Here is a 71,626-nt window from a genome sequence, read left to right on the forward strand (position 1 = left end):
ATGTTAATGAAGTAGTGACATCCTCTTGTCCAAGCTAATATTTTAGCAATCACCGAGGTGAAATGCTTTGTACAATGCAAAGACTAATGGCTTCGGTTTATACCGAGGTGAGGCAAAGAAATATTCATTGCATTAGTATGGTCAGGTCGTGCCGCCTCCTTTGATATTTGCTGATGCTGCTTTCTTGCCGTCTTTCCGGCTTCCCTCATTCATTCTCACACGGTAGCTTTGGTGAAGGAACATTCCCCTTGAGGACATCTATGTTTGGTAATGTTTTATACGCTTTCATTTTTGTTCGGTTGAAGTGATGGCACTTGATCCACAAGCCAAGCGACTGATGGATCTGGTGATCATAAATGAAGCAATTGAGTTAAGTGACCGTGACTTTAACCATCATGCCATCAGTCTTCAGGACCATCCGATGGACTCTCACCTGATCCTGCTAGATCTGCGCCGTCCATGAGACAGCAATTACAATCTCCATCATCTTATCCATGGAGTCCCAATATGTGCTGTTTCATCGCCATTGCCTCGCAACTTTTGACTGGCCTTCAGCCACCGGATCGTGTATAGACCGGTATAAAGAATCTAACAAATAGATGGAGCGGACCCGACGCCTTTCCTTTTCACTCAATTAATTTCTTTTTGGTGTCCGATCACCTAGGGGAGAGAGGAGAGACGGGGCTAAAAATAGAGGCTCCGCTAAACGTGATACAGATTAACCTTTTGTTTGATATTACCGAAAATGTTCCTTGATGTTGTGGTTGTGAAAGCCCATTGGATAGCTCAAAATCCGAGACGGGACCACCACGTTGTAAAGAATTTTTTTTCCTACCACTACACGCCAGAGAAGTTTGAAACTTCCACACGAGTCAACACAAGTCAAGAAACAATATTTTTTTCTTATCTATTTTGTTCTCTTCTTTCGCAGAATAATATTAGCTAACGGATACCAACGACTGGAAAATCTAGAAGCCAATCTAAATTTGCCACGTGTCGTTTCAAAGATTGAAACAGTGTGAACGGGGGGAGCATCATACGTTGTCGGCGATTCTTTCTTCAGAAGTAAGAAAACGGGGAACTAATCGACGACACTCCTCCGTCTATATAATGAATCCTTCTAATCTTTGCTCTCATCGCCTCGGACGCGAGAAAGAGAGGGAGAATTAAATAGGATCGGGAAGAATGGCCGCAGTTGGAGGTGAGGACAACAGCGCCGTTAATGGCGGCGAGTGCCACGATCTCAAGTCGCTGCTCGCCGGCGATGAGAGGGATTTCCTCGTCCGTAACAATGGCGATCAGGTACTTAGACAATACTGATTTAGGATTAGATTTATTTAAATTCTCAAGAAAGTTTCTTTCGGCAGATTGATTTAGAATCTAATTCTATTTCCTGCTTCTTCTTCTTTTTTTGTGGGGGAGGGGATGGGGTTGAAGATCCTGCAATTATTTTCTTTCAACATTTTCTTCTCACGATGATGTGATAATATATAATCTTACATCCCTGTAAAACACGTAATTCCAGCAAGCATGTTACTCCTTGGTTATATTTGAAGTTCTGTAATTAACTTAGGTAATGCTAAAACCTTAAGATACAACGGGAAGTGTACATTTAAACAACAACTTTGTATCTTAATGAATTCGCAATGGCCTAATTCGTTTCTCTCGAAAGAAAATTATGCTTGAGTAATATTAAATATTTTATTAGAAGAATGGTAGATTTGTAATGTGTAAATAATCTCGTATATAGCAAATCAGATTCTTGCGCTTCAAGAAAAGAAAGAACTCACCCATGTTGATCTGTTCTGCACTTGGACACTCCTTACACTGAATCTATATGTGAACAAAATTTAAATGGCCGGTGACTACTTGCTATCAGTTAGCAGATAATTGATCAAATCAAATGTCGAATATCACATTAACTACGTATCCACATGCTCTTGCTAAAAAACCATTCTTCTGATACGGTAAGAAATTTGGAGTTGAATTCTTCAGGTGAGGATCGCAAATCTTGAAGGGAAAACTATCGGTCTCTACTTCTCAGCCTCTTGGTGCCCACCTTGTAGGCGCTTCACCCCACAGCTGATTGAAACCTATGGTGAGCTCTCCTCAGAGGGGAAGGGCCTTGAGGTTGTCTTTGTGTCAGGTGACAGGGATGAGGATTCATTTAATGGTTACTTCTCAAAGATGCCATGGCTAGCCATTCCATTCTCTGACTCTAAGGCCCGTGATCAACTTAACAAGCTTTTTAAGGTGAGGGGCATACCCCACCTTGTCATCCTTGATGCAAGAGGGGAGGTAGTTAATGAAGAGGGTGTCGAGGCCGTGGGGGACTACGGTTCTGGGGCGTATCCCTTCACTCTTGAGAAGATCAACAAGCTGAAGGAGGACGAAGAGGCTGCTAAAAGGGAGCAAACTCTTCAGACCGTGCTGGTTTCGCCATCCCGCGACTACTTGATTTCGAACAATGGAAATAAGGTTATCTCCATCTTTTTACTGTGGTTTTGTTATATAACTTTATTGCAGCTGGTAACCGTTAGTGCACGGTATTTTTTTTTTTTTTATTTTGGTTCTCTTAATTATATCAATTTACCAACAGGTATCTGTGTCAGAGCTTGAAGGAAAGATAGTATGCCTGTACTTCACAGTTAATGGTTTCGACCCATGCGACGAGTTCACAGTGGTGCTTGCAAAAATATATAGAACTCTGAAGGAAAGGGGAGAGAGCTTTGAAGTTGTGTTGGTGTCCTTGGATGATGAAGAGTCATCATTCAAAGAAGGCTTTGCGAGCATGCCATGGCTTGCTATCCCTTTCGAGGACAAGAGCCGCGAGAGGCTTGTTCGCTACTTCGAACTCGAGACAGCACCAACTTTGGTTGTTCTTGGCCCTGACGGGAAGACTTTGCATACAAATATTGCTGAGCTTGTGGAAGAGCACGGGGAGGAAGCGTGGGAGGGATTCCCATTTTCTCAGGACAAACTGGATCTGCTTGCAGAGAAGGCAAAAGCAAAATTGGAAGCACAGACACTGGAGTCCCTTCTGGTTTCTGGGGAGATAGATTATGTCATTGGCAAAGATGGTGTCCAGGTAAAGATTTTATTCAATGAGCATGCAATTAATATCTTGGGTTAGTTCTCATCTTCTTATTGAAATTCATATTGATATAGGTTTGATTCTTTCTTACCTGCCCAAAGGTGGTAAACAAAAGTTAACTTGAGATTGTGTGAGCCAGAGGTTGCATGAATCAGTGTAAATAAATGAATGGCAAAATATGCCACAGCCTTAACCAAAATGCATCATTCTAATTTTCTAGGATGGGCTATTATGTCCTTTTTGACTATGATTCTTCTCATTAGAGCTATATCTTTGTAGTTTCAAACAGCATCCTATCATTCCCATCTTGAAAATTGTCGAGAAATACTCTACATTCAGCAATAGGGGTGAAACAAGCCAAGCTAAGCCATGGCTCTAGTTTGGTTTGTTTTATATTCGCGTTGAGCTTGATCTAGCTCATTTAATCTCGAGCCAAGCTTGAGTTGCTCATAAACAATTTGTTTAAGAAATTTGGTGAGAGTTTAATATTGTTTGAGGCTTTCATTTATATAATGTGGTGGAATAATCCCTATATCTTTATTTTATAAATTTTGTACATTCTATTCTACAAAATCTATATTAATTTATAAAACATAATTGTATTTTTTGGTATTTATATAAAAAATAATAATTAAAACTATTTATGTTCTGTTTATGAGTATTTTGTGTTGATTCATCCAAGCTTGAACAAGCTAAACCTAGCTCTAGCTTTGTTCGTTTCTTGACAAAGTGAGAGCCAAGGTCTAGCAAAATACGTGCTAGTAATTTGTTCTTTTGCCAACCTTATGCTAAAGGATTGCAGGATACTATTAACTATATTTTTAAATTTGAGCAAATGGTATTCGTTAATTGATCTTGGTATGGCTTGAGTATCCTTGTTCATGCAGCCATTAGGCAATAGAATTTGAAATTTGTTCAGTAGCCAACTTTGCACTGATCATGAGGATTTCATGTACAATGAACACTGCCGATTCATATTTGACCCATTTCTTTTCACAGGTTCCAGTATCGGAGCTCAATGGGAAGACAATTCTCCTCTACTTCTCAGCACGGTGGTGCGGCCCCTGCCGCGCCTTCCTACCTAAACTCATAGAGGAATACAAGAAGATCAAGGACAAGGACAGCGCCTTTGAGGTGGTCTTCATCTCCGATGATGAAGACCAAAATTCTTTTGAGGACTTCTTCTCAGGCATGCCTTGGCTGGCACTCCCCTTCGGGGATGTGCGAAAGAAGTCATTGAGCCGCCTTTTCAAAATACGCGGAATCCCTTCTCTTGTTGCCATTGGACCTACTGGAAAGACAGTCACTACGGATGCGAAACTCCTCTTGTTGATCCATGGAGCTGATGCCTATCCGTTCACAGAGGAGAGGATCAAGGAGTTGGTGGAGAACAAGGAGAAAACTGGTGAAGAGCAGGAAGAGACCAAGGAAGGATACGTATGTGATGGGGATGTTTGCCGCAAAGCCTAGAGCTGCTGATGTTTGTGATGAAGTAAGATGGCCATGCTTTGGCTTCCTTCTACTTGCATTGTGTGTTTGCAGTGTTTTCAGTGGAATAAGAAGACAATGATTATATGAAAATTGCAGTTTGGTTGGACCTTGGCTCTATTACTTGGTAATTCTTTCTTTTGTAGATCTTTTTCGTGGCTGGGGAATCTGAGGATTGTCCTTGATTGTGAAATATGAAGCAAGTTCAATTCCTACTAGCGACGTGCAATCCACCAATAAAGTATTATCGAACCTAATTAGTATTTAAGGTGAGGAGGCTGTAAGCTCTCTTTTTAACTCAGATGATGCAGTAGCCTCTTGTTTAAACTTCAACTGGCTCATTAGTTTACTGCCTATACTTCAGGGAGTAATAAACACCTTCTGCATCATATATTACGCATGCAAAGTAATATTTATGTCGAGGAACGGACACAACCATAAAATCTTTGAATTTTCTATTTGATCAAAAACTTTTCAAAAACAGCACCAGCTAGATGAACTTGACAAAACAAGCTGTGATGCCATATCCATCCATGAGCACAATGTCAAGTACCATAGAAAGCGGAACACATTAAGTCTATCTGTTGCTGTGGTATAAATTCATTCCTCGAAATGAGCCGCATGACTTCATATGGATCACTTATGAGATTGTTGTACGATCAAAGGGAAAAGGATAAAATAGAAAAGAGATTGGAAAAGAAGACACAACCGATGCTTACATCATCATGCGGTAATTCCTTCAATAACTAAAATCAGCAGACTCTGTTTTCCCTCTGAAAGATCAAACACAACATGTCATCAATTTTGGCACTTGCTGATGGATGGCTAGGACCTGTTTAGGCTGCAGATAATGCAAGTCAGAACGAACAAGTCTTTGCTACTCCCTTTTGTCTTCTTCAGTATCTCCGTTTTGTGATGTGGCAGTATTGACTCCCACAGGCATTTTGGCATCAGGTGACACAGAAAAGCTCCAGCTTGCTTTGGAAGTAAATGGTCCTGGCTTAATTAGTGAAAGGACATCCTCTCGGTCGAACTCCTCACTTCCATCGTCGGAATTGTCACAGCCCAGCCCATAGGGCTCTTGGGCTTAGCAAAATCTGGAGAGCCCAAAATAGAGCCCGACGGAAGAAGGAGGAAGACTCCTAACCGGAGTCTTCTTCCTCTCCGATTCCAATGAAATCGAACCCATGGAGTCCGATTTAGGGTAGGATAGCTTCCCTATAAAACCCCCCTCTCTTTTCCTCTAAGGTTGGCCACGACGAGCACCGGATTTCTCCTTTTATTTTCTCGAATTTTTCCATTGAAGCCGCGGATATCATCATCGTGTTCATCTCAAATACTCGTCGGAGACCTCACCGGAGTCGGAGGTAAACCCATCTTCTCCTTCCTCTCTTCCTTCCCCTCCTTTCTATGGCCTCGTGCACCCTCGCCGGCCGTCAGGATCGTCGGAAAATCCATGAAAATAGTGAATCCTGTTTTGCTCTGTTTCGGCCGGACCCTTTTCCTCTCTTTTCCGGCCACCGACGCCGCCGGTTGCGGCGTCTCATTCTCAAGATCGGACCCTCATATCTCTCTCTCTCTTCCCTTGAGCGTTTGGCCACCGGCGACCGGCCAATGGTCAGAATTCATGAAGAAAGGGGACGGATCCCCTGTTTTTTTTCGAAAGAAAGAAAAAAAAAAAGCCACCGGCCGAACCCCATCGCCGACCGGCTTCGCACAGTCGGCCGTCGTTGCCGGATCTTCGGCCAAGCCACTACCCTATCGGAGCTCGAGCCACCGAGGGGGGGACCTCACAGTCTTCCCCTGTTTCAGCCAAGGGAGGCCGTGGGAAGGAAAGAAAAGAAGAAGAAGAAAAGAAAAGAAAAAAAAAAAAAGAAAAAAAATGAAAAAAGAGAAAGAGAAAAATAAAAATAAAATGAAATAAAAAGAACAAGAGAGAAAATTTTCTCTCTCCTCTCTCCACCTTCTCTCTCCAATTTCTCTCTCTAGATTCTCTCCCTATTTTCTCTCTCTAGACTTTTTCTCTTTTTGTGGATTTTGTCTCTCTAGAGTCTTTCTCATTCTTTGATTTCATCACAGACCGTAGAATAAACTTGAGATGAAAATAAGATGATCTGAGATTGCTCCAAAATTCATACGGTAGTTCTGATCCCAGTCCGATCCTATTCGAAATTTATAACATTTGATTCATATTAAGTCATCCTGATAGGAACTCTGAAGATCTCGATCATGATTACATCATCTGAAGGATACGAAAATTCTCTCTCCACTTTCTCTCTCTAAAATTTTTTCTCTCTTTATGGATTTTCTCTCTCTAGAAGTCTTATGGATCAGTGGAGGATCCTGATACATAGACAAGTCCTAATTTTGGTTAATCCTAAGAGAGATCCTCGATCTGTGTTATTAGGATCGATTATCGATAATTTTCTTCATATATGATTTTTATATTGATCAGGATCATGAAGAGATGATTGTCTGCATATGATATCGAGTGAAATATTTTGTTAAAAAAATTCATAAATCAAAGAAGAACATTGATTTTTGTGCTTGGATCAGTCACCAGTAAAGGTAAGAATTCCTGTACATGATCACCATTATAAATATACTATTTTACTGTTGGTCTTGCATTATTGATTTTTGCATTGTCGGATTTGAGATCGATGAATTTATTATATCTGAGATATTGTTATTTGATTTTGAGCATGAGTATGTTATGTTAATATATATGTATCAGAGATTGATGGCATGATTATATGGGTATGACATATCTGAATTGATCATAATGCAAGTCGGAATTGATTTGATGAAATCAATACATAATGATTAAATAAAAAGAAAGAGATATATGATATGGACTAGCTTTGTCATGTGGAACAGCCCGTCAGGAGCTTATGCCTGGTACAGCCCCCACTGGCTTACAGGTGGATCAGCCGGCCAGGAGCTCATGCCTGGGACAGTCCGTCAGGAGCTTATGCCTGGGATAGCCTCTCACGGGCTTTCGTACGTGGGACAGCCGGCCAGGAGCTCATCCTGGGACAGTCTTGAAAGGTTTTTTAAGTGGATTCGATCCGGATGATGACTGAGGTATAGAATTGGATAGTCCAGAACCAGAAAGAAAAGGTTAAAAATCATGTGATTATGAAAGGAGAAATGAAAGATAAGACATGAAATAATTGTTGAACAAAAGTATTTTACCTGTTATCATATGATTATGCTTCTATTTTAACAAGACAGAAAATTTATGACTGTTTGCATTATTCTGGACATTGAACATGAGATTTTATATTTTATTGCTTATCCTTATTTTCAGACTATATTACTATATCAGTGTGATATGAAAATTCTTACTGGGCTGTAAAGCTCACACCCTTTCATCTTTCTTTTCTTTTCAGAGATACAGGATGTTTATGATTGACTATGGCTTGGATTTACGGATGAGCAGATGGATAGATAGAGTGTCATAGTACCTGATCAGAGGATTGAAGAAATTTAATTTGTACCTATACAAGATTTTATGAATTATTATTAAAATTAATTGTTATGGATGTTAAGATTGTAATGATTTATTTTGGCCTTGCATATTCTTTAGGACTTGCTCTAAGGAGTGTGTGGCCATCACGTATCCGACCCGGGTGTTGGGTTCGGAGCGTGACAGAATGGTATCAGAGCTAAGGTTTAAGATCACTAGAGATTATAAAGAGATATTAAAACCTTATGTAAGATCAGTAGGATGTGACAGAGTGGCATCTGAGCTTAGAGGTTAGGTTACGTTTATTTGGAGACAATGATACAAGTGATTAGGATATGACAGAACAGTACTAGAGCCTAGGTTTAAGGTCACTAGGGATTGTCATATAAGTGATATCAAAATTTTGGGATTATAATCAATAGAGTATGATAGATAATATCAGAGTTTAAGGTTATAATCATTAAGGATGTAATAGAATGATATTATAGTTTAGGTTATGATCATCAGAAAATATGATTTATGTGGTATTTGAGTTTAAGGTTACAATTATTCAGAATTATAATTTTAGTGATATCTGAACTTAGGTTATGATCATGAGGAACATGATAGATATAAGAGAAAAGATTCAATATTTAGATTTCGAATCAATAGATATTAAGATGAAATTTATGCATAAGTGGCATATGATATCAATAATAGAATTGACGAGTTATATCTTGAATTTCAATTAGTAGGGTGGCCTGAATATAAGAAGAAGTTGACTCTGGAAGGAAGTGGGAGGTATTGATATGTTATGTTGAGTATACTAGATGATTTTGAAATGTTAAACTTATATAATTGAAGATCATAATAACTTTTTTGATTTTGATGTTAATTATCTGAGCATTACAAATTTTAAATTTATCAGAAGAAAGTTAGGATATGGTCTAAGAAAAAATTTCATCATATGAGAGAAAAATATTTTTGAGTATTGAACCCATAAGAGATCATATATAAAACTCAATCTTAGATAAAAAAATATACTTAAATTTTATTATGAGAATATGAGATACACATCTTGGTGAAATTTTTGGTTACTCAAAATATCATATTCTGAATATGATCCCTTGATCTTTCAAGTTGCATTGAATTTTCAAGTCAAAAGTTTATTTTTCTAAGTGGATCAAAAGTATTTTGATATTATTGTTAAATTTAAAAAAAAATTGATTTTATCAGAGTATGATATATAGGTTATGATGAAATCTTTAATAATTCGTATTACAATCTTTGGATTACATTTTAATTTTTCTTGTGATTGTTGAAGATGGTGAAGTGTATTAATTATTCAAGTCAAAGTTTGGATTATTTTTTTTTTAAATTGAACTAAGGCATCTTGTTAGTGTTAAATTTTGAATAACTTATACAAGGGATAAGATTTTGTATGGATTTATTGATTAATATTAAGGGTTGTGATGAAGGGAGTTCTATAAGAAATAATCAAGTTGATTCTACTTAAGGATGCTGGCTTGAGTTCTTCTAGTTTGTCAAGTTAGAATTAATTCTTTTAAAAAAGAAGATTGATTTAGAAATTATCTAAATGATTGTAAGGTAAATCTAAGGTTAACTCCAATTAATTCTAGACATGTTGGATTCTTGAAAAGTGATGAAACTTATACAATGATTTCAAATATAGGAAGTAGATCAAGATTTAATTTTTATATGCTATGCCCAAAGGTAGTAAAGATGAAGAAACTTAAAATTTTGTCCTAAGTCTTATATAAAATTTGAAGGTTGGATCTATCCTGGATTGATCTAACATATAAGGATATTTTTATCTTTGATAGACTTATATAATTTGATAAATTAATATCAAAGTGCGCAGCAAAAGCATGGTGGATTAAATTGATTAGAAATATTAATCTTTTAAATCAAAAGATATTATGATAAAATATATTAATTGCAAATAAGGAAGGATTTTATTGATAATAAAAGGATGCTATAAATTTTGATCTAATCTGATCATAACCAGATAATTTTTGTCAGTAGATCAATTCATTGTAGATAATGCCAAGAAATTTTAGATATCTCAAGTTTATTAACAGCTTGATAGTTCTGATATTAGTTCAAACTTAGAATGTTCTGACATAGATCTCATATTTTTTTTTAAAAAAAATTAATATTGTTACTTAGACTGATATAGAAGATTGAGGTTTTCTTAAGATGAGAGATTATATATAAAATTTGTTGGAAGGTCAAGAGAAGAAAGAAATCGATGACTGTGAAGAGTGCCCGATGTTTGACCTTTATTTATTTTTTTCTATCAAGGGTAGTCTGAGATAATTATGAATTTTGAGTGAAATGTATTAGATAAATAATGGTGGTATATTAATACAAGTCCAAAATGTTACAGTTCTTCAAAAAGTTGAGAAATCAATAAGAGGAGATGAATTTGAAATTTCAAATAATTTTTGTTATAACAAGATCATGAGAAATAAATAATATATATATGATATTATCGTAAGCTTGTGAATGACATGAAGAATGTAAACTTTGAAAATAGGTATCTCGAACGATATAACTTAATTTCGAGGATGAAATTATTTTAAGGAGGAGAGATTGTCACGGCCCAGCCCATAGGGCTCTTGGGCTTAGCAAAATCTGGAGAGCCCAAAATAGAGCCCGACGGGAGGAGGAGGAAGACTCCTAACCGGAGTCTTCTTCCTCTTCGATTCCGATAAAATCGAACCCATGAAGTCCGATTTAGGGTGCGATAGCTTCCCTATAAAAACTCCTCTCCTTTCCTCTAAGATTGGCCACGACGAGCACCGAATTTCTTCTTTTATTTTTTTGAATTTTTCCATTGAAGCCGCGGATATCATCATCGTGTTCATCTCAAATACTCGTCGGAGACCTCACCGGAGTCGGAGGTAAACCTGTCTTCTCCTTCCTCTCTTCCTTCCCCTCCTTTCCATGGCCTCGTGCACCCTCGCCGGCCGTCGGGATCGCCGAAAAATCTATGAAAATAGTGAATCCTGTTTTGCTCTGTTTCGATCGGACCCATTTCCTCTCTTTTTCGGCCACCGGCACCGTCGGTTGCGGCATCTCATTCCCAAGATCGGACCCTCATATCTCTCTCTCTCTCTTCTCTTGAGCGTTTGGCCACCGGCGATCAGCCAATGGTCGGAATTCATGAAGAAAGGGGACGGATCCCCTGTTTTTTTTCGAAAGAAAAAAAAAGCCGCCGGTCGAACCCCATCGCCGACCGGCTTCGCACGGTCGGCCATCGTTGTCGGATCTCCGGCCAAGCCGCCACCCCCATCGGAGCCCGAGCCACCGAGGGGGGGACCTCACGGTCTTCCCTTGTTTCAGCCAAGGGAGGCCGCGGGAAGAAAAGAAAAGAAGAAGAAGAAAAGAAAAGAAAAGAAAAAGGAAAAAGAAAAAGAAAAAAAAAAGAAAAAAGAGAAAGAGAAAGAGAAAAATAAAAATAAAATAAAATAAAAAGAAGAAGAAGAGAGAAAAATTTTCTCTCTCCTCTCTCCACCTTCTCTCTCCAGTTTCTCTCTCTAGATTCTCTCCCTATTTTCTCTCTCTAGACTTTTTTTTCTTTTTATGGATTTTGTCTCTCTAGAGTCTTTCTCATTCTTTGATTTCATCACAGACTGTAGAATAAACTTGAGATGAAAATAAGATGATCTAAGATTGCTCCAAAATTCGTGCGGTAGATCTGATCCCAGTCCGATCCTATTCGAAATTTATAATATTTGATTCATATTAAGTCATCTTGATAGGACCTCTGATGATCTCAATCATGATTGCCTCATCTGAAGGATACGAAGATTCTCTCTCCACTTTCTCTTTCTACTTTCTCTCTTTTAAATTTTCTCTCTCTTCATGAATTTTCTCTCTCTAAAAGTCTTATGGATCAGTGGAGGATTCTGATACATAGACAAATCCTAATTTTGGTTAATCCTAAGAGAGGTCCTCGATCTGTGTTATTAGGATCGATTATCGGTAATTTTCTCCATATATGATTTTTATATTGATCAGGATCATGAAGAGATGATTGTCTGCATATGATATCGAGTGGAATATTTTGTTAAAAAAATTCATAAATTAAAGAAGAACATTGATTTTTGTGCTTGGATCAATCACCGGTAAAGGTAAGAATCCCTGTTCATGATCACCATTATAAATATGCTATTTTACTGTTGGTCTTGCATTATTGATTTTTGCATTGTCGGATTTGAGATCGATGAATTTATTATATCTGAGATATTGTTATTTGATTTTGAGCATGAGTATGTTATGTTAATATATATGTATCAGAGATTGACGGCATGATTATATGGGTATGATATATCTGAATTGATCATAATGCAAGTCGGAATTGATTTGATGAAATCAATACATAATGATTAAATGAAAAGAAAGAGATATATGGTATGGACTAGCCTTGTCATGTGGAACAGCCTGCCAGGAGCTTATGCCTGAGACAGCCCCCACTGGCTTACAGGTGGATCAGCCGGCCAAGAGCTCATGCCTGGGACAGCCCGCCAGGAGCTTATGCCTGGGACAGCCCGCCAAGAGCTTATGCCTGGGACAGTCTCTCACGAGCTTTCGTACGTGGGACAGCCAGCCAGGAGCTCATCCTGGGACAGTCTTGAAAGGCTTTTTAAGTGGATTCGATCCGGATGATGACTGAGGTATAGAATTGGATAGTCCAAAACCAGAAAGAAAAGGTTAAAAATCATGTGATTACGAAAGGAGAAATGAAGGATAAGACATGAAATAATTGTTGAACAAAAGTATTTTACCTGTTATCATATGATTATGCTTCTATTTTAACAAGACAGAAAATTTATGAATGTTTGCATTATTCTGGACATTGAACATGAGATTTTATATTTTATTGCTTATCCTTATTTTTAGACTATATTACTATATCAGTGTGATATGGAAATTCTTACTGGGCTGTAAAGCTCACACCCTTTCATCTTTCTTTTCTTTTCAGAGATACAGGACGTTTATGATTGACTATAGCTTGAATTTACGAATGAGCAGATGGATAGATAGAGTGTCATAGTACCTGATCAGAGGATTGAAAAAATTTAATTTGTACCTATACAAGATTTTATGAATTGTTATTGAAATTAATTGTTATGGATGTTAAGGTTGTAATGATTTATTTTGGCCTTGCATATTCTTTAGGGCTTGCTCTAAAGAGTGTACGGCCATCACGTATCCGACCCGAGTATTGGGCTCGGGGCGTGACAGGAATAGGCATATCTGATTGCAAATATTGTCATAACATACAATGCATTGTTCAACTCAAGAATCTTCTTTTATTTTCATCAGACATGCTGCCTCATTTAAATAGCCTATAGCTTTCAAGCACATACAGCAAAACTAACCGATAACAACAGTGCTTATCATATATGTATGATGCCAAAACAACTAATGAAATAATGGAAAGGGTCAGTCGTTTCTAACAGAAAAGCCTATGAGATTTAGGTATTTGGACATATTGTGTGGACCGACATGGAATGCAGAAAGAAAACTGAACATGCAAAGAAATGAAATCTAAAGGATTGAAGTTCTACCTCATTGAGTTCTGAGAGGGTGCCCAAAGAGCACAGATGACACAGAGAAGAGAGAAGGAGAGGAACTGCCACAAGGCAGGAATGATCCACGCATTCTGCCACCGCTCATTGTACACATCAGTTGACTTGAAATATATCTGCATGAAGATATGAACTTTCTCCTTAGTTACTTAAGATATAAAATATGTCAGAAATTAATTATCAGGAGAAATTTTAAAGATGGGAACTTCTACAATAACAGGTGTGAAGATATTATAGTTCTCAAGAATGTGGGAAAATGATGCAATTCAGAACAAGCATGCAGGTTCAGATATGACAAAAACATTGGCTTTTTCAGAGTCACAACCTTGGAAGTGAAAATAAATAAATAAATAAATAAATAAATAAATCTTAGTTTTGATGAAAGTAATGTAATAACCCAGATTTAAAAAAAAAAAACAATAAGAAAGAAAAGAACGGAAGAGGACTCCTGATAGAGTCCGTCTTCCCTCTTTGAATCAGAATGGGATTGGGACTCTAGGAGCCCTAGATCCCATCTATAAATTTTCTCTTCTTTATCTTAAGCAAGCCATGAAAACATCAGACTTTCTCTCTCTTCTTTCTCCCTCTTTTCTTTCGATGGAGTCGTTGATTGCCTTCACCGTGCCCACCGAAAATCAAGACCGGAGATGCGACCGAAACTAAAATAAGGTACCAATCCTTCCTTTTCTCTCTCTTGCTCATCTTCTCACAACCCTAGACCTCACCGCCGGCCATCGATTTTGCTGGAAATAAATTCCAAAGAAGATCCCCTATTTTCTCCATGTTACCTTGTTTTTTTTCTTTCCGTCACTGGTTGCCGTCGTCGGTCACCAGACCCGATCTCTCGACGTCGTCGGGGACTGTTCCACCGGTCGGAGTGGTGGTCAGTTGGGGGGGAGGCCCTTAGTTCGAGAACAAGAGGGAGGAAGGACCTCCCCTGTTCCGTGAAGAAGAGAACCACACAGTTCCTCTGCTCCCGTGAAAAGAAAAGAAAAAAGAAAAAGAAAAAGAAAAGAAAAAGAAAAAGAAAAAAAAATAATAAAAATATATGTGAGAGAAAGTTTCTCTCATCTCTCTCTCTTAAGTTTTTCTCTCTCTAGAATTGGACTTCCTCTCTCTACATTCTCTCTCCATTTTTTCTCTCTAAATTCTCTCTCTATTTTCTCTCTCTAGACTTTTTATCTCTTTTTATGGATTTTATTTCTCTAGGGTCATTCTCTCTCTCTGATTGCTTTATTGACCCTAGGATAAACTTGAGATGAAAATTTGATGATCTGAGACTGTTCAAAAATTTATGCAGTAGATTGGATCCCGATCCGATCCTTATTCGAAATTGATAACATCAATCATGGTTAATCCATATTGAGTCATCCTGATATGATCTTTGATGATCTCGATCATGATTGCTACTTTTGAAGGATACGAAGATTCTCTCCCCACTTTCTCTCTCTAAAATTTTTTCTCTCTTCATGAATTTTCTCTCTCTAGAAGTCTTATGGATCAGTGGAAGATCTAGATACTTAGACAAATCCTAATTTTGATTAATCCTGAAAGAGGTCATAGATTTGTGTTATTAGGATTGATTATCGGATAATTTTCTCTATATATGATTTTTATATTTGATCAGGGTTACGAAGAGATATGATTGTCTGCATAAGATGTCAAGTGGAATATTTTGTTAAAGAAATTCATAAATTAAAGAAGAACATTAATTTCTGTGCTTGGATCAGTCATCGATAAAGGTAAGAATCCCTGTACATGATCATCATTATATTTGTTATTTTACCATTAGTTTTATCTCATTGATTTTGCATCGTTGAATTTGAGATCGATGAATTTGTTATATCTGAGACACTGTTATTTATTTATGTGATTTTGAGCATGAGTATGTTATATCAATACATATGTATCAGCGATTGATGACATGATTATATGGGTATGACATATTTATTACACTGCAAAATTTGAATTGATTAATGAAGTCAAATATTATAATTTCATGAAAATAAAAAGAAAGAGAAATATTGTTTGGACTGACCTTGTCATGTGGAATAGCCTGCCAGGAGCTTATGCCTGGGATAGCCCCCACAGACTTATGTATGGAAGAATTTGATCCGAAAAAGATCATGAAGAATCTGATCCGAGAAAGATCATGAATGATTTGATCCGAGAAAGATCATGAATGCTTTGATCCGAGAAAAATCATGACCATTTTGATCCGAGAAAGATCATGAATATTTCGATCCGAGGAAGATCACAGAAATCGATCCGAATAAAAGATCGTCGCATGATCCTGGTAGTCCAAGCCAAAGCCAAAAAGAAAAGGATTAAAGACGATATGATAATAGAAGAAAATAGAAAGATAAGACATGAAACAATCGTTGAATAAAATTGTTTCACTTATTAACATATGATAATGCATCTCTTTTGATAAAACAGATAATCTATAAATGTTTGCAGTATTCTGGACAGTGAACATCGACTTTTATGTGTTATTGCTTATCTTTATTTTCAGATTATGTTATTATATTGGTGTGATATGAAAATTCTTACTGGACTGTAAAGCTCATACCCCTTCATCTTTCTTTTCTTCTCAGAGTTACAGGATGCTTATGATTGGCTATAGTTTGGATTTACGGGTGAGCAGAAGGATAAATAAGAGTGTCATAGTATCTGATCAGAGAATTGAAGAAATTTAAATTGTAATTATGCAAGGTTTTATGAATTATTGTTGAAATAAATTATTATGGTTGATAAGGTTGTAATGATTTAGTTTGGCCTTACATATTCTTTAGGACTTGCTCTAAGGAGTGTGCGGCCATCACGTATCCGATCTGGATGTTAGATTCGGGGTGTGACAAGTAATGACTATATTTACACTACGTTTAAAGTGACAAGGAAACAGAAAAAGAAAGGGAGCAAGGTTTGGTTATTTTTGAAGTGTCTTCAACACCAAATTTTTGTAATCGCTGTTACTAGGTATTAGATAATGTTGTTGGACAGACAGGAAGAGCAGAAAATTAATTTTAATCAAGAAAATTCAGCATCGCCGTAGCTTGCACTAAAATTTAAAGAATCAGTATAGATCTACAATCATGATAGGTTTCTTTAGTACATAAGTTCATCGACTATTAAGATGCAAATTAAAAGAGAATCACCTCGGAACCAATCCAACCAACAGATACAACAACAGCAACAATTAATGCATTTGTAAATTTCCTGTAGACATCTAGCTTGGCTGTCATCCGTTTTGTCTGTCACCAATCACACAAAGACCAACAGTTATATAATATTTGGAATTAAGTTCCAGCTATGCAAATGTAGGGACCATTTATACAGCAGAAGCTAAAAAGTAAATTTCTGTTGAAAACTCCTCTAGGATTAAGCAACTAGTATAGTAGCAAGAGGAAATCCATACCCGCAGTTTGCTAAGAATTTGGATAGAGAAATGAATATCCAAATACTATCAAGATTTGTCGATATTAATTCTTGGCCTAAGGAGGAACCACAGCCATCCAGCTATAATTAAAAGTAAACAAATACTATCTTGATGGTTGCCATGTGACCGGTGGACATTGGAGACGAGCTTTCAAGGCCTTCCACTCAAGACGCCATGCATTCCCTTATCCAGTTTGTTCTCTTCCTTCGCAAGATAGTATTAACTAACGAATAGCAACCACTTGGAATAGTCTAGAAACCATTTTAAAATCGCCACGCATCCTCTTTAGATTAAACAGAGTGAACCGAAGGAGTATTTTACCTTCGGATGGGTGTTTCTTGATGGTTGCCTTGGACCGGTGGACATGGAGACGAGCTTTCAAGGCCTTCCACGTCATAAAAGTTTTATCCATGCCATGACGGTTGTGTCCGTCACACAAGTCAACAGAAGTCAAGACGTCATGCCTTCCCTTATCTAGTTTGTTCTCTTCCTTCGCAGGATAGTATTAACTAACGAATAGCAACCACTTGGAATAGTCTAGAAACCATTTTAAAATCGCCACGCGTCCTCTTTAGATTAAACAGAGTGAACCGAAGGAGTATTTTACCTTCGGGTGGGTGTTTCTTTCTTCGGAAGCAAGATAATGGGGAGCTAAACGACGAATCCCGTCCGTTTATATAATGAATCCCTCTAAGCTTAACTTTTATCGTCTAAGACGCGATTGAGAGAAAGAGAGACAGCGGAAGTACATTGGGTGGAAGAGAATGGCAGCAGTTGGAGGTGAGGACAACGGCGCCAGTGATGGCGGCGAGTGCCACGATCTGAAGTCGATTCTTGCCGGCGATGAGAGGGATTTCCTTATCCATAACAATGGTGATCAGGTACTCCGACAATATCGATTTAGGATTAGATATTTTAAATCCTCCAAAAAAATTTCTTTCAAAAGGTTGATTTAGGATCTAATTCTTTGTTACGCTCCAAATCCGAGGCATAACACGGTCATACTACCGAGGGATGGATCCACGATAACACGAAGTCAAAATTCATTTCTTAAATATAATAACAAGTATATCATAAATCAATATAATAATAAAGTTTAATTCAAATATTTAATTAAACTAAAATTGGTTCAGAGCATCTAAATCTAAAGATGAAATAATCCAAGTCTTAAAATTCATAATGACTACAATCCATAAACATAAACTGAATTTCTAGTGCAAAATTTTCAAGCTTGCTTTGCTGATCCCCAAGCCTGGATTCTCTTTCCATCAGTCCTAGCCTTATTTCTCTATACATGAAAAAAAAAATAAAAAGAATATGAGCTACACCAGCTCAGTAAGTAGACTTCCGCTTCCTTACCGGATCAAGCATAAGTTTTCTATGATAATGCATCATTTAACAAATAATAATTATTGTAAAAATAAACATTTCATAGAGCATATAATAAACAAGTTATAAGCTCATCATGCATGCATAAATCATATATATTTCACAATTATGAATCGTAAATCATTTTCATCATGTATTCATGTCATGTTTCAAAACATTGCTCACAGACATTTATGCTAAGGTCATTATTATACCCGTGACAGGGTTATGTTTCTTGATCGATAGAGTTCTTAATTCATGTGCCAATTTTATACCCGCTGGCAGGGCCATATTTCATATGGATGTTAGCTTCGGATGTCGACCTTCCCGAAGAGATTCATTCATAGCTATCTGAGAGCCTTTGAAATCATTATATTTTTAAAGCATACATATACATAGATGGAAAAATAATGAAATTCATGCTTCATAATCATACTATTTTCATAAGACATATTCATGAAATCAATGCTTATAATAAAACATATTTTTTCATATCACATATGCCGATCCTTATTTTATAAAAAATTATGATTTCATCAATAGCAATTTTTTGCATAAAAACATGATCATTTAAAAAAATAAATAAGGAGCATACGATCTACTTACCTCGATCGTCTTGGACCTTTTAATCTTTCTTAAAAGAATCGGACAGTCCTATTTAAAATATTAAATCATCAATAAATTTTATTTCATATATTTAATAAAATTTCATAATATAAAGAAATGACCGATATTTGTATGCGCGCTCTAGCAATTTGACATACGTCCAGGGGAGGGTCTTGTCCAAGGAATAGGTGAACCGAGATCCCGTTAGTCTCCTTTTCATGGTCGAGATAGCCATGTCTTCATTGAGGTCCCGAACCTCAAGTATAGCCGTATTGAACCGAGCCACAAAGTATCGTAGAGTCTCATTTTCTCCCTGCTTGAGGGAGAAAAGACTGTCTGAGATTCGCGGCGGCTTTCGGCTGGTGCTGAAATGGGCCACGAAAGAATGTTCGAGCTGTCCGAAGGAGTGGATACTTCCCGAGCGGAGGTCGGAGTACCAGACCCTGGCAGCTCTGCGGAGTGTGGCGGGGAAGCCGATGCAAAGGAGGGCATCGGTTGCCCCTTGGATCGTCATGAGAGCCTTGTAGCTCTCTAGATGATCGACAGGGTCGGTGGAGCCATCGTAAGGCTCCACGTGTGGCATCTTGAACCGACTGGGGATCGGTTCGTCGAGTATGAATCGGGAGAGGGGTTGGGCGGTCTGGAAGTCGACGTCGTTCGAAGACTTCTGACCGTCCACCTGGAGCTGGGCGAGCCGACGGTCGATTTCTTCGAACCTACGCTCGTAGTCGTTTAACCGTCGGTGTTGAGAAACTCTAGGAGTCGATCCTCCCGATGAGTTTGAGAGTGAGGCGGACGGCGTCCGCAGCCGCTTCTCCCTCCTCGCTCGCTCCAGCTAGGAAGGGGAGGGACGTCGAGACCGGCGGGCGTCACACCGTGGCTGCCTCCCCCCTTCTCGGTGGGAGTAGCGAGACGGCTGCTCTTGAGGAGGAGATAGAAGTGGACGTGGGCATCGACGGCTGCTTCTGGATGGCATGGGATGCGCCACCGGTTGTTCTGCCGGCGGTCGCGGCAATTGAGTCGGTTGCTGCTGGAGATTTTTGATCGCATCCGTCAGAACGGTCATTTGCCGCACGATCGCCGCGATCTGTGCCTCCATGGTCACCGTCGGGTGCGGAGAGCTGGGCTCCGTCATGGAGGGTGAAGGAGAGGGCTCTTCCCGACGGGAAGAGTGCCTCGCCGATCCGGTAGCTCTCGATCGCTGAGCTCTGATTTTCGTCATCTCGAGAGGTCTCTGAAGCTCTAGGGAGCTTGCTATCTTACCTCTGTCGAGCGTACCCCTTCCTGGCGTGCCAAATCTGTTGCGGCCAATCCTCCGTCGCTCGATCGCCGAGGTCGCACACCTGCAAGAGGAGTCCTCACAGATCGGAGATGCCTCCGACGGGGACCCTCCAACGGTCAAGTCAGAGAGAGACTAGGCAACAGCAGAAAATCAGAGGCCCAGTCCAAGAGGGCTCGGGTAAGCTTGGGAGCTGGAGGGAGCGTCAGAGAGAGCTTACCAAGACTGTTGCCTTACTCCTTTTTATAGTAGAACGCGGTGTGGTCTCGCTATTAATGGTGCAGATAATTGGGGAGTTGTCAAATCGCCGTGGACTGTCAAATCACCGCGGGTTGTCAGAACGAACCCATGTCCTCGACAGGACAATGCCCCAGGATGACTGCACAGCATGTCCTTGACAAGACAACAGCCCATAGCGATCGTACGGCTCTTGGGCGGGTTGGCCGACCATACGTCGGTATTCGGCTGTCGGGACGTCGGGTGATGATCCGGAGACACCATCGGCCGGTATAATGCCTTGCTGAGGTCGGACGTCGACTGCCGCCTCCGACAGTGAGTCGGTGATTTGGGCTCCACCGCTCGACTGGTTGGGAACAGAATGGGTCTGCCCGATCGACACTCCTTCAGTCGGATAATGTCGGCAGCTACTATTGGCAGTCATCGGTCGATGCAGTCGGTAGAGTCGGGCGTCGGTCGGAGTCGTCTGTCGGGATCGTCCGTCGGAGTCGTCCGTCGGGGTCGTCCGTCGGTCGTTCGTCGGAGTCGTCCGTCGGTCGTCGGTCGGAGTCGTCCGTCGGAATCGTCCGTCGGGATCGTCCGTCGGAATCTTCCGTCGGGATCGTCCGTCGGAGTCGTCCGTCGGGGTCGTCCGTCGGTCGTCAGTCAAACCGATCCGAAAATAAGTCGGCGTATGGGGGTGAGTCGGTATATACCAACAGTTCTCATCTTCTTATTGATATTCATATTGATATAGGTTTGATTCTTTCTTACCTGCCCAAAGGTGGTAAAGAAAAGTTAACTTGAGATTGTGTGAGCCAGAGGTTGCATGAATCCATGCAAATAAATGAATGGCAAAATATGCCACAGCCTTAACCAAAATGCATTATTCTAATTTTCTAGGATGAGCTATTATGTCCTTTTTGACCATGATTCTTCTCATAAGAGCTATATCCTTGTAGTTTCAAACAGCATCCTATCATTCCCATCTTGAAAATTTTCGAGAAATACTCTACATTCAGAAATAGGGGTGAAAAGAAAAAAAAAGAAATGGGGTGAAACAAGCCAGGCGAAGCCTGGCTCTAGTTTGGCTTGTTTTATTTTCGCGTTGAGCTTGATCCAGCTCATTTAATCTCGAGCCAAACTTGAGTTGCTCATAAACAATTTGTTTAAGAAATTTGGTGAGAGTTTAATATTGTTTGAGGCTTTCATTTATATAATGTGGTAGCTAGAATAATCCCTATATCTTTATTTTATAAATTTTGTACATTCTATTCTACAAAATCTATATTAATTTATAAAACATAATTGTATGTTCTGTTTATGAGTATTTTGTGTTGATTCGTCCAAGCTTGAACAAGCTAAACCTAGCTCTAGCTTTGTTCGTTTCTTGACAAAGTGAGAGCCAAACTCTAGCAAAATACGTGCTAGTAATTTGTTCTTTTGCCAACTTTTACGCTGAAGGATTGTGGGATAGTATTAACTATATTTTTAAAATTTGAGCAAATGTTATTCATTAATTGATCCTGGTATAGCTCGAGTATCCTTGTTCATGCAGCCATTGGGCAATAGAATTTGAAATTTGTTCGGTAGCCAACTTTGCATTGATGAGGATTTCTTTTACCAGGAGCACTACCAATTCATATTTGACACCTTTTTTTGTCACAGGTTCCAGTGTCGGAGCTCATTGGGAAGAATATTCTCCTCTACTTCTCAGCACAGTGGTGCGGCCCCTGCCGCGCCTTCCTACCTAAACTCATAGAGGAATACAAGAAGATCAAGGACAAGGACAGCGCCTTTGAGGTGGTCTTCATCTCCAGTGATGAAGACCAGAATTCTTTTGAGGACTTCTTCTCAGGCATGCCTTGGCTGGCACTCCCCTTCGGGGATGTGCGAAAGAAGTCATTGAGCCGCCTTTTCAAAATACGCGGAATCCCTTCTCTTGTTGCCATTGGACCTACTGGAAAGACAGTCACTACGGATGCGAAACTCCTCTTGTTGATCCATGGAGCTGATGCCTATCCGTTCACAGAGGAGAGGATCAAGGAGTTGGTGGAGAACAAGGAGAAAACTGGTGAAGAGCAGGAAGAAACCAAGGAAGGATACGTATGTGATGGGGATGTTTGCCGCAAAGCCTAGAGCTGCTGATGTTTGTGATGAAGTAAGATGGCCATGCTTTGGCTTCCTTCTACTTGCATTGTGTGTGCTAGGTGTCTTTTATTTGGAATTTAATGTGAGGAATTTGTAACCAAGTCACGCAGGGACCAACTTCGTATGTTTGCAGTGTTTTCAGTGGAATAAGAAGACAATGATTATATGAAAATTGCAGTTTGGTTGGACCTTGGCTCTATTACTGGGTAATTCTATCTTTTGTAGATCTTTTTCATGGCTGGGGAATCTGAGGATTGTCCTTGATTGTGAAATATGAAGCAAGTTCAATTCCTACTAGCGACGTGCAATCCACCAATAAAGTATTATCGAACCTAATTAGTATTTAAGGTGAGGAGGCTGTAAGCTCTCTTTTTAACTCAGATGATGCAGTAGCCTCTTGTTTAAACTTCAACTGGCTCATTAGTTTACTGCCTATACTTCAGGGAGTAAAAAACACCTTCTGCATCATATATTACGCATGCAAAGTAATATTTATGTCGAGGAACGGACACAACCATAAAATCTTTGAATTTTCTATTTGATCAAAAACTTTTCAAAAACAGCACCAGCTAGATGAACTTGACAAAACAAGCTATGATGCCATATTCATCCATAAGCACAATGTCAAATACCATAGCAAGCGAAACACATTAAGTCTATCTGTTGCTGTGGTATAAATTCATTCCTCGAAATGAGCCGCACGACTTCATATGGCTCACTTATGAGATTGTTGTACGATCAAAGGGAGAAGGATAAAATAGAAAAGAGATTGGAAAAGAAGACACAACCGATGCTTATATCGTCATGCGGTAATTCCTTCAATAACTAAAATCAGCAGACTCTGTTTTCCCTCTGAAAGATCAAACACAACATGTCATCAATTTTGGCACTTGCTGATGGATGGCTAGGACCTGTTTAGGCTGCAGAAAATGCAAGTCAGAACGAACAAGTCTTTGCTACTCCCTTTTGTCTTCTTCAGTTTCTCCGTTTTGTGATGTGGCAGTATTGACTCCCAGAGGCATTTTGGCATCAGGTGACACAGAAAAGCTCCAGCTTTCTTTGGAAGTAAATGGTCCTGGCTTAATTAGTGAAAGGACATCCTCTCGGTCGAACTCCTCACTTCCATCATCAGAATAGGCATATCTGATTGCAAATATTGTCATAACATACATACAATGCATTGTTCAACTCAAGAATCTTCTTTTATTTTCATTCAGACATGCTGCCTAGTAGCTCATTTAAATAGCCTATAGCTTTCAAGCACATACAGCAAAACCAACCGATAACAACAGTGCTTGTCATATATGTATGATGCCAAAACAACTAATGAAATAATGGAAAGGGTCAGTCGTTTCTAACAGAAAAGCCTATGAGATTTAGGTATTTGGACATATTGTGTGGACCGACATGGAATGCAGAAAGAAAACTGAACATGCAAAGAAATGAAATCTAAAGGATTGAAGTTCTACCTCATTGAGTTCTGAGAGGGTGCCCAAAGAGCACAGATGACACACAGAAGAGAGAAGGAGAGGAACTGCCACAAGGCAGGAATGATCCACGCATTCTGCCACCGCTCATTGTACACATCAGTTGACTTGAAATATATCTGCATGGAGATATGAACTTTCTCCTTAGTTGCTTAAGATATAAAATATGTCAGAAATTAATTATCAGGAGAAATTTTAAAGATGGGAACTTCTACAATAACAGGTGTGAAGATATTATAGTTCTCAAGAATGTGGGAAAATGATGCAATTCAGAACAAGCATGCAGGTTCAGATATGACAAAAAAATTGGCTTTTTTAGAGTCACAACCTTGAAAGTGAAAATAAATAAATAAATAAATAAATAATTCCTAGTTTTGATGAAAGTAATGACTATATTTACACTACATTTAAAATGACAAGGAAACAGGAAAAGGAAGGGAGCAAGGTTTGGTTATTTTTGAAGTGTCTTCAACACCAAATTTTTGTAATCACTGTTACTAGGTATTAGATAATGTTGTTGGACAGACAGGAAGAGCAGAAAATTAATTTTAATCAAGAAAATTCAGCATCGCCGTAGCTTGCACTAAAATTTAAAAAATCAGTATAGATCTACAATCATGATAGGTTTCTTTAGGACATAAGTTCACCGACTATTAAGATGCAAATTAAAAGAGAATCACTTCATAACCAATCCAACCAACTGATACAACAACAGCAACAATTAATGCATTTGTAAATTTCCTGTAGACATCTAGCTTGGCTGTCATCCGTTTTGTCTGTCACCAATCACACAAAGACCAACAGTCATATAATATTTGGAATTAAGTTCCAGCTATGCAAATGTAGGGACCGTTTATACGGCAGAAGCCAAAAAGTAAATTTCTGTTGAAAACTTAAGCAACTAGTATAGTAGTACGAGGAAATCCATACCCGCAGTTTGCTAAGAGTTTTGGATAGAGAAATGAATATCCAAATACTATCAAGATTTGTCCATATTAATTCTTGGCCTAAGGAGGAACCACAGCCATCCATCTATAATTAAAAGTAAACAAATACTATCTTGATTTTTGCCCATGTGACCGGTGGACATTTGGAGACGAGCATTCAAGGCCTACCCCGTCATAAAAGTTTTATCCACGCCATGACGGTGGTCCTTCACACAAGCCAACAGAAGTCAAGACGCCATGCATTCCCTTATCCAGTTTGTTCTCTTCCTTCGCAGGATAGTATTAACTAACGAATAGCAACCACTTGGAATAGTCTAGAAACCATTTTAAAATCGCCACGCATCCTCTTTAGATTAAACAGAGTGAACCGAAGGAGTATTTTACCTTCGGGTGGGTGTTTCTTGATGGTTGCCTTGGACCGGTGGACATGGAGACGGGCTTTCAAGGCCTTTCACGTCATAAAAGTTTTATCCACGCCATGACGGTTGTGTCCTTCACACAAGTCAACAGAAGTCAAGACGCCATGCATTCCCTTATCTAGTTTGTTCTCTTCCTTCGCAGGATAGTATTAACTAACGAATAGCAACCACTTGGAATAGTCTAGAAACCATTTTAAAATCGCCACGCGTCCTCGTTAGATTAAACAGAGTGAACCGAAGGAGTATTTTACCTTCGGGTGGGTGTTTCTTTCCTCGGAAGCAAGATAATGGGGAGCTAAACGACGAATCCCGTCCGTTTATATAATGAATCCCTCTAAGCTTAACTTTCATCGTCTAAGACGCGATTGAGAGAAAGAGAGAGAGCGGAAGTACATTGGGTGGAAGAGAATGGCAGCAGTTGGAGGTGAGGACAACGGCGCCAGTGATGGCGGCGAGTGCCACGATCTCAAGTCGATTCTTGCCGGCGATGAGAGGGATTTCCTTATCCATAACAATGGTGATCAGGTACTCAGACAATATCGATTTAGGATTAGATATTTTAAATTCTTCAAAAAATTTCTTTCAAAAGGTTGATTTAGGATTCAATTCTTTGTTACGCTCCAAATCCGAGACATAACACAATCATGCTATCGACGGATGGACCCACGATAACACGAAGCCAAAATTCATCTTCTTAAATATAATAACAAGTGTATCACAAATAAATGTAATAATAAAGTTTAATTCAAATATTTAATTAAACCAAAATTGATTCAGAGCATCTAAATCCAAAGATGAAATAATTCAAGTCTTAAAATTCATAATGACTACAATCCATAAACATAAACTGAATTCGTAATGTAAAATTTTTAAGCTTGCTTTGCTGATCCTCAAGCCTAGATTCTCTTTCCATCAGTCCTAGTCTTATTTCTCTGTACATGAAAAAGAAAACAAAAAGAATATGAGCTACACCAGCTCAGTAAGTAGACTTCCGCTTCCTAACCAGATCAAGCACAAGTTTTCTATGATAATACATCATTTAACAAATAATAATTATTGTAAAAATAAACATTTCATAGAGTATATAATAAACAAGTTATAAGCTCATCATGCATGCATAAATCATATATATTTCACAATTATGAATCGTAAATCATTTTCATCATGTATTCATGTCATGTTTCAAAACATTGCTCACAGACATTTATGCTAAGGTCATTATTATACCCGTGACAGGGTTATGTTTCTTGATCGATAGAGTTCTTAATTCATGTGCCAATTTTATACCCGCTGGCAGGGCCATATTTCATATGGATGTTAGCTTCGGATGTCGACCTTCCCGAAGAGATTCATTCATAGCTATCTGAGAGCCTTTGAAATCATTATATTTTTAAAGCATACATATACATAGATGGAAAAATAATGAAATTCATGCTTCATAATCATACTATTTTCATAAGACATATTCATGAAATCAATGCTTATAATAAAACATATTTTTTCATATCACATATGCCGATCCTTATTTTATAAAAAATTATGATTTCATCAATAGCAATTTTTTGCATAAAAACATGATCATTTAAAAAAATAAATAAGGAGCATACGATCTACTTACCTCGATCGTCTTGGACCTTTTAATCTTTCTTAAAAGAATCGGACAGTCCTATTTAAAATATTAAATCATCAATAAATTTTATTTCATATATTTAATAAAATTTCATAATATAAAGAAATGACCGATATGATGATCAATCTAATAAATCTCTCCCTTCGACTTTAAACCGATTTAAGGTCATAGGTCCGTAGGAGTGGAGAAGGTGGCCTAATAGGGGATTCATAGGACTTCTTAGAGAGAGAAAATTTTTAGAGAGAGAAAGTAGAGAGAGAAAGAGTCCAATTCTAGAGAGAGAAAGACTTTAAAGAGGGATGAGAGAAACTTTCTTTCATGTGTTTTATTATTATTATTATTATTATTATTATTATTATTATTATTATTATTATTATTATTATATAAATATATATATTTTTTTTCTTTATTATTATTATTATTATTATTATTATATAAATATATATTTTTATTTTTTTTCTTTTCTCTTTTTCTTTTCTTTTCTTTTTCCTTTTCTTTTCTTTTTTTTCCTTTTCTTTTCTTTTTTCCTTTTCTTCCCATGGCCTTCTTTGGCCGAAACAAGGGACCTAGAGGTCCCCGTACCCTTTGATCGACTGTTCGTAGCCACCCCCGATCACGACGGTGGTCGGCGGCGAGGGGAGAGCTTTTCGAATTTGGAGGGGTCAAGGCCGGCGGTTGGTGGTGACCGTCGATGTCGGAAAATCACGGAAAAGAAGAGGCCGAATAGGGATTTTCTTTTCCGACAAAATCCGGCGACACCTATTACCGGCAATCGTGCCCACAGGCACGGGAAAGAAGGGAGAGAAGAGAGGAAAAGGAAGGAGGCCTTACCACAGCCTCCGATGACCCCCACCGGCGTGAAATCGCGGCGAGCACGAGTCGAGGGGCCGCGGCTTCAATCGGGAAAATCGGAGAGAAACTCCGGCGATCGTCAGTGACTGATGGGTCTACTCTTAGAGGAGAGGAGGGGGGTTCTTATAGAGCTCGTCCTAGGGTCTTTTAATGGTCCTAGGACTCTGATTCCTGATCGAAACCGGGGGAGAGGAAGACTCCGATCGGGAGTCTTCCTCCCTGTTTTTTTTTTTTTTTTAATGGGCTTAGTGGGCTTTTGGCCCATCGGACCGGGTTATCACATTCTTTATCTTCAAAAAAAAAAAAAAATTAGGATCTAATTCTATTTCCTGTCTTTTTTTTTTTTTTTTTTTCTCATGACGATGTGATAATGTGATAATCCGACAAACCATGAAAAACACATAATTCCAGCAAGCATTTTACTTGGTTATATTTGAAGTTGTCTAATTGACATAAGTAACACTAAATGCTTAAGATACAACGCCATGCTATACCTCCACGAAGTGTACATTAACTACGAATCCACAGGCACTTGCAAAAAAACTTTTAAGTTCAGATAATTATTGAGTGTTTTATTTGCTACTGCTATCTTTCTAGAAATTGTTCTTCTAATATGGTAAGAAATTTGGAGTTGAATTCTTCAGGTGAAGATCGCAAATCTTGAAGGGAAAACTATCGGTCTCTACTTCTCAGCCTCTTGGTGCCGACCTTGTAGGCGCTTCACCCCACAGCTGATTGAAACCTATGGTGAGCTCTCCTCAGAGGGGAAGGGCCTTGAGGTTGTCTTCGTGTCAGGTGACAGGGATGAGGATTCATTTAATGGTTACTTCTCAAAGATGCCATGGCTAGCCATTCCATTCTCTGACTCTAAGGCCCGCGATCAACTTAAAAAGCTTTTTAAGTTGAGGGGCATACCCCACCTTGTCATCCTTGATGCAAGAGGGGAGGTAGTTAATGAAGAGGGTGTCGAGGCCGTGAGAGACTACGGTTCTGGGGCGTATCCCTTCACTCTTGAGAAGATCAACAAGCTGAAGGAGGACGAAGAGGCTGCTAAAAGGGAGCAAACTCTTCAGACCGTGCTGGTTTCGCCATCCCGCGACTACTTGATTTCGAACAATGGAAATAAGGTTATCTCCATCTTTTTACTGTGGTTTTGTTATATAACTTTATTGCAGCTGGTAACCGTTAGTGCACGGTTTTTTTTTTTTTTTAATTTTATTTTTGTTCTCTTAATTATATCAATTTACCAACAGGTATCTGTGTCAGAGCTTGAAGGAAAGATAGTATGCCTGTACTTCACAGTTAATGGTTTCGACCCATGCGACGAGTTCACAGTGGTGCTTGCAAAAATATATAAAACTCTGAAGGAAAGGGGAGAGAGCTTTGAAGTTGTGTTGGTGTCCTTGGATGATGAAGAGTCATCATTCAAAGAAGGCTTTGCGAGCATGCCATGGCTTGCTATCCCTTTCGAGGACAAGAGCCGCGAGAGGCTTGTTCACTACTTCGAATTCGAGACACCACCAACTTTGGTTGTTCTTGGCCCTGACGGGAAGACTTTGCATACAAATATTGCTGAGCTTGTGGAAGAGCACGGGGAGGAAGCGTGGGAGGGATTCCCGTTTTCTCAGGACAAACTGGATCTGCTTGCAGAGAAAGCAAAAGCAAAATTGGAAGCACAGACACTGGAGTCCCTTCTGGTTTCTGGGGAGATAGATTTTGTCATTGGCAAGGATGGTGTCAAGGTAAAGATTTTATTCAATGAGCATGCAATTAATAGCTTGGGTTAGTTCTCATCTTCTTATTGAAATTCATATTGATATAGGTTTGATTCTTTCTTACCTGCCCAAAGGTGGTAAAGAAAAGTTAACTTGAGATTGTGTGAGCCAGAGGTTGCATGAATCCATTCAAATAAATGAATGGCAAAATATGCCACAACCTTAACCAAAATGCATTATTCTAATTTTCTACGATGACCTATTATGTCCTTTTTGACCATGATTCTTCTCATAAGAGCTATATCCTTGTAGTTTCAAACAGCATCCTATCATTCCCATCTTGAAAATTTTCGAGAAATACTCTACATTCAGAAATAGGGGTGAAAAGAAAAAAAAAGAAATGGGGTGAAACAAGCCAAGCGAAGCCTGGCTCTAGTTTGGCTTGTTTTATATTCGCGTTGAGCTTGATCTAGCTCATTTAATCTCGAGCCAAGCTTGAGTTGCTCATAAACAATTTGTTTAAGAAATTTGGTGAGAGTTTAATATTGTTTGAGGCTTTCATTTATATAATGTGGCAGCTAGAATAATCCCTATATCTTTATTTTATAAATTTTGTACATTCTATTCTACAAAATCTATATTAATTTATAAAACATAATTGTATGTTCTGTTTATGAGTATTTTGTGTTGATTCGTCCAGGCTTGAACAAGCTAAACCTAGCTCTAGCTTTGTTCGTTTCTTGACAAAGTGAGAGCCAAGCTCTAGCAAAATACGTGCTAGTAATTTGTTCTTTTGCCAACCTTACGCTAAAGGATCGCAGGCTAGTATTAACTATATTGTTTAAATTTGAGAAATGCTATTCATTAATTGATCTTGGTATAGCTTGAGTATCCTTGTTCATGCAGCCATTAGGCAATAGAATTTGAAATTTGTTCAGTAGCCAACTTTGCACTGATGAGGATTTCATGTACAATGAACACTGCCGATTCATATTTGACCCATTTCTTTTCACAGGTTCCAGTATCGGAGCTCAATGGGAAGACAATTCTCCTCTACTTCTCAGCACGGTGGTGCGGCCCCTGCCGCGCCTTCCTACCTAAACTCATAGAGGAATACAAGAAGATCAAGGACAAGGACAGCGCCTTTGAGGTGGTCTTCATCTCCGATGATGAAGACCAAAATTCTTTTGAGGACTTCTTCTCGGGCATGCCTTGGCTGGCACTCCCCTTCGGGGATGTGCGAAAGAAGTCATTGAACCGCCTTTTCAAAATACGCGGAATCCCTTCTCTTGTTGCCATTGGACCTACTGGAAAGACAGTCACTACGGATGCGAAACTCCTCTTGTTGATCCATGGAGCTGATGCCTATCCGTTCACAGAGGAGAGGATCAAGGAGTTAGTGGAGAACAAGGAGAAAACTGGTGAAGAGCAGGAAGAGACCAAGGAAGGATACGTATGTGATGGGGATGTTTGCCGCAAAGCCTAGAGCTGCTGATGTTTGTGATGAAGTAAGATGGCCATGCTTTGGCTTCCTTCTACTTGCATTGTGTGTGCTAGGTGTCTTTTATTTGGGATTTAATGTGAGGAATTTGTAACCAAGTCACGCAGGGACCAACTTCGTATGTTTGCAGTGTTTTCAGTGGAATAAGAAGACAATGATCATATGAAAATTGCAGTTTGGTTGGACCTTGGCTCTATTACTTGGTAATTCTATCTTTTGTAGATCTTTTTCATGGCTGGGGAATCTGAGGATTGTCCTTGATTGTGAAATATGAAGCAAGTTCAATTCCTACTAGCGACGTCCAATCCACCAATAAAGTATTATCGAACCTAATTAGTATTTAAGCTGTTGAGGCTGTAAGCTCTCTTTTTAACTCAGATGATGCGGTAGCATCTTGTTTAAACTTCAACTGGCTCATTAGTTTACTGCCTATACTTCAGGGAGTAATAAACACCTTCTGCATCATATATTACGCATGCAAAGTAATATTTATGTCAGGGAACGGACACAACCATAAAATCTTTGAATTTTCTATTTGATCAAAAACAGCACCAGCTAGATGAACTTGACAAAACAAGCTGTGATGCCATATCCAACCATGAGCACAATGTCAAATACCATAGAAAGCGAAACACATTAAGTCTATCTGTTGCTGTGGTATAAATTCATTCCTTGAAATGAGCCACATGACTTCATATGGATCACTTATGAGATTGTTGTACAATCAAAGGGAGAAGGATAAAATAGAAAAGAGATTGGAAAAGAAGACACAACCGGTGCTTATATCGTCATGCGGTAATTCCTTCAATAACTAAAATCAGCAGACTCTGTTTTCCCTCTGAAAGATCAAACACAACATGTCATCAATTTTGGCACTTGCTGATGGATGGCTAGGACCTGTTTAGGCTGCAGATAATGCAAGTCAGAACGAACAAGTCTTTGCTACTCCCTTTTGTCTTCTTCAGTATCTCCGTTTTGTGATGAGGCAGTATTGACTCCCAGAGGCATTTTGGCATCAGGTGACACAGAAAAGCTCCAGCTTTCTTTGGAAGTAAATGGTCCTGGCTTAATTAGTGAAAGGACATCCTCTCGGTCGAACTCCTCACTTCCATCATCGGAATAGGCATATCTGATTACAAATATTGTCATAACATACAATGCATTGTTCAACTCAAGAATCTTCTTTTATTTTCATTCAGACATGCTGCCTCATTTAAATAGCCTATAGCTTTCAAGCACATACAGCAAAACCAACCGATAACAACAGTGCTTATCATATATGCATGATGCCAAAACAACTAATGAAATAATGGAAAGGGTCAGTCGTTTCTAACAGAAAAGCCTATGAGATTTAGGTATTTGGACATATTGTGTGGACCGACATGGAATGCAGAAAGAAAACTGAACATGCAAAGAAATGAAATCTAAAGGATTGAAGTTCTACCTCATTGAGTTCTGAGAAGGTGCCCAAAGAGCACAGATGACACAGAGAAGAGAGAAGGAGAGGAACTGCCACAAGGCAGGAATGATCCACGCATTCTGCCACTGCTCATTGTACACATCAGTTGACTTGAAATATATCTGCATGGAGATATGAACTTTCTCCTTAGTTACTTAAGATATAAAATATGTCAGAAATTAATTATCAGGAGAAATTTTAAAGATGGAAACTTCTACAATAACAGGTGTGAAGATATTATAGTTCTCAAGAATGTGGGAAAATGATGCAATTCAGAACAAGCATGCAGGTTCAGATATGACAAAAAAATTGGCTTTTTCAGAGTCACAACCTTGGAAGTGAAAATAAATAAATAAATAAATCCTAGTTTTGATGAAAGTAATGACTATATTTACACTACGTTTAAAGTGACAAGGAAACAGGAAAAGGAAGGGAGCAAGGTTTGGTTATTTTTGAAGTGTCTTCAACACCAAATTTTTGTAATCGCCGTTACTAGGTATTAGATAATGTTGTTGGACAGACAGGAAGAGCAGAAAATTAATTTTAATCAAGAAAATTCAGCATCGCCGTAGCTTGCACTAAAATTTAAAAAATCGGTATAGATCTACAATCATGATAGGTTTCTTTAGTACATAAGTTCATCGACTATTAAGATGCAAATTAAAAGAGAATCACCTCATAACCAATCCAACCAACAGATACGACAACAGCAACAATTAACGCATTTGTAAATTTCCTGTAGACATCTAGCTTGGCTGTCATCCGTTTTGTCTGTCACCAATCACATAAAGACCAACAGTTATATAATATTTGGAATTAAGTTCCAGCTATGCAAATGTAGGGACCGTTTATACAGCAGAATCTAAAAAGTAAATTTCTGTTGAAAACTCCTCTAGGAATAAGCAACTAGTATAGTAGTAAGAGGAAATCCATACCCGCAGTTTGCTAAGAGTTTTGGATAGAGAAATGAATATCCAAATTATGAAGAATGCATCCAAGATTGCCACTGGGAGAACCAAGAACAATCTTGCCTTTCCACTAAGATCGCTTACAGCACCAACATTTTCCACCAATTCAAGAACCTCTGATGCAAGTAAAAATGTTCCTCCAAGCAGTGCAACCTTAGAAGTGAGTCCACCCAGAGTAGGCCTCACAACACCAAATCCCATGGAGACAACAAGGATCAACACACGCGAGACTGTTCGTTTAACAGTACCGAATGTTACTGCCCAGAATGTAATTCCCTTTGGTCGGATTCCAGTTTCATTAAATTCAGCATATTCAAAATACCATAATGCCATTTCAAGCATCCCCAAAGCAATGACTAGTGTTATGCAGTTCTGAAGTGGCATAACCTCTCTCCAAAACTTTGCATATTGAGAGAACCAGTACACGCCAAGAACTACAAAGGCAAGAGACATGAATCCATAGAATTTCATGAGAGGAGCCATCCTTCCTGGTAGATAACCAGTAGGGTTCTTCCATATGGTCTTCCCCTCTATTACGAGTCCATCAAGTGCAGGATCACAGTAAATGAAATAGAGGTTATACATCCCAGTTTTTGTGATCTGTATGGTTTGCGGTGGTAGTGTTGCCTCAAGATCGCCATCCTTAAAGGAAACAGTAAATACTTGTGGCCAACCAGGGCTGTGGGTAGAGAGACGGTAGATGACTGTGCCTTCCGTACAGGCACCTATTTTTGCTAGATCAGGTGTGCAGCAAATGGCTCTTTGACCACCATAGGCCGAGCCACCAATTGCCTCTCGATCTTGTACCTCAAAAACAATGGCTTTGACTGTCCAAGGGCTTTCATGTTTCTCCTTTGCAGCAGCTTTCTTTGGTATTCTGAAAGTGATCTGTTCGAATCTGATTTCATGAAGAAAAGTGGAAATCAAAAACAAAAGAATGACAGAATTATCTTCTATAAGAATCATTGCTCATAGTCACAACTCTATAAGCAAATCTGTACAAATTCACTATTCTTCTTTACCATTCGTATTTTTATGCTTAAATAAAAACTGATTATTTGCATGTTTATCCAATGAAGAAAATGTACCTTAAATCATACGAATTCTTGACATCTTCTTCATTTTGTTGGTATTTAAATGCACTATTATGCCATACTAGGATAACATATCCGAAGTGTCTGATTGTATTTAGTGGACTTGTATCCTAGGTGGTGATACCAGTCATTAGATGGGATCAGATTCACCCTCAACTAGAATTAAATTAAAAGTTGATTTGCAGTATGGACATCTTACAGGGACTACACACTCTAAAACAACCCCATTGTACTCATTCAATTTCACACGCCATCTCCTATAATTGGCCAGACTAAATGCTGCCAACTATTTTTCAATTAGAGATGTGAGTGAATGCCCAACCATGTTACCCAGCTATACCTTTCCACCCTACAGAAATAGGTGACCGACAGGCTGAAGATGACAGAAAAAAAAATTCACTGTTGTCGCCTGCAATGGGTGATCAACCTCTTTCCATGGTTGATGTGCTGGAAAGTTAAAAAGCTAAATGACCCAACCCAGACCTAAAACACCCCGACGATCACAAATTCCAGCAACCAGGTTAGCAAAATGTGGCCTTTGATGAATCATTTCATTCCAATTGCCTGTTCAATAGCTAAATGCTAACAAAGCTCCCATCTTTATCCAAATTCTTCCCTCTTTCCACATTCGACAATCATAATACATGGAAAGTTCAGCACAAAATTAAAGAAGAACCCATTTAATGCAGCTCTGCCTTCAGATCCAAGTACGGAAGATCGAAATAACGAGATAGAGCGAGAGAGATTACCGGATGAAGGAGGCGCCGTAGGAGGCCGAAGAGTTGGCGGAGGGGAGGGAGGCGTAGAGGCCCTCGCTGCCGCCGTGAAGGATAAAGGCATTGCCCTGGCTTCTGAACCCCTCCCCTTTGTAGTCGTGGACCGACGCCTCAACACCGCACCAGCCAGAGACTACCAGAACAAACAGGAGAACAGTAGGAGGCGGTAACGCGCGCGAGAGGAACGGACTGGTCCTCGCCATTAGAGCACCAAAGAGAGCTACGACCTCTCGCTCTCTTGGAGAGCCGGATCTAGTGTATAGCCCGGTGAGAGTGAGGTCGAGAGGATTCTGACCAAAGTTTTGCTTTTCTTTATAAGACGTAAAAGAGTATGAAACTGCGGGTGCGGCCGGGTTGGCGTCCTAACACGGCGTTTTAGACGGGGAGGGAGGGGTCGGGACGCGTGACGACGGCTGGAACCACGTGCCCCTTCCTCTCCCTCCGCCGGGTACCAAGCGCTCCAGGATCTCACCTCCTAAAGCCGGCTCTCGAGTCTTGTCCTCTTCTTTCAAAAACGGTTGGGTCGAGTTGGACCCGAATCCGACATGTAACCGACGCAGCCTATACTCCTATTCTTCCTAATGGGCCAAATTTTGATCAATCATGGGAGTTGCACCTAAACCCAAAGCTTGTGCAGGTTTAAATGTAACTAGCTTAAAGCAACCTCAACGATCGGTTGCTGATGCAAATGTCCGGCTTAAGGCTAAGTTGCTTAGAATAAAACGAGTTGACACATTAGGCACCCCCTTCCTAGGATGAAGCTTGTCTTTTAAGGTGGATGAGTGCCTACTTAATAAAAATCTTTTAGAAAAGTCTAGTCTTTTTAGAGGTTTTATTCCAAGTGAAGTTTTCAGCTCGGCGTGCTGGCCAAACTGCCCGTTTTTCCGCCGCTTTCCCGCCAAACTGCCCAATGTTTGCGACTCTCACTGCTGACGCGATCGCTTATCTATGCGGCAAGCCCTCCTGGCTCCTCGTTCGTGTCAATAACGGAGGCGATCTTCCTCCCGTCAACCGGCGCGATGGCGGGGGATCGAAAGATTTTTTTTATTTTAATGTGTTTTCTTCTTCTTCTTCTTCTTTTCCGTTGTTTGTACGTTGCGGATGACCAACATGTGGCAGCAGTCACGTAGGCCAATACAGGACTGAGCAGTCAACCCAGGACAAACGGTGACATTGGCCGATAAGACGGCTGTCTCTCGTAACGGAGTATAAATCGCAAACTTATCTCCCCACACGTACGACATGCCACCCGTTCTCACACGGAAACAATAATTTTCGGTGGCAATCCAATCCTTAACTGTTTAATCGATTTTACTCGTTTCAGGTCATTATCGATTGAATTAAACAATAATTCTTCACTAATACTTTCGTGCACTTGGCAATCATCATTGATTTCAACCTTAGTCACATTAACTTATGAAGCCCATGACAAGGGTTGGACACTGATATCACTAAACCAGAACTTGGGAACTACCTTGCATGGCTACAAAACTCCCAGACTATAATGTTGCAACAACAAAACCTTCGCCAGCATGCAGCATGCCTAACAGACAACTCCCTCTTAATAATCAACAAAGAAAGATTCAAAACAACTTTGTGATATCACAAGGTTCTGTCTGCTAAATTTTAAAAGCTTTCAGCTCCCAAGCCATGTAGAGATCTCCTGACATCTAGGTAAATCACTGGTCCGACAAGGGCAAAGTTTTTGACAAGCCATTGTGGGTCAACATGGTTCTTGCTTGTGAAATCAAAACCTAGTTAGAGACTAGGAATAACACCAGTGGATCCATAGTAGACAAAACTACAATATTATAAATTGGACATAGACAAAGAACTGTATATAATTATTCTCACAAAACAAGGACATGAAAGTCAGAAATAAGAATCATAGAGTCTGGGTGAGAGCCTCCATGGTAAATTTATCTGTATGTATCACTAAGTTGAAACGAGGCAGCTTCCATTCAATCAAAAGAAACATCCCTTCGTAAACACCATCGTAAAACCATGGATCCACTCTGCACCACTCCCCAGCTTTAACTAAAATAATACGAAGAGCAATTCTACAGCCTTTTTGGCAAATATTGCAGCAAATTCAGGAAAAGGGGCAAAGACAGCTCTTATAAGGCATCCCTCAACCAAACCGCGACAAAAATTTGCGGGTGACACAAACAAACCAAAATGGTAGCGTGCAAGCATGATGAAATAACTTGGCTATCAATCAAGATCCAGGAACTCCATTCTCTTTCTCATAGAGCCTTTCAAATCTGTGGCATCTCTTTCTGCTTTCTGAGCCTGCAGTTGAAACATAACAACATCATTACTGCAGAAAGGACACAACAATTCAAAATTAATGAGGAAACATGGTTGGGTCACTAACTACAAGTAGATGCATACCACATCCATTTGCAATATGAGATACAAAAGAAAACTAATAGTTGGCCATCTGAATTTAATTGGTTTTGTTAGACCCAGGGTACTTATACATGAAAAAATAAAAGAGAAAAAGTAACAACTTATTATAAAGATAACAGCATCTCTAGATAGGTCAATGAAAAACAACCCAAAAGTTTATAAAGATGAAGATCATGCATCCAAGTTCTGGACAAACCAGTTACTCATTATACTTTAAAATTTAGGCATCAGCTGTGGCCCAGAAAATGAAAAGAAAAGGAACAGATAATTAGGTGCACGGTATATTTGCAAATTGTCATGATCATAAAAATAGTGCTACCAAAAAACTAGAACTTTTAAGTGGATACACATTAAAAATATCTAGGCACTGCAATTCCCAAGAACTCTGGATGCTGGCACTTTTTAACACTAAAGGACATGACAGAGCAAGACACAATTTAGCACTCCAAAAAATGGTGTTTTCAAATCAGCTGGAAGAGATGCACTTAATAATCAACTATCTCAAGTGCTAGACAATATTGGCCCAGGATATCCATAGACTCTAGGGAAGCTTTTTTTTTTCCCCCCCTACCTTCTCAATAATTATGATATAGTAACAAGCACAGTTTCTGTCATGCATCACTGATATGTATCCTGATATGTTCATATAATTTCAAATGTTTGGCCCAGAATATCCATAGGCTCTAGCAAAGCTTCTTGTATTTTTCTATCTTTTCAATAATATGATATGATATACATAAGCACACATTCTTTTTAATGTAAAGTTCAGCTGAATAGTCAACTAAATCTAGTTCCAAACACGTATCCCTGATATGTTCATATAATTTCAAATGTTTGCATTGCACATATGCAACTCCACTCTGGTTTTCTGGAGGTTTTAGTGTTGGAAACTTCAAGAAATCTAGACACTTGCCACGTGCCAAATGTCCAGGTAATAGTGGCATAAAACCTGGTTCAATCTTGAGGTCATCCAGTTCACATGCACAAGTGACAGCAACCAAAAGTACTAAGGTGAACATCAAGCAAAAACACAAGTGCAAATGCACCACACAAGTAAATTGACAGGCATTAGAAGAAGAAACATATTATGTCTAACAAGCATGAGTAGCTATACCCTTTTTATCTCTGAAGCTGAAACACAAATCATATGAGGAGGAAGCTCCTCCCTCTCCAAGTCCTGCGTGATAAAAAACCCAATTTGAGAAAATACCAGTATTTCTAAAAAAACACATAAATAGTCAATTAACCAGGAGAAATCAATACCAGTTCTCCAATCAACACAACATTCTCCCCACGAATGACATATAGACCTAATGGAATATCACAATACAGATCTCCAACAATTACTCGCTCACAGGCACCTTCAAGAACAGCATTTGCTGTGAAAAGATGACAGTTCCAGAAATAAGCAAATGAGCATGAGAAAACAAATATAATACCATTTATAAAACAAAGCCATGATAGACATATACCAAATTGGTCGAAAGAGCGAAGAATTCCTAGAAGCTTTCTTCCATCACGTAATAATACAAGAAGCTTTTCTGTCAAATGAAGCAAATTACATGAGAAAACAGGCGAGCTGCAAGCAGTATCTATGTAGGTATGTGATGCAGCATGGACTATGTATTACAAAATATTGCACTGGCCACAAAAAAGGTCTCTATCTACCCAGCCATCATTTACACTGGTGGACATCATACAAATTTTTTTGTCATCTGAAAGATAATCACATGGTATATGCAAAAAGCTTGCTTACAAATGTCTACAAATAAATGACTATAAATAACTATGCAAATATATATGGCCATCAGCAATTAATAAGCAGTGTACTGAGGAGGAACGCTTGCCATATAACAAAAAAAAAAAAGGAAATCCAAATCTATTCTGGTATTTGTGCTATTGTCCCTCATTAAAAAGAGGAAAAAAAACCCATGGTGTTTAACAGAACATGGTGAAGGCATGCTTTTCTGGACAGATAAGAAATTTCTCACTAACTCGAGTTTCTTTTTAAAAAAAAAGAAAAAGAAAAAAAAAGGACTCATTTTGCAGTTTTATCTGACATAGAGAGGGAACAGTTCTTCTTAACACATAGTGACCCAAAGAAACATCTAACTTTATTGAAAACTTTTCTCCACATAATCAGGCTTTCATGGACTTTGTTGACCAAAAACTGTACAGATTAACTCACAATCCTTTGTCAAAATGCTGCTAGCTGTGTCTGGGTGTAGACACATATATTGACACAACAAGGAAAAAAGATTGCTACTCCAAAGAGGAAAAAACATTGCTACTCCAAAGAGAAGAAGTAAAGGAACAAATGAGGGAAACATATAATTAGAACTAAGAAGCAAAGGTTTTAAAGGGGGCATTTGGATGTGTCTTCATGGCAGGCACATACAGAAAAATTTCTGTTAGGGGACATTTGGATGCATGACCTAACCTTTGTCAAGCAGAATAGAGTAACATCACTATTCAATGCAAGAAATAATTCAAAACTATACTATTCACACATCTCACAAACCATGGAGGATTGCCAACCATTTATTCCAAATCCTCTCATGTCAATGGTTCTAGAATATAAAAAACCACTTTATAAAGAAAGTCCACATTTTTAGTCACCTCTTTCCTGTTTGGCAGGGATTCAATCATGGGCCAGAGAAACTAGAATAAAATAAATATTTATATTAACCTTCAAAATATGATATCCATGCATCATGCTATACAAAGATAAACAAACCACTCAAGCATAATCCTTGTGATTCTACAACTCTCTCGACCGAACTCAAGCTAAAACATGATATGTAAGCACCAGCATTGGTCAAAACAGAAACCACTTTATAAAGAAAGTCCACATGTTTAGCCGCCTCTTTCCTGTTTGGCAGGGATTCAAACATGGGCCAGAGAAACTAGAATGAAATAAATATTTATATTAACCTTCAAAATATGATATCCATGCATCATGCCATACAAAGATAACCAAACCACTCAAACATAATCCTTGTGATTCTACAACTCTCTCGACCGAACTAAAGCTAAAACATGATATGTAAGCACCAATATTGGTCAAGACAGATCCTCCAAATTACTACTACAACGGCTACTCATTAGGTTCTCCTCTGAGATCACTCCTGTTCCAACCATGACTCCCTTTTCATACAAGTATGCTTGCTGATTCCTCCAGAAATCTGGCCCTGGTTGAGCAAAAAATCTACATAAATGCCACCTGTAAGTGACTTAGTCATCAATTTGTATAAAGACCCTTAACATATCTCAAATATAAAAGAGAGGTCATTCCTAAAGCCAGAAGTAAAGTTATCCACGCTCCTTAGCAAAAGTTTACCAGGTTTGGAGTGAAACATTGACAAAACATTTAGAAATACATGCTCCTGACCTCATAGATCCAGATCATCACAATTTGAATCCAAACCCTTTTCTTCAAACAGTTAGAAGCTAGTGAACATGAAACCTGTAAAAATTAACATATGAGAGCATGGTTTCCTTTTCAAAAACAAAACATTAACCTCACAAATAAAGTTTTATCTGCTCTCCCTAATATAAACTTGAGCATGATATCACCATTCATCAACAACATCCATGAGGGTAACATGCCAATGAACTACAAGTCTACAAGATTTTCTGTCAGTGGGTAATGCAAGAGGTAAACATAGAAACAGTTAGGAGTGCAAGAGTTAGTGCTAAACGACACACATACTAGATACGTACTATACACTAGCACCAAACACTGAAATATGGAAACAGTTAGTTGTTGCAAGAGTTAAACATACATGACAGGTCATTTATTAACACCTACAACTAAATTTAAGAAACAATGTATGAATTACTTTGTGAAATCCAACATCAAAGATAAACCTCAAGTCCAAGTCCCCACACACAAAGAAGAAGAAGAAGAAGAAGAAGAAGAAGATTGCAGAATTGACCTACTTCATTAGCTCAGATTGCAGAATTGAAAGCAACGCTATATGGAAAACCCCACCATGAAGACCAACTTTCATTAGCTCAGCCCAACACCACTACCAAACATTCACCCAAAATTGAAGCAACTAAAAATAACAAGACAAGACCTTTCTTATCTTGTAGGAAGCTAACGAACAACTTAAAGGTAAACAACAATCCATTGCATCATTTTCAACTATTTAGTCAATCAAAAGTTAGGGGAAAAAAACATGTACTGAAGAAACAAGAAACAAGAAATCTCAAAACAAATGACCCTTAAAATTTACATAGCCTAGAGAGTAGAAAGAAAGAGGGTGAAGAGTCGGTTAAGCTTACTGTCAAGATAACTCGCAAGAGAGGTAGAGAGAAAGATATCTTCCGGTCCAGCCCACGACATCGAGCACCAACCCTTTCGGCCTCTCAAAAATCACCGAAGAGTCCACCCAAATAGCCACAAATCGCATTGGCAGCACGAATTCTCCACTTCCTCACCACCCCACCACCAAATTAAAGCCCTTCACTGTCTCCCAACCAACAGAGGCCTAAAAATTCTATCTTTTCCGCGAAACCCTAGCTTCCCCTACCCTCACCACCACCAACAAGCCACAACCCTAGTTCCCGCCGAAACTCTCCCAGATCCAATCCCTAATTCCCGGAAAATCGAAACCCTAGCGCCGGCTAAACACAAATTTCTCCACAGAATAGGAAAAACAAGATCAATTAGAACGAAAAAATAAGAAAAATCAAGAAAAAGGATGACAACTTTCTCCAATCTCAAAAAGGATGGACCTTTTCCCCTCTACCTCCCGTCGAGCGAGAGAAAGAAAAGGGGAGAAGTGGAACCAAAGAAGGAAGAGAACTGCCCGTTTGAGCAAAAACCCAAAGGAGCAGCTTCTGGATCGGATACAATCGAGTGGGAATTTTAGGCATCATGGACTTCGTGTCAAATTGCGCCACGTATCCTACACTAGATTATATATATTCGCACGTCCCATCAATAATCATCTACAATAATTTCGCATGCAAGTGACAATTTGCTATTGTACAAATTAGTGGGGGCTTATTTGCAAAAGAGATTACAGTAAGTTTGATCTCCTGCCCCAAATTTGTTCCAAGGATTATTTATTTATTTATTTATTTATTTTATAAATTTTATATACAGCCTGAAGCAGAAGTTGAAACTATATTTTAACACATGTAATATATATGAGATATATCATATACATACATACTACACACGTATGTATGTATGTATTAGAGAAAGAGATCGAAAGAAGTAGGCTCAAATCAAACGGTCAAACGGGATCAAGACTCAAATCAAGTGGAACCCAAAAGTGGAATCATAGTATATTTACTTATTTATTTATTTGATAGTAAGAACGGTTAATTACATACCACAATATATTACATGGTCTTCTGGCACCAGAGATATCAAAACAAGATAGCTGTTTCCATCGAGCGAGAAAACTCTTCCCTGCATTTAATGGTTTTGAGACATTTAGGGATGGCAAAATTAATCCGACCCGATGGGTATACACCCTATCCGAACCCGGTCAAACCTGAAAAATAGGGTTTGACTGGATTTGGGTTCGGGTTTGGGTAAAACCCGAAAACTATAGTACGGGTATGGGTAGGAATGGGTAGTGCTATTTTCTACCTGAATCCGATCCGAACCTATGGATATGGGTAATATTCGAACCCATATCCGAATATATATATATATATATTATATACATATATATATATACATATATATATATATATATATATACATATATACATATATATATACATATATACATATACATATATACATATATATATATATACATATATACATATATATATACATATATACATATACATATATACATATATATATATACATATATACATATATATATATATATACATATATATATATATATACATATATATATATATATATATATATATATATATATATATATATATATATATATATATATATATATATATATATACACACACATATCCGAATATATATATATACATATACATATATACATATCCGAATATATATATACATATACATATACATATACATATATATATATATATATATACATATATACACACACATATACACACACATATATATGATCTCTCTCTTTCTCTCTCTCTCTCTCTATATATATATATAATTATATATATGTATGTAAGTATATGTATGCATGCATATATGTATGCATGTATGTATGTGTGTGTGTGTTAGAAGTGTGTATGTGCGTATGTATGTATGTATATATATATAATTGATAATTCTATTTTTGATTGATAATATACATAAAATTATTTTACTTTTTTTTTGGTATAGAATGGATGGGTATGGGTTGGGTATGGGGCGGGTATAGATTGAGTATGGGGAAATGGGTTACCCACGGGTATCCCCGAATCCGTTGGGTATGGGGATGGGTATCTCTTTTCTTACCCGATTAGATATCGGGTAGGGTTTGGGTATAGGATATTAAGTTCGGATTTGGAGATGGGTAGTATACTATCCGACCCAAACCCTACCCATTGCCATCCCTATGAGACATCCCATGCATATAATTAACTCGAGCGTGTTCCGCAATTTGCGGACCAATAATAGTAGTAGACTAACATATAAGGAGTGCTTTTATGATTTTTAAAGTAAAATCGACATCTCAAAAAGGATATTTGATAATATTACTTAACAAACACGAAAAGAAAATTTTAGATGTGCCGTAAAATTTTTATTATACTACACATGATGCAACTGCTTTTCTCTTGTATAATTTAGTCATTATGTGTAGTCAATCATCATATGTAATCCATACATTTTATACCATATCTAGTATACAAAAAATTATTCTAAATATATTATAATAAAAGATTAATTTTTTAAATTTTTTTATGAAAATAAAAATAATATCAGATCGATTTTTTATCAATTTATTCTATCTTGCAATATTACTTTACATTGTTCACATCCATTAAAATTGAATCACAAAAAATAAATATAAAAATTAATAAAAAATATTTAATGATTATAAAAAAAATTTAGATTCAAATTTTTTTTTATCGAAGTAAAAAAAATGGGCCTTAAAAAATTAAAAAAAACATCTAAAATCCCGACATAGCTTACGATTGGGTCTAAGTCTAGTACCCTTGACACATCCGACTAGGTAAGCCATAGTAGTAGAAAGCAATATTTAAGTAACAACTTATGCGTAAATTTGGAAATTAGAGGTCTAATCTCATATTCAATGTGTTATTTGTAGTACATACCGAGAAGACATGTGACACATGCAATGTTTTTTAGTTCCAATATGATGTGTTATACAAGGAAGCTTAGGGTTAGCATGTCAATTAGAAAAGGTGTCGAGAGATAACGGTTTACATGGTTCAACTTATGCTTAATAATTTACATGGTTCAACCTATGCTTAATAATTTACTTGGTTAAACCTATGGCTATTAATATCTATGAGTAGAGATGGGTCAACATCGGGAAATATCATTAAAGATGGAGTACAAAAGAGAGAAATTTTCGATACAAAGCATTTGATCTCTTGGATGCTTCAAAATCCCAAAAGAAAAGAGATGATTATCTCAAAAATTCAGGTCTTGGACTTCATCTGCATATCATTCTTAATGCATCGGCTTATCTTCCCTCTCTCCGCTCTTCAGCAATGATCTCGTGATGTTAGCTAAATAGTGAAATTAGAATATCCCATCAAATGTATAACATAAGATTTTGCCCTCAAAAAATGTAAACCTTGCTATGGTTCTTTGATCTGACCTCTCCTCTGTACAGGAGGCCACTTGGTTCGAAACTTTTGGGAGTTGTTCTACCCTTTAGTTATCGGACGTGAGTAATCATAGTGTGGATTTTTCCTCCCTTCTCATATAAAAAAGTATGCAGGACCCAACCAACAACAGTTTTTATTTTAAATAATTTCTATAACAATGCGCATTTTTATTTTAACAATGAGCTCACAGGAACCCAACGAAAGTCTTAACTTGAATCTTAAACGAGAGACATTATAAAATTCTGAATTCCTATAACAATTATAAAGGCACCCTTCAAGTTTGGATGAAAAGCATTTTGATCATAAAATTTTAAAAAGTTTCAATATAGGTACTATTGCTGCTGCTTCCGGACTAAGCTTGAGGTTGGCTGATCCAAGGTAGATTGAGATCGTCCTTGTGTTTGTGGGATGTGGATGAAAAGGTTGAAACCAAAATAGAAATCTCTTATTAGAGTTATTTTCGATAGGGACTTTCCAATGCTCAAATCTATCAAAAAGTAGAGAATAGTGGGAAGTGAAGAATGAGAAGGGCTTCGGAGCTTACTTGGGTTCCTTGATGTCCCCCAATTTATAGAGAGAGGCAGATGGAAGTTTATATGGTGCATGGAGGCCATAATTATAAAGATCATGCTCTGCATACTAGATTTAGCCAGGGTGAGCTGTCATTGGATAATTTTGGATATCTTTTTAGAGACATTGAGATCAGATAATGATCTCATGCGGATCCTTCATCGAGAATCACAGGTAGGTAGGATTTTCGACTTTACTTTGGCTAATGACCAAGATAAGGAGGTCGAACATATATGAAGAAGGTTCACCTCGGATTTAACGAAGGTCAGCCAATTGTCCCCATAACAGGTAGAGATGGCACTTGGGTTGGATCAGGTCAGATACAAGTTGGATCAATATAGGTCGGATCAGAAAATCATCAATCCAATTCTAATATGTTTATTAAACAGGTCAAAAATTCAAATCTAAATCTGATTTATTTATTAAATAGACAATCTGACTCGACCCAACCAGCTTAATCTGTTTATTAAACAAATTAAAAGAGCTAAACAGATTAAACAGATAAGGTTAAATGGGTTAGAAATAGATTAAGCAGATTTTAAATAGGTCTTAAACAAGTTAAACGGATTAAATAGATTAAACAGATTATCTGATTTAATCCGACCTAAATATTAAATGGATTAAATAGGTCAGATATCTTAAATCTAAATCCGATCCAAATATTAAACAGGTTAAATAGGTCGATGTGTTTATAATCCAAACTCGTTAGTCTAAATCTAAACTTGTTTATGGTAGGTCGAACACAGATCGAATTGATGGGTTAGAACATATTTTGTTGGCCCTAATAATAGATATCATGGCTTATTTTTTCATCATGATAACTTTCTTTTTAATGATAACTCAACAGTCTTCTTATTTCCGCTCTTTATAGAATCAGAACTACCTTCAACTCCTATCACGATCTCCAAATCATCACTAACCATCCATCGGCTAACCCCGATGATGCCATGGCTGCCCTGATCGCCACCAGGAGGGTTCCCGGTCTCCAAGCTCCTAGAGAAGCACCTCTTCTCCCCAACTATTGCGCCCATAGAGCATGATCGAAGGGGATCAAATACTTTCTTTTGGTTCTTGATATGCCCACCCCCGCCTCCGCCCTCATCCTCACCTCCTCCCTGACCCAATGTGGAACCATCCTCACCTCCTCCCTGACCCAATGCGGAACCAAGCTAGAATTGAGAGCCTCAGAACGCAAGGCCTAAATCAAGGGCCTTAGAAATACCGAGGGCCCTCGAACCACACCTTGGTTTCCAATTGACTTGGTCCTCCTTTCACGCTACAGTTTTCATGGACCACCATCCACGAGGAAAATAATTGCACGTGCTTGATTGCAGGTTTCGCCCATGTTTGGATTGAAGCATGCTCTTCGAGGTCAAAGATTTTAAAGATAGGAGATAAAGACGATGAATCTACTAATGGTTGAAATCAAATCAGATATAAATCAGATATCAGCATATCCATATCAATATTTATTTTATTTGATAAATACATATATAGATACAGATATTATTCAAATATAAAAATTTATATCCATATATATTTGTTTTAAATGGATGCGAATACAATTCGGATGTTAGAAGTATAACTATAATTATGGAGATAAGTTGGATAATTAAACTTTATGACTATAAAATTAAAAATATTATTAAATAGATAATAAATCAAATAAATAGTAAGTTTATATGATTGTTTATTTTTTTTTTTAAATTAGTAAGACTGTATAAAATTATATAGGGTTATAGGTAGATTCAGATATGGATCGGATAATTATCTATCTATATCCATATCTTTTTTTTTGACAGATATGGATATGGATATGGATATTAATTTGGATTCTCAAATTTCTATCTATATCTAGATTAATTTGGATACAAAAATGAATCCGAATTGGTATTATCGACACCACGTTCACCCCTAAATCCGCTATATGAGTTTTAGGGAACTATAGCAAGATTGATTGGTTAGCTTATGTTACTTGGGTAAGTCATTAACGTCTGTATATGCTGGGGACCGGGACTCTTTGATTATGATTGACCTACCCTTCCAAATCGAACCAAGGTGAAAATTCAAATCACGCACGTCTATGATTTTCAGTAACGGTTATGTGCGAGACCAACCCTGAATCTTGATAACGATGATGATCTATCTTAAATGGCCAACAGATAGCTCATCTCAGCCATGGTTATTACGCGGAGCAAGATTTTCATAGATTCGACCGCCACATGTCATGGAAACGACCTCCAATCTTCCTCCATCTATAAAGAAGGCTAGGGACCCTAGGTAAGCTCAAGTCACTCTCTCTTTCTTCTATTCTCTGTTTTCTAGCTAACTTAAACATCGAAAGATCTTCATCGAAAATAACTCTGATCATAGAATTTTTTTTTTTTTTACTGATTTGATGCACATCTCCGGCACTTCTTCACAAAAACGATCTCAGTCCGGCCAACCTCGATATCAGCAGCAATGGCTTATTAATTATAGAGCCTTGCAAAGTTGCTGCTTAGGTAGGATTGCTTCAATTTAGGATACATTCATACCAAACCCAATTTGAACACCCAACCCGAACCTAATCCAGCCCAAGTCCAAACACATTACGTTATGCTGGTTCATGGAGTTCCAAGTTTCATTAAATTATGCTAGCTTGGGCTACATCAATTTGCTTTTTGGTAAGGGGTGAATCAAGTTGGGAAAATAAATTAAGTAATGGAAAAGCATGTTAGCATTGAGTCAGGTTAATTACCCAAGCCTTCAACCTGAAAGCACCTCGACTTTAAATTAGGTTGATATCTCAAACTGGCTATGCAATATATAAACCCAACCAAACCCAAACTGAAGGTGAGGTCAGTCAAGTTCAGGCTAACCAAGTCCAACTTCATCTCTAATCCAGAAGATTTAGATACTCTTTTAGTCTTCTAGAAAAATAGCAGATTGGATGTTGCCTTGCAACATCCAATCAATCAATTTGGGCTGCATTGAGTCAGGTTTTAATTTGTGGGCCTTTATTCAGTTGCAGGCCTAATAGACCAGCCCAAGGCACATTGGCACTTGCCAAGGGGCAATATTCTGATACCGAGACCAACTAGAGAATTCCACAGGACATTGGCATTTGCCAAAGGCGTTGCATTTCGCTTTCCTTGTACTCTTTACTCCCCAACCCACCCCCCGAAGGCACAAACTTAGAGGCTTATGTTGGGTACGAGTTTCTCGATCTATACATAACTGCCATGTACCAAGAGCTCCGGTTGGATATCTTCTCGGATCATGCTAAGGCTACAAATGGGCCATGATCAAGTCTTGCACTTCATGCGAGTCAACTTGTTCCCATCAAAGAGTGAAAGATTTTGTCCTCAAAAGAAATATTATCTCAAAGCCTTAAGATTTAGTGAAAGAGAGGATTAAACGATCACCAGATTGCAGTACGAATATGTGGCATTCGGCAAAAGAAAAATTCTCTTGTAAACACTCAAAATCTCAAGTAAAAAAATGCAAAATATTCTTCGTGAGCAATGCATTGGTTATTCTGTGAGACCATTGAGGTTTCCTTTCTAATACCATGCCTCCAATCCTCCAGAGGGCTTTAGATGTGAGACATTTGAAGTATAACAAGTTCAAGTCACCTGCAAATTAGACCAAAATGGAGTAAGCATCGATATGATTTTGTTCAGAATTTTTGAAAGAACATCCCAAAGAGAGAGAACTAATTCTGTGGGCTTACCAGGACTTCCTTAATCAAATGTATTTAGATCTCTAGAACAATATCTGGATGCAGAGGGGTAAAAAAAATTTAGTTAATGCCCATTTAAACATATGCTAGAGAGCCTCAAGAATGAAGTTTTTTTTTCCATTGGGAGGACACTGCAGGAACTTACACTCTGAATCGGTCTTGACCCACTTATACCGATCCTCCCCCTTCTCCTCCTTTTTCTCTGCCTGCACATTCTCCACAGGTCTCTCCTCCAAGCACTTCCTCATCGACGAAGAAGCAGAGCTTCGAGGGTATATTTTCTTCTGAAGTAATGTCCTCAGAATCTTTGTTCAAAAGAATATAGAAATAAATATAAGAAACCAACTTAGACCATCAACGTGAGAACACATTTGTCAAAAGATATTGCATGAAACCATACCTTCTCCATCCTTGACTCTGGCATGGGATCCCTCAAGCTCGGAGTTGGTGAGAAGCCACTTCGACACACAAATATTTTCTTGAGAAGAAATGTGAGTGTTTTTTCCTTCATTGCATTGCGGTTATCCAATAACCAATCCTTTGCTTTGTTTAAGATGATCTTGGTATTGGGAGAGAGGTCACCTTTGTTATTATCCAAATCATCTTGCAACCTGAGGGAAGCAGTCCGATCGACCTCCAAGCTTGAGGGGAAGTTTAGAAATCTATTAAGAGGGAGATTGGCTCTCTCCTCTTCTTCTACCACTTCTGGTCCCTTGGTGCTAGATTTTGACTTGCGAGATAATAGTTTTGTTAGCTCCTTTTGTAACTTTCTCACTTCTTCCATTGTAAAGTCTGGAAAATCTTGAGATGCATCCAAATTTTCTGATGAATCTAGATTTTCTGAGAGCTCATGTCTCTGTGGGTCTTCCTTCAAGTCATTGTTGCCGAAGGTTCCAATCGACAGCAATGCTTGAGGCCAATCATTGAATTCTTCTTTGCGAACATCTGGCATCGAAGCATCTAAATTAAGAAGAACTAGTAAGTAAAGATGCAAATAATAATAAAGCAATCCTTCCACAAAAAATATGGCAATCTAACTTTTTTGGAGGAAATCACTATTGACCAAATCAAAATCTTCTTTTCCTTCTTGGCAAGATAGAAAAACCGGCTCAACCTGAGCTAACCAAGTAAAATCCATGGTTAGGCTTCATGGATTGGTAAGTCAACTCTGAATTCACTACTAAGAAAATAGATGGCTCTTGGGGAGATAAGCTCTTCGGAGTTCATAATATCAAACAAAGATTCCACCCTTTTCACTATCACAATACTTGGAAAGAAGGAAAAAAGAAATCAACACTCAAAAGCAACCAACCATACGCTAGCAACAGCCATTCAAACCTATCCAACAAAATAAATGTAAATAAATGGTGGATCACTTACGACGAGCTGAACTCGAACCTGCATCGAATCTCTTCTTCTCTTGTTTCGCGTTGAACTTATTTTGCACCCAACTCAGAATCTAAAACCAATGAAAGCCACAGATTCCATTAACAAACAAAGAGTAGTAAGAAACAAAAGGCAAGTTGTTCTCCTATATCTAACAATGGAACTTTTTCCAGTAGTTGTTTGTCCTTACCCTCATATCGCCAAGCAACTTGATATTGCTATTTGTATTGTGTGCGTGTGTGTGAGAGAGAGAGAGAGAGAGAGGATGGCTTTCAAGATCTTTTGCAAAAAGGGAGAAGGAACCAAAGCAGCTATCAAAATTCAAATCAAAACAGAGGAGGCAACAAAATTCTTTGCCAATGACTTGCTAAAAAAAAGAAAAGAAAATCCTCTGCCAGTGGGAATCATTAGAATGTACAGAGCCCCTCTAATTCTATCATCCAAGCTTGTCCATGGTTAAGCAGTCGCCACTTTCCTGGCCCCCCACCACAATTAGAGCTCCTGAAGGAACAAGAGATGCCTTATCAAAAAGGGAACAAGAGATGTGTTGTGAATAAAAGAAAAGAACACAAGTAGCCGTCAGGTTCCTTTCACCAATAGGAGCTCTGGGAGGGTTAAGTAGATCGATACAGATGGGTGGTCCAGAATCCCATGACCAAGTTCTGGTAGCCTATGGACACTTCTCGCACGGTTCAAGTTCCTAAGCACAGACTTTTACCACCAACGCTTTTACCGCCCACCTGACTGCCTTGCCAATTCCCCTTCCACACAAAAAATGAAACAACATGTTTTCCGTATAACCCCGTCCATGTATATTTTTTTTAAAAAGATCATTAGATATCAGCGCAAGACTCCTTATTGCCACGGAGTTTGCTATAATTAAGGGAACCTAATAGCACATTTTTGAAATTAATCTTAATGCCACCTCTTCCTCGTCAACATCTCATTACCGTGATGGCCAATAGAGCATTGGAAGGTGATCATAGGCTCAATTTTGTACGAGTCCCCAATGAAATTCCATGGTGCAGCTTACACCAAGCCAAAGCAAAGCATTACAATATCTCCTTCAGTACTGCTACCATACCTTAGTTATCCTGTACCACTTCAGCCATTGTTAGTCTTCACATTCATCACCATTATTATCCTATACCTTCCATTGCACCACCATCCTCAATCATCTAATCCCGGCCACCCTTCCTCCATTCTCCCTCCACTTCTCCTACTGACGATGTTAATATCATTGTGATATCATGCACCTACTATCACTTTCATCACCACCTTATCCACGCATGCTGACCCCACGTTTCCTTAAAATTATTTGCATGATAGAAATGCTATGAGCAGGCATAGGATTTTTTTCCCTAAGAAAAAGAACATAAGAAGAAGATAAATTGCACTTAATTATATGGTATTTATAGTGTCATTATCCACATGCTATAGTTTGTGACGTTACGTGCAATTCCAGTCATTCTTTCTTCTTGCTGAGGAGAATAATACAGCGGCTTGTAGACCTGCCCGCTGCCCATTTTCTGACTTTTTTCCTTCGCTACTCTCTAAATCTTTCTTGGGACAAACGTGGGGAGATCTTCTTATCTCATTGGATTTCGTATATGTACATTCTCGACACCCATGGACCGGTCATCCTGCCCGGAAAATCGTGATCCGACCTCCATCACGCATAACCATCTCACGTGGGTTTAAGATCACGGCCGCCCGAATGAGGGGCCACAGCCAGACAGACCCCTCCGGGGATTAGCTACTAGCTCCGCTTCTTTGTTTCCTCATAGTCATACGCTAATCACCTGAGCTCACCGGTAGGCCGAAGCACCACATTCTTCACCCTGCTCATGACCGTAATTATTTGATATATGCGTGTACCAAAAGATTTTTTTTTTTTTTTTTTAATGAATGCACATTTTGGGTACGAGGACATCTCAAAAAAATATTTTTCCTTGACTTTGTGCACATGCATGTACAACCACTACAAAAAATAAAGAGATTAGGAACGTTCTACTAGTAGCGTTATTAAAATCATACCTAATAAGAATAAATGAAGTCATTTGTTATCATTTCTATTAAATAATTTTTAGATATATATTTTTTTATTCTAATAAATACGAACGTTATCATAAAAACATTCTTAAATATAAAAGGGAACAGGCTAGAAATAATTCTATATACTAATCTAAGAACATTTCAATAAAAATATTTTTATATATCTTACCTAAGTTTTTTGCTCCTAAAATTTTTTCAAAATTTATGAATTTAATTTTTCCCTCTTTGTCTTATTTTGATCCTGCTGATCCAATCAATAAAAATTAAAAAAAAAAAAATTGTGATCTCTCACACACCTCTCTATGGCCCTCTTTGTTTTCATAATAAATACTTTTTGTTTCTATGGCCAGCACCTCATTCCATTAAAAAGCTTCCCGTATGAACTAAAAATATTCCCAGCACCTCCTTTTCCAGATTTGAAGATGACATATCTGATGATAATAATGAAATTGGGGTGGAGGATGCAGACAACTATAATCAAACTGAAACAGAAATATACCTTTTAGAATCCGAATAAATTTATTATAATTTTTTCTGATTAGTTTAAACAGATGTGTAATTATGAAATCTTATACTAATTTTATATCTTTGCTTATTTATTATATAACAAGTATTCAACTAAAGAATCATAAAAATTTATATCAGTTTGTGCCTTTAGATTTAATTAAGTAGTTTTATATCTTCGCCTCTTATTACAGAAATGGCTCCAAAATACAAAGGCATTTCACATACTATTCTCATGACCTTACAGGATGAGGACGATGTAGTATTGAGACAACAAGGCAGCATATGGAGGTCAAGAAGACAACATGGTGTTACATCTAGACCTGGAGGTCAAACTTCTACTGTGCAGCCACCATCTCAAGTTCCAACTGATATACATCTAGCACACAGGTATTTGACTTTATATGTCTTACTCTAGTGGAGAGATAAAGTTAATAATCTATGTATTGTTTTGTTAAATATATATATATATATATTTATATAATACAATAATTTGAGTTATTCAGTATGTGGCAGCCAAGTAAGGTTTGAGATCAACTTTATATTCTGCATTCATGGTTCATTTATTTTTTAGTTTTTAACTTTCTAAACTCAAAGGGATAGAAAATACAGGAGCCAGAGCTGGCCAGCCAGTATACATTTCAGAAAAAAAATTTAAGTATGGTATTTACAAGATAATTAATTTAGACTTAATAACAAATGGAGGCGAGAACAAACTAGTGGTAACAATACCAACTAAAGACTTTACTGCTCCTGTAGGAAAGAATGCAAAGTACTTGAGCAACTATCTTGACAAAATTGTGAGAGATTACATTCGCGCTCCAATTGGGGTCTAGTTGTCTGCTAAGAAAGGAAAAGAGGATATGATGTGGGCAGAAATCACGGTAAAAAGAAGTCTATATCATTAATTATATTATTTTTTTTATTTTATTCTTTTTACACCATTATGTTTGTTTGAATAAGCTTACCATTTCATTTAAGTTTCTTCTATTTATACAAGTTCTTTGTTTACATTACAGAAATATTTTATGGTTAGTCCAAAGAGTCCTCCGAAGTTTAAAATTTCGGAAGAGAAGGGTGACATGACCCCTGATACACCAGAGGTAAAGCAAGAAAAATTTTGCAATCATTTCTTTAGTATGGGTGCAAGCTTTCGTCGGTGGAAGTATAGGCTCTATCGTGAGCATTATTTGCTATTCGAAACAGCTGAGAAGTGGCGAGCTGTAGTATCTGAAAGGATGGCATCTAACTTATGGTACAAATGCATTAAAGAGTATGAGAAAGAGAATTTTCATATCAAATTTGAAAAGGCATCTAAAAGTCGGTCCAATCAAGTAATCATATTTACCACTAGATCAAAATCATTTTGTCAAAAGAAGTATGAAATGGTAAACTGTTCAAGTTATTGTATTATATCAACTCTGAGTTTACATATTTAATTGTGTCTCTTAATTTTTTTTATGGACATGTGATAGATGGATCCTGAGACTGGTGAGATGGCTGATCCCTGTGATATATGGAAAGCAAAGCATCGAACAAAAAAGAATGCATCAAGATATTATGATCCAAAATTGAAGGAAGTATATGTAAGATTTCTAGAAAGTATATGTAAGATTTTCAGAAAATATATGTAAGATTGTATCTATTTGACACAGTTCACCTTAAATCTTATTTCTAAAAAAAGCTGAAGGAGTTTGGATCCCAGCCCATATAAGAAGGTGAGAGATCTTTACATAGGGATGAGATATACGCATGCATCTTAGGGACTCGACCAGACTTATCTCATGGAAGAGAGGCTGGTTATAAGTCAACTGTGATTGAGATTTCAAAGACCATTCACATATCACATGAAGAGTGAAAATCTATAAAGAAAAAATATGTAGATATGCAAGCAAAGTTACAGAAGATGAAAATGGTTGAGGGGCAGCTAACAGAAATGGCAGGTTTGAAAAAAAAGTTACAACACATGGAAGAAATGATGACTCACTTTCATGGAAGGGTTAACCCTCCATCAAATGAATCAAATGAAGTTAACAATGATGAGACACAAGTATCGAGTAATTATGAAGGTGATCCTATGGAGGTAAGTGAATGAATTAGTTTCTTTTCATATTTTTTTTATTTAAGTTGGCTAACATGACTAATTAATTATACACTATTAGTATTATATCTCTAATTTAATTGTCGCTTGTTGTTTGCTATTCTTTTAGGTGACTATCAATTCTCAATCAGAAACCCCATTTTCTGGTCTATTAGTTTTTGCCATTAATAGTAATATATAAAAATTATTTTTTATATTTTTTTTATCTTTATTTTATTTATATAATTAAATATGATACAATATTAAACTCTCTTTTTTCAGAGCCTCCTAACATATGAAAATGATTTCCAAGTTATGTGTATGAGTCACCGATTTTAAGCCAATCCAATGATTTTTTTGACTTTAGTTTGATGAATAGCAACAAACACAAGTTGTAGATGTTTTGGCTTGTCTAAAAAATACTTAGCAAAGTACTTGGTGAGATCAAAGTGTAAATGATACATTTGATGAATTTGAATATGAGTTGTTGAATGAGAAACTAATAAATCTTTCATCATTATCTTTGTGTAGGCTTAGATCTTTTGGATGTAGACAATTTTTTGGAGAGACATCAATCTCAAATGCTATAATTTTTTTGCTATGTATTTGGCCATATGTATAAGCATGTGAGATAATATTGTTCGAGCAATTTTGAGATGTATTTTGGTCTATTAGTGGATTTAAATATAGACTTGACAACTTTGTCTTTTGGAGATTTCTTGAAATTAATATTTTATAATATTTGAAATCTAATATTTCTCTATGCTTATTTGTTGAAAATTTGAATGTTTATGTGTATGGAATATAATGCTAAAAATTTTAAAATTTTTTGTATTCGATTGAAAATTCAAAACTGATACACAAAATTTTAGGAACATCTTAAAAACTATTGATATACAGGTTTCTAAATACATGAATGTTTTGCAAAATATCCATAAAAAGCCATTGGAATGGATACAAACATCCCTATAGATTTTTAAAAATATTGTAAAATATTTCTATAATTATGGGGAACATTCTTAATCCATTACCATCAAATGAATGGAGATGTTTAGTTAATATTATTGTAACGCTAAAGAAATATTTGAAAAATATTCTTAAAGAGTTGTAGAAATAATTTGAAAAATATCTTTATTAATTATGGGGAACGTTCTTAATACGTTACCATCAAATCAATATAGACATTTAATTAACGTTGTTGTAACTCTAAAGAAATATTTGAAAAATATTTTTAAAGAGCTATAGGGACAGTTTGAAAAATATCTCTATTAATTATGGAGAATATTTTTAATACGTTACCATCAAATCAATGGAGACATTTAGTTAATGTTATTGAAAATCTAAGTGAACATTTAAAAAATATTCCAAAAGAGCGATAGAGATGGATAAATAATATTACTGAAGCTCGCATAGGAAACGATTTAGCATAACGTTCTAAAAGTCCATTTAGAAATGGTATAAGCCATTACTAAATGGTTTTACTACAAACGGTCAGAAAACGTGCCCAATATATATAAATAATATTTTCAATCTTTTTTAAGCATGTGGGTATAGCTAACAAACAAATAACATTCCTAAAAGCTTATAGAAACAGTTTACATATATTTTAAAATATTTTTGGAATATTTCTAAATCTTTTATTTTTTGTAGTGAATATTTTATCAAGAAATTTGATAGGCATCAGAACCAACCATAGTCGATGTGGTAGATCGAGCTCATCATGAAATCTTTAATCAAGCAGTCAAAGCTCGCCATGTTATCGATCTCAAAGGCATGTAGAGAGTTCTTTGAATTTCAAAACCTCCCCTCAGCAGCAACACCTCAGCCACAATCACGAGCATATCCATAATCACGTTATGAATAAGCGAGATGCATGGAGCATGATGCATAGGCGGAACACCCATATGTGGTCTTCAGGAAGTATAATTAATTATCAAAAATGGTTGATCCGCACATCCGAATTCTTCAACAACTCACATTTTCTTAAGGGACCCTCCAGGTAAATACTCTCATGCCCTTTTACATCATTGCACTGCTATTATATCACTCTCATAACACTTTCACTATGTTCCCCAAAAATCTGTCTGACTTAGACATCAGAGTGCCCTACTGAACACTCTTCGGCTAGAGAACTTCTCTATCTTTGCTATTTCAAATTGGATCCAAAATCAGAGCGAAGATCAGAGTACGATCTCCTCCACCCAGCACTATCTCAGGGCGACCAGTATTGGAGCCATCGCCATTTGAGCATAACAACCATCACATTGCCATCTCAGAGACATGTCACAATGCACAATCAATTATAATGGTCTAAGCAGCTGATCGTCCAAGCTCTCTAGTGATTCAGATAGCTCAACATGTTGGTTGGACCGATTCCCAGGGGCAATAAAAATCACTTTGGATTATTAATTTATTTCTTGTTCTTGAAATGTTAATCAAGCGACCCTAATGCGACACTTGAAAAATGATCTAATTCTATATGATTCATGGTTTCACTATCAAAAATATGTGGAAAAAAGACTAAATAAACATATTTGATGTAAAAAGGAAAATTCCAAGGAGAGTAACTTTAATCACTAGGTTGTTTTAATCCATATATAACCAACATATTCTTTTTAACTAAAGCTCATTAGCTAGAGTAATAATCACGCATTTGAATAACTCAAACCAAATCACTTAAAAAGTACTAGTTCTAAATCATTCAAATGTGATTTTGAATTTTGAAATCTATAACTGACATTATGGCCAAGACAATTTTGACAACTTCGATCCCAAACCTATAGTTCTTATGCTGAACCAACATTTTTAATTGCTTTACCATTCATATGTCACAGCTCACCGAAAGTTAAAATTGAACGTATTACTCAATTACTTGGTTGATTGCGAGGATATATTCGGCCTTTACGTAACTAGAATTTTGTACTGAATCCTGGTCCTGGATACAACTACACTGGTGTTGTACGCACACTTGTATCTACTGTTTTACATAAGTATCTTTGTTGTTTACATGGTCAAATTTAAGTGTGGATGGCCAAAAGACTAGAGATTATATACCATCAAAATCAAAAGGTGAGAATAAAATTTTCAATGAACAGAAATTAATCATAGAATAGCAGTTGAACAAAAGACTAGATGTCAATTATCCTAATTTAGAAGTAACTTTGTCCTTTGCTGATACCTTATATATGTAGAACAATAATGCGAGCAGCTCTAGTAACCATTACAAAGAAATGATGGTTAGAACTATCCATTCTAAACTCTTTAGAGCCTATTTGGAAAATGCTGTACAATGCAATAAGAATGCAGGATTCACAGGACCATAGATCAGGGTGGCCCTATATTGACAGAATTCATGGGAATACCTTCAAAGTGGATCAGCCTGAATCTTATGGGGAGGAAAAAAAATCTCAGCAAGCTTTTTTCTCTTCTTGAAGAATGGACTAGCAAAAATCCGACTGATACTGGCTAGGCCATTTACATTCTGTAATACTAGAAATTCTATTTCAAATCCTGATGAGTTTCCAATATAATTACTTAAACGGGCCCTTAAATTTAAAAATACCTCTCAAGCTTCTAAGATAAAACCTCCTCCAAGTCAAAAGGTTACAACTATTAGGCTAAAGCCTTATTTGCCATTTTTAGATAATGTGATAGACCACAACTTTTACTCCAAATTGGATAACCAAGCAATCCTCACTTATCACTAGGATGGAACAAGACAAGTTCCAACTCGATCGAAGGTTCTCTCCCCCCTTGGAATTATATCTTCTTATATTCGAAGTTGCACTTCCATCAATCAACTGATCTTGGGAGAGAACTACTGATTAGTGATTAACTGATTGTCTAGAAGGAAAAAGAGACCAAGAGATGGGAATCCCCTGCCCATAAAGAGAGCAGTAGCCAAGTCGACAGTCAAGGGAAGGGGCCTGGAGGAGTGTAAGCACGAAAGCATGGCGTTGCCAGCCGGGGCCCGGGCAGGCACGTGGTCGTGTTACCTAACCACCTGACCATTGGTTAATCTCATCATGTGGGACCCGTATCTTCCTCGAATCTTGGCGTTCAATTTTTTTTTTAATTAAAAAAAGGTAATGCTACAGCAACTCAGAAAAAAATCACTAAAAAAGAAGCCACTCTTACACCAATCACTTTGTTTCGTCTAATGCCACACTTCGAATGCCAATTCAAAGTGAGCAACGAGAATACACTAGTTGGGTGTCTTTTTCAGTGACATTTTTGAGTCCCAAAATATTTTTAGGTCATAAAAGCACAAGACATGATTGGGGTACATGGTATGCTTTGGCTAGATTAGGGATGGAAATAGATCGGATATCGATCGATCGGTCCATATCTGTACCTGTCCTACCAATAAAAGCCTCATACCCGCCTCGGGTCGAGTGAAGTAGAGATGCGGGTCAAGTCGAGTTGGTTATATGAAAGGAATTGGTCGGATTAGAATGGATCGAATACATATAAATAATATAAAATTATTATAATTTGAAAGAAAATATATATTAAAGTTATATCAGGTTGAGATATATCATTATCCGTGTCTGACTCGAACCTACTTCGGATATTTTTTCTAAATCTCATATCCGCCCCGAAATCCAATAAAGTCGGATAAAATCTATTCCATTCGGACCGGATTGGGTACTCAACGGATCGGCTCAAATTGTCACCCCTAGTTGGGTTAGATCAAACTATGTTCTACTTTTTGAACAGTCCAGCTGATCTGGCATTTGTATCTTAATATATTTGTTGTATTAGAGTATGGACAGAGATTGGATGAATAAATAGATTGTAAAATAAGCAAGGAACCCAAGCATGAGGTTAGAAGGTAACTCTTCTAAGTACCATCCGAGTTCCGATTCTTTGCGGCGTGTATTTTGCATATTGTAGTTTTGGACAACAGCCATGTCATTTATCTCGAAGACAGACGGTCATTGTTCATACTTGATATGTCTCGAAGATGAGCCGACAATTTTCCCCGCCTTCGACATGGGATAAGGTGATTAAGCATGTGCTTGAGCTAACATATTCGGAATTTCCTAATGCTGCTGAGAGAACATTTAGGTCTAATGATGCACTTGTTTTTTTGCTTGTTGGACATGAGACTTTCCATGAGTTAAAAATTTTCTAGGTCATTCTTGCATTTGCCATGAGAAGGCCTTTCAAGCAGGATAATTGTTGTTTGGAAATCTAATGACATATAGATAGACTTTGAGGCAAATAATAGGCTACCTGTTTTCGACATAACAACTCCAAATTGTGGTAAACCATGGATTCTGGGGCTTGTTTATGCATCTATTATAGCAACACAAGAGAGGATCTTATGGAAGGAGATTGGGAAGGTGCGTGAGCTTAACTTGTCTTTGCTTATTGTTACGGGATTATACTACCTCCATCATTATCCTCGGGACTCATTCTTGGACATACTTTTTGGATCGGCTGAAGTATCGAGGTGGACTCCAAACAGCAAACATCATCCAAATATCTTGGTAACAAAACGGACAACTTCATCGGGCTTCATTCTCGGATGTCATCCTCCACTACATACTGAGGACATTAACACATTGCTGATGACTACAATCGATGACTTATCAAGAGTGCCATGGAGAGCCAAGATAGAATGATCCCATCTACTCCCGACGTCAAGGTCGGGACCTTGCCAACCACATAGGATGGTTTCTCACGACCAACACCGATGATGACACATCTAAGCCAAGGCTTCGACTATGTCCCGACCTTAGGTCATCGGCCTACCTAACCACCTAAGCCACCACTAAGAATCTTCATCAAAACGTGGCCACTATCCATGACTAACAACCTTTGATTTGTAGATTCTCTATCCTAAAAGCCTAACAAATCATGATCTGGCCTACCGACCTATGTAATAACCTGCAACTCCACTTCTATATAAAGAGATAGTAAGAAAACCCTCGAGGTATGTGACATAATACAACACAAATCCATACTCTTCCTCTTTTATTGTTCTCAAGCTCTGGCTGATTTAGACATTGGAGGGTCCCCTCTGGAGAACCCTCGGTGACTGTAAACTTCTTTTGCAGATCTCTTACGGTGTCTTAATTTCTGGACTGTCCTTCATCTTCAACCACATCAGCTTTCACCGAAGTCTTGGCGTAATAGTTTGGTGCTAAAGAAAGGACCGTAGCCCAACAAAAGAGAGAGAGTACAATGAGATGCAATTACTCCATCGCTTCCAGTCGACAGTCTATCCGACGAAGCCAGCATGGAGTCACCCAGCCATCCACTTCTCACAGGCCCATGCAGCCACTTGTGACAGTGGATCTGCAATGATTTGATGATTTGGTTCGTCGGGTCCAAATACTGACCGACGTCGTCCAGCATCTACAACAGACTATAGAGCAATGACAGCCTCTAGTCTATTCCCCAATTTGTACCATCTCGGCATAGTCATTAGAATTGCTCCTCAATTTCAAACCATTCTCTTTAGAGCATGCACCGGTCGGGCCCATCGACTGATGATCGCCTTCACACCGAGGCTCCCACCATGAGGCCTGACATTGACGTTGCTCGACCTCCTCCGATAAAAACCCCCTGATCGAATAGCCCACCTTGGTACTACAGCAACAACAGACCTACGACTGGTGGATCAATATGATCTCGGACCTCGACAGCAGTAGGAGGGCAAGAGACCACGCTGAAAGTCCGAAGATGCAAAAGACCAAATAGATGAGGCGAAGAGAGTGAACAAAGAACGTTACTGATCTTCGAGGAGCTCAGACTTCTCATGACAATGCCGTGTCGCATCAATGACGATAGCAAGTTGAAGGCTTCGACAGGACCTCCATTCCTCAGATGTGAAATGTCGAGAACTTGAGGATGCCTTATTAGTAAGTTGTGTGTCTACTGATTATATCAATAAAAGTTGAATTTTTATAAAGATTTTGTGTTAAGCGACCAACTGAAAGGCTCGACCAAAATTGGCCATATCCAACCACAAACAAAATCATTGGAACTAACCGAAGGCATCTCAAAAAAGCATCTAAAATATAAACTCGAGACAATCGGGTCAAACCTCATCCCTTCACCTAGCCACCTGGCACTCTTTGTTCACGCGACCTGGTGCCTCTTGACAAATCAAACAGAGGCCAAAGATGACGTCGATGGAGTTAACCCTCTAGGAACCCCACAAGACTGCCTGGCCCCCTCGATAAGTCAGGCGGAGGTCAAGGATGATGATGAAGATTACCATCGATCGACTTCAGATCAACCTCGAATGACTCCTCATATGAGTCCTCCGAAATATCCATATGAGAATTAAATTGAGGAGAATGACAACAACTTAGCATCGACTATAGGCCAACATTCATACCAGACATAAAAAAAAAAAGATAACGAAAAAATACTTTATTCGAGAAGAAGCTTATTACAAGATGACTTCCTTTGGACAAGATACATTACAGCGAAAGAAAAAAAAAACAAACAAGCTTGGTCTACATCCTTGGGCTTAGCTATCTTCCTCGGGCATGAAGCCGAACTATGCTCAGCAAGATCCTTGGCCGTCTCTGCACATGAAGACCTCTCCTTTGGATGATCATCGATCCTCGGTAGGGGACATTGAGGATGGAATAGTGGATGCCCTCTTAGGAACCTGCTTATCTCTCAAATATTCCTCCAAGGAGGGCCGGAAAGCTAACTTGCCTAGAGGGAGGAACTATCCCCTAGAAAGATTGAAGATCTTTCTTTGGAGCACGATGCTAAAACAGCCCCTAACGGCCACCGCTGCAACCTATCGCTAGAGCAGTAGATTTTTTCAATACCTCCCATGCCAAGCTGGAGTGCTTATCCTTTGAGATGTTCTGTGGCCGATCGGAGATAGGAAGAGACTCCCCTAGTCAGGAGAAAGCACCAACAATTTCGCAATGCCGGGTGAGGCGGTGCCACCACATCATGGGAGATTATCAGAGAGATGCCAGTCTCAAGCAATAGGACCCTATTTATAAAGGATCTGAACTTGAATGCCTCCAACCACCCCCTCTGATCGTATGATAGATGTCACCACATGAGAGACCTCGAAGACCATGCTTCCTGAAAGTTAGATCTCCAATCATCCTTTCCAACAGACTATCATTAATTAGAAAGCGCCAGCATTAAATGCCTCAAGCCCTTAGGCTCCTGGGTAACACAAATCTTTGACACACGGTCCTCTAGAGATATCTTAGCTTCGATCGAGATCTTGAAAATCGTGATTTGTCAAGGCACTGATAATAATGATAATTATGGGATATTCAGAATCAAACTAAATCTCGACGATTGGATCAAAAGATTGATCCCTCGAAGATATCTTAGCTTTGATTGAGACATCTAAAATTTTGTTCGGCATGGCACTGACAACTAGAGGATATCCTGATCCAAGTTAGGACCCCCACAAATAGAATCCTTGAAACGGATCTAAGGACATGATAGAAGTCTTCAATGTGGCAAATTCTACCCAATATTGTCGAAATAAATTTTAGTAATCTTCATCAGCAAAAATGCAACTCTAAGAACAGTCTTCATTCAAGGACAATGCTTTTGGATGAGTCGACTATTGAAAAATTAAACTCCAGAAGATAGTCGATAATGTAAAGTGGTTGGTAGAATTCAAGCTTGGACCTACTCATGGAGCACTTCGAAAAATCAACATCACGTGAAAGACGACCATGATATCGGCTCCACCCGAGGCCAACGACTTGAGGAAAAATTTTCTAAGGTTCAAGTAGACCTAAGAGAGTTACATTGGTAATAATCTGATGCCAACTACAGATACCTACTTGGGAGGACAACCTCAGTGAAACTGGGTCTCGAAAGCTGTTCGATGATAAATGACAAGTTCTGATGTCGATTGACGCTCATGACTTGCAAAATCTAAGCCTATATCTACTTGTCAAATAGCTTCAAGAAAGATGTTGGACTAAAGACATCTCTAACATCGAATCCATTCTGAGAACTCCAACTACACTTTGAATAAGTCAACAAGTAAGCATGCATTTGATAAAAGTTCATTAAGAAGTTTTCATTATAAAAGATGAAGACTTTACAAAAAATAAAATAAAAAAGAAACAAGACATGGAGGCTCAAAACTCTTTGGAAGATACTTCGACAGTTGACTCAGTAGCAGGACCTAGAGCAGTGACAAGCTCGACGATGAGAGGTTTGACTGTGGGAGACTTGACTGGATCCTCAATTGATGGCTGATCTTCCATGCTGATCTCTACTGTGAGGTCCAGTCGATCGATGTCGATCTTGAGAAAGAGATCCACTGCCAAAGCTTTGTAAGCATCAAAACCATATACGAAAGCTACCAAAGAAGGTTCAGTAACTTCGGCTTCGAACTCCGATGAGGCCTTATACTCCTCAATGGCCTTCGACTTGGTCTCGACGATCATCTTTGCCTTTTCGATCTTCGCCAGAGCCTCTACTGATTTTATCTCCACCTTAGTGGCCTTGGCAGTTGCCTTGGATTCAGAGATCCTCTTCTATCATGCCTCCACAAGCCTGCACTTGATGGCAAGAAAGCCCTCGAGCTGCATGATCCGATCCTTGATGGTCAGGAGCTTAGACCTGAACTGAGAAGCATCTCTCTCTGAGGCCTTCATCTGAGCCTCTGCCACTTGGAGATCTCCCTTAAGCTTCCTCTTGACTTGGTTAAGGCCGATGATTGCCTTGCTGAGGTGGGTTACATCGTGCATCACCTACAAGAGAAAACCAAAGTCAAAATGACTCAAAGGTAAGCGAGAAAATCAGCTAAATCAGAAACTTGCCTTCAAAAGATCTTCGAACGAAGAGGACAAAGCCTTGTCCATGGGTCAGGCTTTCTCACGGCCCAGTCCGACGGCAGGAACATTGCCTTAATGATCTCCCGGATGAGCTACTGGTTGTAGAGAGCCGAGTCGTCCCTCCGAAACCTCGCCGCTAAGATGATAAATTCCTCCTCGATCGCCAATAAGGAGGGTCCCGCTCTTTGCTGAACTTTGAGGGCTCGAGTTGTTGGAGAGATCGGAAGGAATCAGACCAAGCTAGCGATAAGTTCTGAAGAGGGGATGATGGAGTCACTACCCGAGCAAGTTCTAAAGCGATTGGAGGAGATGCCCTTAGAGGCAATGCGATGATGACCTCCTATTCATCGTCGATCTCAACTGGATCCATGTTGGGAGCCCCAACCGATCTATCAGGGGCAGCGGAGCTAGTGGCACTGGAATCGAGGAATCTATCAGTTTCATCTTCTTCCTCGACAAACCCTCTCCTAAGCTAGTACTCGACTTCTTCTTCAAAAATGCTGACTTGATCAACTCGAAATCAGATCTCATCGCTGTGAACCAAAGATCCAAGTTAGTACAAAAGATCAAGAGAAATCAAGTGAACTAATAAAGTAAAAAGACTAAGACATATCCCAAGGAAGAGCCAAATTAAGGCCAGCATTGTAGAGTCTCTGCTCGGCCATCAATTCGCTCAACTTCGGCACCTCGTCGTCGAGTAACTTTTGGTAATCCTTCTCATCCCCAGGGAGGACCGACTTCTCTTTATTTAGAGAGAGCTGAGGATCGCTCCAGATCCAACTGAAGCCTAAGGAATATCCGAAGAAACATAAAGAACCTGCCTTTCCAATCATAAACAAAGGAAGGAAGGCCAGTGATAAATTTATATCTATACCGAGGACTACAGTACCACTACTCTCTTTCGTGGGGATGCTTCTTTAGGATGAACAATACTTTAAAGAGCAAAGTCCTTGATTGAATACGAAGGCAGTCATATGCGTGATAAAAATAGTGATCATCTGAATGGAGTTCGGGATGATCTAGGTCAGAAGAACTCTGAAGAAAAGAATATTAGAAGCGAAGGGATGGAAAGACAACTGAAGATCAACTCGAAGAGTCTCCTCGTATATGACGACTCGACCCTCCGGAGCACTTGAAACACGATCTTTCCAACTCAGAGCTTCGAGCCAAGAAGCAGAAGGGATAGAATATTGAGATCGAATCCTCCAAAGATCAGCTTTGATAATGGATCACTCCTTGCTCCCAGGACCGAAGAAGTATTTGAATCCCTGCATAGGACTCTCTAGCCCACTTGATTCAGAACTCGACTCCCAAATGAAGAAGTGACCTCGATAGTGGTTCGAGGACTCTCCTTAAACCCAGATCGAGGAGGAGGTGGCCGAGAACCTCGGCCACCTCGATAACTTTTGCCTTGATCCTCAGGTTCTCAGCCACCTCGACAACTTTTGCCTTGATCCTCACTATCGGAAGATATTTAGAAAGAAGATGGAGACGGGCAAAAGAAAGAAGGAAAGTGACCAAAGTAGAGGAAGGGACAAGAAAACCAACTGAAAAAATAGGAGGCTTGATCAGAAAAGCACCACCAGCATCGAAGAAAGAGATGGAGCACATGGCAGTAGGGAAACCACCGACGGATTGGAAACTAGAATACTGGGAGTAGACAGTGACCAAAAAAGATGAGAATGGTAGGAGAGCAGGCCTTTATATACTATCCATTGATGGTCTAGATTGCCTCCCCTCTTGAGCTATCAGATGTCGGCCATGTGGCATAAATCAAGACCATCCGACTAGGCGACTCTTCGATGCACCACCATTCTGATCGGTCACACAAGCTGATCCGCATAAAATGACATTGGGCCTATCGACGTGAGACAGATGGCAGCCTCTGACTAGCCGGCTGTAACCGTCAATTCCCAGCTTTCGAGGTCGAAATAATGACCTATCTCGAGCACCCCATCCCTCATAATACATCGAGTTCCGTGAAGCACCAAATCTTTCCAAATAATTAAGGTGTGATTCGCAAAGTGACTTGTCGATTTGGCTCTGAATTTCGTGAAGTGACGCGATGATTCATCTGAAGACCAAATTGCTCGGATTTGCCAATCGGATACGTGCCGAGGACATTCCGAGGACTTATACTTCTTTTGTCCGAGATAAATGCTTTGAACTTAGAAGTGGGAGGCAAGTATTACGGGATCATACAACCTCAGCTATTGTCCTCGAGACTCATCCTCGGATATACTCTTCGGATCGACTAAAGTACCGAGATAGACTCCAAATGACTAACATCATCTGGATATCCCAGTAACGGGGCAGACAACTTCATCAAACTTCATTTTCAGATGTTATCCTTAGTGACATGCCGAAGACATCAACATGCTGCTGATGACTACAATTGATGACTCGTCAAGACAGCCATGGAGAGCCAGGATAGAATGATCCTGTTGGCTCTCAACGTCAAAGTTGGGACCTTGCCGACCACATAGGATAGTTTTTCATGACCAACACCAATGACGACACATCCGACTAGAGCCTCAACCGTGTCTCAACCTCAAGTCATTAGCCTACCCAGCCACGTGGGCCACTATCTAAAATCTTCGTCAGAACGTAGCTACTATCCACAACTAACAACCTCCAATTTACAGATTCTCTATCCTAATGGCCTAATAGATCATGATCTGACCTACTGGCCTATATAACAGCTTACAACTCTACCTCTATATAAAGAGATAGTGAAGAGACCTTCAAGGTATGTGACACAACATAACGTTAAGCCCATACTCTTTCTCTTTTATTATTCTCAAGCTCCGACTAATTTAGACATTAGAGGGTCCCCTATCAGAGAACCCTCGATGAGTGTAGATTTCTTTTACAGGTCCCTTGTGGTGTTCCGATTTTCGAATCGTCTTTTACCTTCAACCACATCAGCTCCCATTGGAGTCTTGATGCAACACTTATCACAGAAGATTTTAATGTAATTAGTGGACCAAAAGATAAAGCAGGAGGTAAGCCTTGGTTGTGATCAGAGAAATCAAAGAATTTAAATATATTTTTTTTTTTGTATGATAAAGAATTTTTTTCTTTGCCGGTCAATGGTTTTGCTGATTTGGGGTTTTTTTGGACCAAATATATATGGCGTAACAATAGACAGGATATGGGAGAGGATACACAAGGTACTTGCCATCGTGGGATTGAATTGAATTATACCCAGATTTTGAAGTTCATCATCTTCTTAAGTTTGCTTCATAATATTGCCCAATTCTTCTAAACTTGGATGCTGCTAGATTCAATATGAAGACCCCTTTCAAATTTTGATAGGTTCTGACTGACATGCAATGGGATATATGAGGTAGTTACAAAGGCTTGGCAGTGTAGTGCTCACTATTCCCCTATGATCAAGGTGTTCATGCTACTTAGAGCTGTCAAAATTGTCTGTGGAAGTGGAATATGAAGTAAATTGATAATGTTTTTCAGAGAATTGAAGCTGTAGAGAAGGAGATGTTGCGATAACAAATTAAAGGATGGAACATAGGTGGACTTACTTCAAAAGATCATCTCTAATTACTCCACCTTATCCAATTCTATAACGAATTATTATGACAATATGAGATAAAGGGATCCTAGAGGATCCGCTGAAATTTTTTCATAGATCAACTATTCTTCGAAGAAATAGAAATAGAGTTGGTACCACACAAAGGTCAGATGAATCAATGGAAAAGGAAAGGGAAGATATTTGTGATACACTGCAAGCTTAGTTTAATGAAAAAGGGACCTCTCAATGCCAGCCGCTTTCAGCTGAGTCCCTTCAATTCCTGTGAGAGTGGTAAATGAGGGTGATCAAAGACTTGCAATTGAGGTATCGGATGATGAAATTGTTTAAATTATCATGATGCCACCCAATAAAGCTCCAGAGCCAGATGATTTCCAAGCTCTTTTTTTTTTTCAAAAGTTTTGTCTTATAATCTGGATGACCATGGTGAGGGCTGTTAAAGAGTTCTAACTCTATGTTCATTGTGTCATTCTCTAAGAAGGATAATCCTGAGGAACCAAATAATTATAGATCGATTAGCTAATATGCTAAAGAGTGTTTTCCTATCTTATCTCTCCTAAGCAAGGAGCATTTGTGATAGGAAAGAATAATGTTTACTTTGCTTAAGAGGTCATGCATTTGCTGGAAAATGCTCCAAAAACAAAAGCAATGATGACCACAAAGAATCGGGTATGAAAGGATACAATGAAATTTTTATGCATGATGTGCTATCTTACTTTGGTTTTCGTGACTGTTTTTTTTTTTTTTTTTTTTAATCTCGGGTGATGGGTGTGTTAATCCTTCTTGATGTTGGTTAACGGCAATCTCGCACTGTGGTTTCATCCGATTATTGGTTTTAGACAAGGATGTTGTGGCCACGGCTCTAGCACAATTGCACAAAGGGGGATTATAAAAGTTATTCCAACCATCTCCTCAAGGCCCTCAGGTAAAGTGAGTTTGAAGGAGGTGTACAAGATGATGACAGATTCCCATTATGCGAACGAACAAACTCAACTAGATCTAGAAGACACAGACTGCCACCCGTGTTTCTGTTTTTTCCTGGAAGAGGATTTCAGCTAAACTTCTTTTATCTTGAAGGCAACTTCAACATCAGAATGATATATACTGTGATTTATGTGTGGATCATGAGGAGGATATTGAACTTGTGCCTTTTGACTGCCTATTTGATCAGCAAACTTGTCGGATAACATCAAGTGCTATTCATCAACAATTTGTTGCAAACTCTTTTAGTTAGCTGTTGCAAACGCTTAGATATCCGATGCATGATGATGCAAGGGCTGCTCTATGTTATGCAGGATGGCTTCTAGTGCACAAGGAATGAGATTAAAGAAAAACAAGAACATGGATTTTTTTTTTGGGTGAATTTCTTTGACTTCATTTTTATTAGTGCACGGCACTATATATAATGGTTTTACATAACTGAACATATGAAAAATATGAGAGAAAAATGGAAACAAATCAAGATAAGGAAAGGTGGAAACAAATCAAGACAATTGAGGAAATCAGACTGGATTGCTTTTGTGATCTTCCTTGCATGAAAAATCAAGGCAATTGAGGAAATTACCTTGGGTTGTTTTTATGATCTTTCTTACATCGAAAATCAAGACAATTGAGAAAATCATGTTAGGTTGTTTTCATGATCATCCTTGCATGGGTTGCCAGTTGGTTAGGATTGACTTTCAGCAAGGGATAAGGCGAATTGGTGGCTTCAATACTCCCCCACAAACTGAACATCGGGAGAGCCCAAAGGTCCAGTTTGTGTCATAATGCTACAAAGTTGTGTCAAGCAAAGGGTTGAGTGAAGATGTCTGCCAGCTGAAGTGATGAAGGAACATAATGAGTAATGATAGACTCAAAGGTGACTTTTTCCTAACAAAGTGATAGTCGATCTCAATATGTTTCCTCCTAGCATGAAAAACAGGATTCATGGTTAAGTGGAGAGCAAAAATGTCGTGAGAGAATAGGAGAGATACACGAGGCTACAGTACACCTAAGTCACGAAGAATATAGAAAATCTAAGTGAGTTCTGCAACAACCGAGGCAAGAGCCCGATATTCGGCTTTAGCAGTAGATCGTGCTACTATAGATTATTTCTTGGCACTCCGTAAGACACAATTGGACCCAAGGAAGGTATAATATTCTATGGTCGACCGCCCAGATTCTTTGCATCCAGCCCAATCCGCATCTACAAATGCAAATAAATCAAGGCTACTTTTTGAG

General features: G+C 38.4%; 6 protein-coding genes across 6 annotated transcripts; 3 read left to right on the forward strand and 3 right to left on the reverse strand.

The window, feature by feature from the left end:
* The first annotated feature begins 1,088 nt into the window (after window positions 1-1,088).
* LOC105056707 (probable nucleoredoxin 1-2) lies at window positions 1,089-4,700 on the forward strand. The gene is made up of 4 exons (XM_073248009.1): window positions 1,089-1,302; window positions 1,996-2,478; window positions 2,600-3,088; window positions 4,094-4,700. The coding sequence occupies exons 1-4, from the start codon at window positions 1,186-1,188 to the stop codon at window positions 4,562-4,564; spliced, it is 1,560 nt and encodes a 519-aa protein (XP_073104110.1). The 5' UTR covers window positions 1,089-1,185; the 3' UTR covers window positions 4,565-4,700.
* Window positions 4,701-17,802: 13,102 nt separating this feature from the next.
* LOC109506533 (probable nucleoredoxin 1-2) lies at window positions 17,803-22,882 on the forward strand. The gene is made up of 2 exons (XM_073248011.1): window positions 17,803-17,971; window positions 22,228-22,882. Exons 1-2 carry the CDS (start codon window positions 17,855-17,857, stop codon window positions 22,696-22,698), a joined length of 588 nt encoding a protein of 195 aa, XP_073104112.1. The 5' UTR covers window positions 17,803-17,854; the 3' UTR covers window positions 22,699-22,882.
* Window positions 22,883-25,893: 3,011 nt separating this feature from the next.
* LOC140853392 (probable nucleoredoxin 1-2) lies at window positions 25,894-31,430 on the forward strand. The gene is made up of 4 exons (XM_073248010.1): window positions 25,894-26,088; window positions 28,690-29,172; window positions 29,299-29,787; window positions 30,776-31,430. The coding sequence occupies exons 1-4, from the start codon at window positions 25,972-25,974 to the stop codon at window positions 31,244-31,246; spliced, it is 1,560 nt and encodes a 519-aa protein (XP_073104111.1). The 5' UTR covers window positions 25,894-25,971; the 3' UTR covers window positions 31,247-31,430.
* A 467-nt stretch (window positions 31,431-31,897) lies between these two features.
* On the reverse strand, window positions 31,898-36,018 carry LOC105056706 (uncharacterized). The gene is made up of 5 exons (XM_073248008.1): window positions 35,532-36,018; window positions 33,656-34,586; window positions 33,396-33,491; window positions 32,706-32,842; window positions 31,898-32,390 (listed from the first exon to the last, which is right to left on the reverse strand). Exons 1-5 carry the CDS (start codon window positions 35,759-35,761, stop codon window positions 32,204-32,206), a joined length of 1,581 nt encoding a protein of 526 aa, XP_073104109.1. The 5' UTR covers window positions 35,762-36,018; the 3' UTR covers window positions 31,898-32,203.
* Window positions 36,019-37,350: 1,332 nt separating this feature from the next.
* On the reverse strand, window positions 37,351-42,803 carry LOC105056709 (sm-like protein LSM1B). The gene is made up of 5 exons (XM_010939015.4): window positions 42,261-42,803; window positions 39,443-39,511; window positions 39,234-39,349; window positions 39,085-39,147; window positions 37,351-37,850 (listed from the first exon to the last, which is right to left on the reverse strand). Exons 1-5 carry the CDS (start codon window positions 42,319-42,321, stop codon window positions 37,773-37,775), a joined length of 387 nt encoding a protein of 128 aa, XP_010937317.1. The 5' UTR covers window positions 42,322-42,803; the 3' UTR covers window positions 37,351-37,772.
* Window positions 42,804-49,778: 6,975 nt separating this feature from the next.
* LOC105056767 (protein NEGATIVE GRAVITROPIC RESPONSE OF ROOTS-like) lies at window positions 49,779-52,072 on the reverse strand. The gene is made up of 6 exons (XM_019854476.3): window positions 51,608-52,072; window positions 51,412-51,490; window positions 50,432-50,991; window positions 50,177-50,336; window positions 50,023-50,066; window positions 49,779-49,924 (listed from the first exon to the last, which is right to left on the reverse strand). Exons 1-5 carry the CDS (start codon window positions 51,611-51,613, stop codon window positions 50,047-50,049), a joined length of 825 nt encoding a protein of 274 aa, XP_019710035.1. The 5' UTR covers window positions 51,614-52,072; the 3' UTR covers window positions 49,779-49,924; window positions 50,023-50,046.
* Between the last annotated feature and the right edge of the window lie 19,554 nt (window positions 52,073-71,626).

Source organism: Elaeis guineensis, chromosome 13 (assembly GCF_000442705.2).
Source record: "Elaeis guineensis isolate ETL-2024a chromosome 13, EG11, whole genome shotgun sequence".
NCBI classification, from domain to species: Eukaryota; Viridiplantae; Streptophyta; class Magnoliopsida; order Arecales; family Arecaceae; genus Elaeis; species Elaeis guineensis.

Coding starts and splice junctions, on each gene's coding strand:
- LOC105056706 (XM_073248008.1), bottom strand. CDS start 35,761: ATGGCGAGGACCAGTCCGTTCCTCTCGCGCGCGTTACCGCCTCCTACT. Junction 32,843..33,395: donor TTGGTTGGATTGGTTATGAG/GTGATTCTCTTT, acceptor ATCTCCATGCAG/ATATATTTCAAGTCAACTGA. Junction 32,391..32,705: donor CCTTCTCAGAACTCAATGAG/GTAGAACTTCAA, acceptor ATTTGTAATCAG/ATATGCCTATTCCGATGATG.
- LOC105056767 (XM_019854476.3), bottom strand. Junction 50,337..50,431: donor CAGAGTCAAGGATGGAGAAG/GTATGGTTTCAT, acceptor TTTTGAACAAAG/ATTCTGAGGACATTACTTCA. Junction 50,067..50,176: donor GGTCAAGACCGATTCAGAGT/GTAAGTTCCTGC, acceptor CTCTGCATCCAG/ATATTGTTCTAGAGATCTAA.
- LOC105056709 (XM_010939015.4), bottom strand. CDS start 42,321: ATGTCGTGGGCTGGACCGGAAGATATCTTTCTCTCTACCTCTCTTGCG. Junction 39,512..42,260: donor TCTTGCGAGTTATCTTGACA/GTAAGCTTAACC, acceptor TTCATTTGACAG/AAAAGCTTCTTGTATTATTA. Junction 39,350..39,442: donor TCGCTCTTTCGACCAATTTG/GTATATGTCTAT, acceptor ATCTTTTCACAG/CAAATGCTGTTCTTGAAGGT.
- LOC105056707 (XM_073248009.1), top strand. CDS start 1,186: ATGGCCGCAGTTGGAGGTGAGGACAACAGCGCCGTTAATGGCGGCGAG. Junction 1,303..1,995: donor TCCGTAACAATGGCGATCAG/GTACTTAGACAA, acceptor TGAATTCTTCAG/GTGAGGATCGCAAATCTTGA. Junction 2,479..2,599: donor TTTCGAACAATGGAAATAAG/GTTATCTCCATC, acceptor ATTTACCAACAG/GTATCTGTGTCAGAGCTTGA.
- LOC140853392 (XM_073248010.1), top strand. CDS start 25,972: ATGGCAGCAGTTGGAGGTGAGGACAACGGCGCCAGTGATGGCGGCGAG. Junction 29,173..29,298: donor TTTCGAACAATGGAAATAAG/GTTATCTCCATC, acceptor ATTTACCAACAG/GTATCTGTGTCAGAGCTTGA. Junction 29,788..30,775: donor TTGGCAAGGATGGTGTCAAG/GTAAAGATTTTA, acceptor TTCTTTTCACAG/GTTCCAGTATCGGAGCTCAA.
- LOC109506533 (XM_073248011.1), top strand. CDS start 17,855: ATGGCAGCAGTTGGAGGTGAGGACAACGGCGCCAGTGATGGCGGCGAG. Junction 17,972..22,227: donor TCCATAACAATGGTGATCAG/GTACTCCGACAA, acceptor TTTTTGTCACAG/GTTCCAGTGTCGGAGCTCAT.